This window comes from Phoenix dactylifera, chromosome 11, assembly GCF_009389715.1.
Source record: "Phoenix dactylifera cultivar Barhee BC4 chromosome 11, palm_55x_up_171113_PBpolish2nd_filt_p, whole genome shotgun sequence".
Taxonomy (NCBI): Eukaryota; Viridiplantae; Streptophyta; class Magnoliopsida; order Arecales; family Arecaceae; genus Phoenix; species Phoenix dactylifera.
The window spans coordinates 20,236,721-20,308,809 of record NC_052402.1 but is presented as its reverse complement, the minus strand read 5'-3'; the positions used below and the strand labels follow the sequence as shown (position 1 = coordinate 20,308,809).

General features: G+C 43.3%; 2 protein-coding genes and 1 long non-coding RNA gene across 5 annotated transcripts; 1 reads left to right on the top strand and 2 right to left on the bottom strand.

The window, feature by feature from the left end:
- Nucleotides 1–28,681: 28,681 nt before the first annotated feature.
- LOC103719106 (neuroguidin) lies at nucleotides 28,682–37,188 on the bottom strand. Of its 2 annotated transcripts, none has more exons than XM_039131855.1 (8): nucleotides 36,943–37,185; nucleotides 36,734–36,821; nucleotides 36,040–36,219; nucleotides 35,762–35,950; nucleotides 34,751–34,924; nucleotides 34,509–34,663; nucleotides 32,606–32,732; nucleotides 28,682–29,074 (listed from the first exon to the last, which is right to left on the bottom strand). In XM_039131855.1, the coding sequence occupies exons 1-8, from the start codon at nucleotides 36,990–36,992 to the stop codon at nucleotides 29,063–29,065; spliced, it is 975 nt and encodes a 324-aa protein (XP_038987783.1). In that variant the 5' UTR covers nucleotides 36,993–37,185; the 3' UTR covers nucleotides 28,682–29,062. The 2 variants fall into 2 exon arrangements, with proteins under 2 accessions (XP_038987783.1, XP_038987782.1); XM_039131854.1 differs by lacking the exon at nucleotides 28,682–29,074 and adding an exon at nucleotides 29,273–29,633 and having other exon boundaries at nucleotides 36,943–37,188.
- Nucleotides 37,189–50,397: 13,209 nt separating this feature from the next.
- Nucleotides 50,398–51,306, top strand: LOC120112598. The gene is made up of 2 exons (XR_005514177.1): nucleotides 50,398–50,459; nucleotides 51,131–51,306. It is a non-coding gene; the product is annotated as an uncharacterized LOC120112598 (long non-coding RNA).
- An 8,860-nt stretch (nucleotides 51,307–60,166) lies between these two features.
- LOC103719107 (reactive Intermediate Deaminase A, chloroplastic) lies at nucleotides 60,167–65,016 on the bottom strand. 2 transcript variants are annotated; one of them, XM_008808183.3, is made up of 6 exons: nucleotides 64,743–65,016; nucleotides 63,203–63,318; nucleotides 63,035–63,079; nucleotides 61,156–61,229; nucleotides 61,022–61,071; nucleotides 60,167–60,461 (listed from the first exon to the last, which is right to left on the bottom strand). In XM_008808183.3, exons 1-6 carry the CDS (start codon nucleotides 64,930–64,932, stop codon nucleotides 60,367–60,369), a joined length of 570 nt encoding a protein of 189 aa, XP_008806405.2. In that variant the 5' UTR covers nucleotides 64,933–65,016; the 3' UTR covers nucleotides 60,167–60,366. The 2 variants fall into 2 exon arrangements, with proteins under 2 accessions (XP_008806405.2, XP_026665058.2); XM_026809257.2 differs by having other exon boundaries at nucleotides 60,355–60,461; nucleotides 60,931–61,071.
- Nucleotides 65,017–72,089: the final 7,073 nt, after the last annotated feature.

Below are 72,089 nucleotides of genomic sequence, written 5' to 3'. Positions count from 1 at the left end.
CTTGATGTCCAAAAGGACTGGCCAGAGAGGCAAAATGAGTCATCTAAGCATCAGTGGCATGATTAGCTTGAAGAAACTTACCATAGTAAGTTTAACTCAGATATTACTTAACAAATTCAGCTTGCGTCATTGATTGCATTAACGATGTAATTTAAGTAAAATCGTCTCAACACAGTGATGTTATAACAAAGGGGTTACATAAAGTTTCATGATTTAGTCAAACTAAAACCAGAACTCCATATGCAAGAAAGAGGGAAAAACCCTAGCAAAGCTTCAACATAAAGACAAATCACTATGTTCATCGAAAGAAGAAGAAGAAGAAGAAGAAGGTGCAAGACAGAAGAAGATGCAACCCATCAGTCAATGATGCATTCTTCTGCTTGTATAGAAGTAAAAACTAATGCACTTCACTTCAAGCAGACAAAAACAAGCCTAAGCAATAGAGATTTATAGTTTTTGACCATTTTGGCTTCAAAGTGGTGTAGACATTTTATGCCAAGATCAAAACAGGACAAAAGGAAGTGCAATCCGTTATTGACACTCCTAACTTGGAATAGTTTTTGATAGAAACTAGGCAAAAGAGGAGTGTGTCAGCTAGCTTATTGCTACAATCTTTAGTAGTTTTTATCGAATGTCCTATGATCATATTTTTGCCTTCATCAATGTTGAAGGGCTTGAGAATAGCAGTAGAGGGCACTCCCACCAATCTCTTTCTCGGTCATTATTTATGCGCCTAAGCTTGCACAGATCTTTTGTTTGTTTGTCTTAAATCAAACCAGTAAAGTTGAACACAAAAGAATATTGATTTAAATGATATTTGCAAAATATAGGACCTCACTTTGATTTGGGACCATCAGTTGCTAGATGCCAAGAGAATCTTATCTAACAATTGAACTCTTGTCTTCCCAAGTTTACTTCCATCATGATAACAATTATTAACAACCCGACAATTTACTAACCTAGCCAGCATGACTTAGGTCAGCTAATTGGCATCCTGATGGAAGAATCCTAAGTTCAAACCAGAACCATGGTATTTTCACCATGTTTTCAAAAGAAGAAAGAAATCAAAAAGAAAATTCTAGCTAATCCTCTTATCAGAACCTCAAGGCACTAGTCATAACCATTAATATGCTCACCCTGGGATCAAACAACCATTAACTCTAGACACATGGTGTTTGCACAATTGGTATATTTATCTGCCAAGGCATTGCATCCTGACTTTTTTCTATGATCATTATGCTTATCAGCTACTAAATATAAAGCAATCGAGACATCGTAATGATATGATTCTCTCCCTTTGATGTTAAGCATTATTAAGGCTAGACACCGATAAAACATGTCCACAAATTTTGGGATGGTTTGCTAATGCTTCCTACAATCTTTCTCTAGAGAGATGGTACTAATGGTATCTCAAAGTATCACCACTTCAGCTGAAAGCCAAGAAATAGGACGGATGCTGCCGGCAAGAAAGAAAACGTCACATTAATCAATGGAGTGGTTGAAGTCATCTTAACCTAAATAATGTTGCCATCTACTTGTTTCTTAGTGCAAGATTTCTTTTTCAAGCAATCTTATCACTTTTCTAGGTGTAATTGGGATGGTGTAGAATATCCTTAGTCGCAACATCTGCGGTAATTATCTGCTGAAGTGACGCGTAATCTATTTCTAGCTGATTCAATTATAAAATTGGATATATGTGATTTATCGAATCCCACGAGTTGATAGAAATGTTGCGAGTTCATCTTGTTATGCTAATTCTCTGGATCAACACACAAATCATTCTCCATTCGAAGCAAAAATGGTTAAAGGCTTAGAAACATTATATACAGCGACCCAACCTCAAATGAAAGATCATATACACCAAAATAAAGGCTTAACTAACAAGTGCCCCACAAAAAGTACGATCCACTAGGTTTCGTCTTCAAGAAATATTTCAATTGAAGGCAATCATTGAAAAAGCCTCTCAGTTTCCACTCAGTTGCCAAGAGGTAGCTTGATAGAAAATGACAGTGGCAGACAATATTATCTTCCCCTACCACTGTAGTCCAGCAAAAAACCCTTCATGCTAACATGGTAGATAGTGAAGGACGTGCTTATTTGCTACTTCGTTGCCAACATGGGATTGGTTCCTTGGAGGCTTTACTGCCTTCTTTCCAAAAGATTATGAGATACAACGTGGGGCCAATTGGAATATGACAAATGGATTTGAAGTCCTCAAATGATTTGCCTTCCCTTCCAAATTTTGATTCTCGTCGTCTATTCTAAATCAAAATTTGTACCCACCAAAAAAAAAAAAAAAAAAAAAAAAACTCAATATTTTTCCCCATTCCAACATTGTGATGTCTTATTAACCTTTGTCTTAGAATTGTTTGCCCTCATTTTGTGGTGTACTACAGTATAGGTCGTAACAACTTAAGACTTTATCTAAAAATGCTAGTCGAAAGATATTTTTTGGATTTCTTAATCTGTATAAGTACCCAAAATCTTTTCGACGAATAATTGATGTGGGACTAAACACACATCCGCACGGATCCTCGTACAAGTAAGGCTATGGGGCTCAATCAAAGTATCAAATAATGCGCTGTCACATGTGTTAAGATAGGACTGGTGCAATTTTATGGCTGGCATAATACATGATGGGGTTGCATTATAAAGTGCCAATGCTATGTGTTGATATAAGAGTGTTTTTTTTATAACAACAAAAGATCAAAATATTTCTTTCAAAAATTTAATGGTTGATGGTTCATGTACGTTTTTTTGCTTGGGGTGAATCCAAAGCAGATTTTAGCAGATTTATTGGATAAAATTGATTATGAAAATTGAGATATAAGGCTTGACTCTTTGATAGTTACAGTTAAGATTGTGCCAAATAAATGGATGATGCCCAAGGCTCGAGAATGGCGCAAAGGCACAGTAACGTTACGTCGTCGATATGACGGGTTCTGATCGCTCGAGTTGGTGTGGAATTTAACTCCAAGGGCAGGAGGCTACTGCTTCACACCAATCAACACCAAATGCAATAAGTTACCTAGCTATTACAAAGACGTGCTCATAGCTTAGTCATAGCCTAAACGGGACCCAGTCCTTCACCATTGAAAAACATGTGATCAAGAGAAACCATGATCTTATATAACTTATAATATAACTTGTATGTGGACTATAAATATGCTACGCAACTTGAACATTGTTTTATTGTAATGGCCATTCATCGAACATAGCAAATCAAAAATGGCAAACATAATCTGATTTTTCCTCATAGGCTAAACTATTCTATTCATAACGATATTAATATAAATACGATGTACTAGCCTCGAATATGATTATACATTCATGCCAATTTCTACCCTCTTAATTTTCCATAAAATAATCGAAGGCATTGTAACATGACACCTCTATACGTACTATAATTCTTATCTGGAAAGAAAATGATGGAGACAGCACCAAGTTTTCGGATCATGCACGTTACCGTTTTCTAATGCAATTATCATGTGCACGGCCGCCGGAAGAATTTCCAAAAATTGTATATAAATTGTTCAAACACGGTGCAGTCATCACCATCTCAGGGAATTATTCTTTAATCTTTTAACCTGAACTAACCCCCTAGCCAAAAAAAAATTAAAAAATTGAACTTATTCAAAGTTTTAAACCTAAACTTATCTTTAGCTATGATGATTGAATAGCTTATTCAATTACCACCCCAACACATACTTTTTTTATTAATTTACAAGGTTATGGTTGATTTTTTTATTAAAAATAAAGCTGATGTGACATCAATAGGGATCTAATATGGATTAGTCATCCGTACCCATTTATATTTCACAAATACAGGTACAGACTTGGCAATTAATTGGCCATAAAAATTCTTATATATATTTGTTGTAGATGGTTACAAATGTATATCAGATAAATAAAAAATTCATGAGTACAATATAAGATAACATAGGACTCCAAATACCATATTTAGATATTGGATATGGATCTAATAATTACCTATTCATATTCATATCCATTTTTCATTGAATATCAAATGGTAAAATTTGTAGCTATACTCGATAAATTCAGATAAAAAAATGAATCTTCAACCCTACATATCAAGCAGCATGTCACAATGCAGTGATACTCACCGTATTGTGTGTGCGTGCATGTGTCTATATATATATGTATATGTATGTATATGTATGTATGTATATGTATGTATGTATATGTATGTATATGTATGTATATGTATGTATGTATATGTATGTATATGTATGTATGTATATGTATGTATATGTATGTATGTATATCTATGTATATGTATGTATGTATATGTATGTATATGTATGTATGTATATGTATGTATGTATATGTATGTATGTATATGTATGTATATGTATGTATGTGTATGTATGTATATGTATGTATGTGTATGTATGTATGTGTATGTATATGTATGTATATGTATGTATATGTATGTATATGTATGTATGTATATGTATGTATATGTATGTATGTATATGTATGTATATGTATGTATGTATATGTATGTATGTATATATATGTATGTATATATATATATATGTATCTGTATATATATATGTATCTGTATATATGTATGTACACGTGTGTGCATGTGTATGTATATGCATATCCATGTGCGTGTGTGTATATATATATATATATAGGTATGTCAGTATATGCGTATATATGTGTCTGTGTATATGTGTGTGTATGTGTGTGTGTATATATATGTATATATATATATATGTATTGTTGCTGGAAATTGGACCCGGGGGCTGCCGCGAACCGAGAAGAGAGGAGCTCCGCTGCCTGGGGCGGTGGATGGCGGTGCGTCGACGGGCGGCGTCCTCCCGGAGGATCCTGCAAAAAGCCGGTGGCCGGGACGGTGGGTGGCGGTGCGCCGACTGGCGGCGTCCTCCTGGAGAGTCCTGCAAAAAAGCCGGTGGCCGGGCTTTCCGGCGCCGGCCCTCCGAAGCTTAAGTTAGAGGGGGCTAATATGTGGGTGAAGTAGTGGAAGAGAGCCTCCTCCCGTTTTTCTCCGTGTTTTTGTGTATCTATGTGTGGAGTGATCGATTAAAACCCCGTTTGATTTTGATGAGCTCAAAGCATTTGAGTATATCTTGTGATTACTAATGAATTCAATTGAGTGTTTCAGTGAAAATCCTGTCCAAGTGTCTCTAGACTTGGTTCATAGCATTTTGGATAAGTTAAGAAGTCTGCATGAACCAATGTCTGAGATACGAGTCGACTCCCGAGTTTCACGAGTCGACTCCAAGCGTATCAAGGTCACTGGCACGAGCTCGAGTCGACTCCTGATCAGTACGAGTCGACTCCGACTGAAAACAGACAGAAGGACAGAAGAGCAGTTTTTCAGGTCTGAGATTCGAGTCGACTCCAGTGGAATGCGAGTCGACTCCCAGCGGTACACACAGAAAAAGTCAGAGAGCGTTTTATGGACTCTGAGATTCGAGTCGACTCCCGCAGTACGCGAGTCGACTCCGAGACTGTGCGACCATCGACAGACAGAAGACCATGTTACTGCCTCTGAGATTCGAGTCGACTCCCAGACAGCTCGAGTCGACTCCAAGACAAGCTTCACGTCAAAAGGCAGAAGACCAACTTTCGGAAACTGAGAGCCGAGTCGACTCCAAGGAAGTTCGAGTCGACTCCAAGACTGGATGAGCCAAAAGACAGAGAATCGGGAGTTCGGGCTCTGAGATTCGAGTCGACTCCCAGGACAGTCGAGTCGACTCGAGTGGACAAAATTCAAATTTGGATCCACGGACTACAGAGGATGAGCCGACTCCAAAATTGCCAGGTCAGCGCCAGAAGTTGGCGAGTCGACTCCGGGTCAAGACGAGTCGACTCCCAGTCAAGACAGCAACTTTAATTCAAACTGGGAACAGTTGCCGAGTCGACTCCGGAAAAGCTCGAGTCGACTCCTGCTACAGCCGAGTCGACTCCTGATCGCGCGAGTCGACTCCAACCCACCAACGGTCACATTGTCAGACTGCGCAGAGTGTGCAGAACGGCCAGAAAAAGCAGAGTAACGGCTAGTTTCCGTGGGGGTTGACTTAAATAGCCACAGAAGACTGTAGCAAGGGAGAGAACACATATTCCACTCCTAGCATTCAAGTCTTCAAGCTCTCTAAGTGCTCTTCAACGAGAAAAAGGGAAGATCTGCATTTACTGCTCCACCAACATCTTCCCAGCATTCAAAGCTTCCTCCTCCTGCTTTCAAGTCGATCACTCTTTCAAGAGGAGACCGGAGTTCCAGAAGCCACACCTCTTCACCATCTTAAAAGCGTTTGAGGGCTTCTAACTCCTTTACGATTATATTGTTTTAAATCTGCTTTTTGAGAAGCTATTTTCTGTTTTCTTCTATCTCGCGTATTTACTTGATTCAATCGGGGGATTGAATCAAGGGGATTAAGGTTGGTTGGTGAGCCGGTTTAAAACCAACGAGTGTAAGGGTTTGATTGTGAGCCCGGGAAAACAATCGGGGTTGGTTCTAGTCGGTGAGCCTGGGGAAAACCGACCGAGTTCGTTGTGAGCTCGTAAAACAACAAGTTCGGTTGTGAGCTTGCAAAACAACTGGCTGTAATCCAAGGGGGTTATAGTGAAATTCCCAAGTGAGACTTGGGGAGTGGACGTAGGAGCAAGGGTTTAGCTCCGAACCACTATAAAACTTTGTGTTTGTAGTGCATTGTCTCTCATCTTCTTCCCCACACATTACTCACAGCACTTAGCTTTAATTAAATAACTGGCTATAGTATTTCGTTAATCATCCACAAAGTTTTTAATTAGCTAAGTTAATTTAAAAACCCAATTCACCCCCCCCCCCTCTTGGGTTGTCTATCTGGGCAACAAGTGGTATCAGAGCCAAAAACTCTTCCACTCAAGAGTTAAAAGATCAAAATGACAACCCCATTTGGATCTTCTCACATTGAGGGTCAGTCCACCCAAAGACCTCCTTTCTTCAATGGATCCGACTACTCATACTGGAAGGCTAGGATGAGAATATTCATCCAAGCCCAAGACTATGAGATGTGGACCATTGTAGTGAATGGCCCATACATCCCATCCACATATGTAGAGGGTGTTAAGGTACCCAAACTAGAAACGGATTGGGATGAACATGACATGAGGAAGGCACAACTAAACTCTAAAGCAATGAATGTGTTTTATTGTGCCTTAGACCGTAATGAATTCAATAGAGTTTCAACTTGTAATTCTGCAAAAGAAATTTGGGACAGACTTGAAGTGACCCATGAGGGCACGAATCAAGTCAAGGAATCCAAAATAAACATCTTGGTTCATAAATATGAACTATTTAAAATGGATTCAAATGAAACAATCACAAGCATGTTCACTAGGTTTACTGATATTGTCAATGGCCTAAAAAGCCTTGGCAAGAACTATACTAACAGTGAACTTGTCAGGAAAATCCTTCGGTGTCTACCAAGGTTGTGGGAAGCCAAGGTGACGGCGATCCAAGAAGCTAAAGACTTGAACAAACTTCAACTTGAAGAGCTCCTTGGATCCCTGATGACGCATGAGCTTACCATGAAACAACACAACGAGGAAGAGTCCTCCCATAAGAAAAAGGTAATAGCTTTAAAATCTACTTCTTCTAACAAGGACCTGTCTTGCAGCAGCAGCAGTGAAGAGGAAGAAGATGAGGAAGATGGTGGTGAGCACTTCTTGTGCGCAAGTTCAAGAAGTTTATCAACCACAAGAAGACGTATCATCAAAGGAGAGGTCCCTCAAATTCCTACCGCAGAGACAAAGGTAAGGAAAGGGAAAATGAGGGGATTGGGTGTTACGAGTGCAAGAAGCCGGGACACATAAGAGCAGAGTGCCCCTTATTGAAGAAGGGGAGTAAGTACAAGAAGAAGAAGGCACTTGTCACCACCCTATCGGACTCCGACGCATCATCTTCATCATCGGATGAAGAACAAGAAGAGAAGGCCAATTTCTGTTTCATGGCCAACGAAAATGAGGTAATTTCCGATACACATTTTGATTTTACATTTGATGAACTTTATGATGCGTTCAATGAATTAATGATTGAGTATAAGAATATAAATGTTAAAACAGAGAACTAAAAGTAACTAACCAAAGTTATATTCATAAGCATGATTCATTAATTAAGGATAAAGATAATCTCACCAAAGAAAATCTAGAACTTAAGACAAGCAACCAACTCCTAATTAAGAAGACTAACACCTTAACGAAAGATATTGAGAAACTAACAAAGGAATTTTCAGATCTCAAAAACCATAAACAAGTCTTAAACAAGGATCTAACTAAAGAGCTAAATGATCTAAAAACCGAAAATCAGACATTAACTAAAGAACTAAACAAATACAAACCCTTAGTTGAAAAATTCACATATAGTTCTGAAAAGTTAAACATGATACTTAATAATCAACGAGCCGTATTTTAATAAAGCGGGTTTAGGGTATAAACCAAGGAATAAGCAAAAACTTCTCAGTAACTTCTTTGTTAAAGCTGGGGAAACAAAAATTAAGAAAATAACTTGTTTTTGTTGTGGAATAGTAGGACATAAAGCAAATGGATGTAATTTTAGGAAAAGTAAAACTAAAAGAAAAATAAAAGGGTATGGGTTCCAAAAGGAACCAACTTGACTAACCATGAAGGACCCAAGAAAACTTGGGTACCTAAGATGACATGATTTGCTTGTGTAGGAGTGTCTTGCAGCCAAGGTCAACAAAAACTGCTGGTATTTGGATAGTGGCTGTTCAAGGCACATGACGGGTGATAAGGATCAATTTTTCACCCTTGAAGCTAAGAAGGGAGGTGCTGTGACTTTGGAGGACAACAACCAAGGTCACATCATTGGTATTGGTAAAGTTCAAATCACCCCTTCTACCTTTATAGATAATGTTAGATATGTTGATGGTCTTAAGCATAACTTGTTAAGCATTAGTCAATTATGTGATAAAGGATATGATGTTATGTTTAAACCATCACTATGTATTATAACAAATCCTAATGATAATAGTTTAGTTTTTTAAAGGGATGAGACGTGGAAATGTATATGTGGTAGATCTAGAAGACCTTACAAAACATAACCAATGTTTAGTTGTTAATGAAACTAAAGAAAATGATGCTAGTTGGTTATGGCACCGTAAGTTAGGTCATGCAAGCATGGACACAATAACTAAACTAGTTAAAAGAGACTCCGTGATAGGTTTGCCAAAATTAAAATTTGAAAAGAACAAAATATGTGAAGCATGTCAATTTGGCAAACAATCTAGAAACTCTTTTAAATCCATAAAATGTGTCTCTACTTCTAGGCCTCTAGAATTACTACACATGGACCTATTTGGTCCAACTAGAACAACAAGCCTAGGTGGAAATAAATATGGTCTAGTTATAGTAGATGATTACTCTAGGTACACATGGGTCATGTTTCTAGCGCATAAGGATCAAGCATTTTCTATGTTTAAGAAGTTCCATAAGGAAGTAACAAATGCTAGAGAGTCCTCAGTTATAGCTATTAGAAGTGACCATGGTACCGAATTCGAAAATCAATTATTTGATGAATTTTGTAGTAAAAAGGGGATAACCCATAATTTCTCAGCACCAAGGACACCACAACAAAATGGAGTTGTGGAAAGGAAAAATAGAACCCTAGAGGAAATGGCTAGAACGATGTTATGTGAAAGTAACCTCCCTAAGTACTTTTGGGGAGAAGCCATTAATACTTCTTGCCATGTATTAAATAGAGTTCTATTAAGACCCATCATAAAGAAAACACCATATGAACTGTGGAAAAACAGAAAACCAAAGGTTAACTATTTTCATGTTTTCGATGTAGGTGTTTTGTACATAATAATGGGAAAGATAATCTAGGGAAAATTTGATCCAAAATCTGATGAAGGAATATTCCTAGGTTATTCTACAACTAGTAAAGCCTATAGAATCTTTAATAAAAGAACCCTAGTTATAGAAGAATCTATACATGTTGTTTTTGATGACTCTAGTGACATCTCATCTAGTAAGAAGGTTAATTTTGATGATGATATTGAAATACTTGAAGAAAAGATAGATGAGATGGGATTACAAGATGATAATCAAAAGTTGATTGAAGGAGAATCATCAAACCAAGAGCCTATAGTGGATCATGGGCTAACTAAAGCTTGGAGGTATGCTCATGGGCATCCTAAGGAACTAATTCTAGATGATCCATCCCAACCCGTTAGGACTAGAGCATCCCTTAGAAATTTGAATAACCATCTAGCTTTTGTTTCACACTTTGAGCCCAAACATATAGAAGAAGCCGAAAATGATGTAAATTGGATAAATGCAATGCAAGAAGAACTAAACCAATTTACTAGAAATAAAGTGTGGGATCTAGTAGAGAGACCTTCTGAATATCCAATTATAGGTACAAAATGGATATATAAAAATAAGCTAGATGAAAATGGAATTGTTATAAGGAATAAGGCTAGACTAGTAGCAAAGGGTTATAATCAAGAAGAAGGTATAGACTTTGATGAAACCTTTGCTCCCGTAGCTAGACTTGAGGCTATTAGACTATTATTAGCATATGCATGCTCTAAGGACTTCAAGCTATATCAAATGGATGTAAAAAGTGCTTTTCTAAATGGGTTTATTAATGAGGAGGTATATGTGGAACAACCTCCTGGTTTTGAAAATCATCAATACCCCAATCATGTGTATAAACTGAACAAAGCACTTTATGGTCTAAAACAAGCACCTAGAGCATGGTATGAGAGACTTAGTAAATTTCTATTAGAACATGGATTCTCTAGGGGAAATGTAGATACAACATTATTTCTGAAAAAGAAAAATAAGGATATGTTATTAGTACAGATTTATGTTGATGATATCATTTTCGGTGCTACTAACAATCGCCTCTGCGAGGAATTTGCTGATTTGATGCAGAGTGAGTTTGAGATGAGCATGATGGGAGAGCTGAACTACTTCCTCGGGCTTCAAATCAAACAATCTGAAGGAGGCATCTTCATCAATCAAGCCAAATATATCAAGGAGATGCTCAAGAAGTTCGATATGGAGGGAAACAAGTCAATCAGCACCCCCATGAGCTCATCATGTAAGTTAGACCAAGATGAATCAGGTAAATCTGTAGATCAAAAACTTTATAGAGGTATGATAGGTTCTTTACTGTATCTTACTGCAAGTAGGCCTGATATTATGTTTAGTGTGTGCATGTGTGCTAGATATCAGGCTAATCCTAAAGAATCACACCTAGCTGCAGTTAAGAGAATCTTTAAATACTTAATAGGAACTAAGAACATAGGGCTGTGGTACTCTAAAGAATCTAGCCTAAACTTAATAGGGTACACAGATTTAGACTTCGCTGGATGTAAGCTTGATAGAAAAAGTACCAGCGGGTCTTGTCAATTTCTAGGAGAAAACCTAATCTCATGGTTTAGCAAGAAACAAAACTCGGTTGCATTATCCACTGCAGAAGCTGAATATGTTGCAGCCGGGAGTTGTTGTGCTCAAATCTTGTGGATTAAACAACAATTAGAAGATTATGGCATTAAACAAGATAAAATCCCCATTAATTGTGATAATACAAGTGCCATAAACCTAACTAAAAATCCAATTCAACACTCAAGAACTAAACACATTGAGATAAGACATCACTTCATAAGAGATCATGTATTGAATGGTGATGTGACTCTCCAATTTGTTTTGTACTGATGATCAATTAGCAGAAATTTTCACAAAACCCCTAAGTGAAGAGAGGTTCAGTGTACTTAGGAGGGATTAGGAGTGATTGACCCATCCTAGTGGGAGTTTCCACTAGATTAATTGATTTTGATGGTTTAAAATGAGGTTAAAATAGAGTTTCTATTCAATGATCATCAAATCAGATCCCAACTAGGTGATTTTCCCTCATTTGGCACGGTTATAGCATGATTTTTAAGTGCGTGCCAAGGTTAGAGACGACTCGAGTAAGTTTCAGAGCCGGCTCCTAAGGGGGAGTCGACTCGCGCATTTGGGGGAGTCGACTCGCAAAGTTGGCAGCTGAGGGGGAGTCGACTCGCACATTGTCGGGAGTCGACTCGAAGTCTACAGGCGCATAAGGAGAGTCGACTCGCGCATTTTCTGGAGTCGACTCGAGGTCGAGTCGACTCGCGACTCAGGGGAGTCGACTCGCAGTCGGGATCCGACTTTTTAACCCTAGGTTTGTCGTTTCGCAAACACTTTTTCTCAAGCCGCCACTGTTCACAAAGCCCTAGAGCCGACTCCTAGGTCATCCTCGATCGTCTCCAAGCCCTTTTCCCGTCGATTCTTCGCCGGACATTGAGTTTCCGTCCGTTCCTAGGTCTTTTCAGGTCAGTCCCGAGCTTCCTCTATCGATCCTTCTTCGTTCTCTAGGTTTTCATCTCGTTTAGGTCAAGATGCCTCGCAAGGAAGTTGTTAGAAAGAGGTCCCGTCCCGTGGCCGGTCCCGAGCGGCGCTCCAAGGCGCGGCACGATCCCGCGAGGCAACCTCCTCCGGATCGTTCCCCGCCTAGGGTGGTTCATGTTAGGCCGTTGGCCGGGAAGGCCGTCAGCTCCGGGAGGTATGTCACTTTCGACTATCTCTCCCGGGAAGGATTCACCATAGGCGATAGGCTTAGAGCCCAGGGTCTAGAGTACTTCCTCACCTTGGACCTTTCCACCTATCCTGGCCTAGTTCAAGAGTTCTACAGTACCGTCCATCGGAGAGATGGAGGTATTGAGGGCACGGTATTAGGTGTCACATTGCGTGTCACAGAGGACCTCATTGCCCATATCCTCCACCTTCCATTAGTAGGGGTGGCTCCTGCACATCCTGAGGATAGATTTGAGGCCCTTACGATCGTCTTAGGGCATCCACCTCAGTCTCCCCTAGATGAGGTATCTGCTAGCTCACTTCCTATTGAAGTGAGAATCCTTTTGAGCATTTTGTCCAGGTCCATCTTCCCTAAGATAGGGAGATTTGATTTTGTGAATGAGAGGGACCTAGCTATTATGTCTTACATTCTTCAGGACACCCCGGTCAACTTCCCCAAGCTCATTTATAGGTATATGTGTGAGCCCCTGGATAGATCTAGGCTCTCCCTCCCATACGGAATGATATTCACTCTTCTCTTTAGGCAGTACGAAATTTCCATTCCTGAGAAGGAACCCTCTCGTGCCTTGCGATGGACTGATCGCTTGGGTACGGGGACCATGCACAGGATGGGATTTCGGAAGAGAGAAGGGATCTGGGTTAGGAAGTCCACTCTCACCGCTCAGACCACCAGACCATCACCCAGTCCTGAGCCAGATTCTGACTACCCAGAGTTTCCAGACCATCCAGACCTTCCATCCACTCCTCCTGCTCCTACCACCTCTGCCGGACCTTCCTCCTCAGCTCCACCATCTATGGAGGTCCGTATTGATCCAGAGCAGCTCCGGGAGCTGCGGCAGGAGATCGTCCGAGATTTGAGGGACGAGCTGCTCCGGGAGCTCCGAGGTTCCGTGCCAGCTCCCACTCCTGCACCCACTCCATCCTCAGCATTGGTCCCATCTTTGACAGCCGTGACAGACATGACGGCTGAGGTGCGGCAGGAGATCTACAACATTAGGACCCTGGTGCAGGCCCAGTTCCACAGCATGAGCGAGGTCACGAGCACCACGAGGAAGATGCGGGATGACATCCGCCGTGACATGCACACCACCACCGAGGGGGCCGAGCGCTTGTCGAATGTGCTCATCGACAAGCTGGATGCACTTCAGACCTCGGTGACTGGGCTTCAGACGTCGGTGACTGAGCTCTCCACTACACATAGCAGAGCCACCACGTCTATTATCACGCAGCTGGGCCATGTTACAGAGGCAGTCGCCCTCCTCATGGAGCAGAGCCGATTGAGAGGAGGAGTCACATCCTCGAGAGGAGGAGCTACATCCTCCAGAGGAGGAGATGTATCCTCGAGAGGGGGAGCTACATCCTCCAGAGGAGGAGATGTATCCTCGAGAGGGGGAGGCACATCCTCGAGGAGGTCATAGATGATTTTGAGTTGTGTTTTGTCTTCTTTTGTATTGTTCTTGCTTTACCTATTGTATGCTCAAATGTATTCACCTTCATATCAATACAATGAGTAGACATCTTATCTTCATTACTGTGCCATTTGTGCCATTGATTGTGTGTGATTACCTCCTTTTTGGTATGATGACAAAAAAGGGGGAGAAATGTGTAAGTATAAAATATGTAAAAGGGGGGAGAAATATTAAAAATATGTAAAAGAAATCAATGGAAATAAATAAAACGATAAACTCTTAAAAACACACATAAATTTGTTCTAAGTGGATTCGGTACCTCGAGGCTCATTATCTCTCTTTTGGGGCTCCTAATGGAGTAATCTCCAGAATCTATTCAAGGGATATTCGGAGATTAGCTGAATCCTACTCAAGAACAAATTGACAGATTTTCCCTCTAAAGATAAAATTCAGTTCAAAAAAAAACTTCAAAGCATGAAGAGGAAATTCAGAAAATCAAAATATAGTTGAATGCATATGTTGAGGGGGAGAATCTGAATTTTAATCAAGCTAAAACATTAATGACATATAAGCCAAACAATTGATTGCATAATATGAAGGCTTATATAATTCCAAATGAAAGGGGGAGCTTTAACTCCGAAATTTAATGTTTCACTCCCTTCAAACTTGGATAAATTAAATTATCAGACATTTGAATTCATTTATGGATTTTACTTCATTGTTTTATGAGCAATTCATTTTACATATACTCAAAGTTTTGTCATCATCAAAAAGGGGGAGATTGTGGAGTGATTGATTAAAACCCCATTTGATTTTGATGAGCTCAAAGCAATTGAGTATATCTTGTGATTACTAATGAATTCAATTGAGTGTTTCAGTGAAAATCCTGTCCAAGTGTTTCTAGACTTGGTTCATAGTATTTTGGATAAGTTAAGAAGTCTGCATGAACCAATGTCTGAGACTCGAGTCGACTCCCGAGTATCACGAGTCGACTCCAAGCGTATCAAGGTCACTGGCACGAGCTCGAGTCGACTCCTGATCAGTACGAGTCGACTCCGACTGAAAACAGACAGAAGGACAGAAGAGCAGTTTTTCAGGTCTGAGATTCGAGTCGACTCCAGTGGAATGCGAGTCGACTCCCAGCGGTACACACAGAAAAAGTCAGAGAGCGTTTTATGGACTCTGAGATTCGAGTCGACTCCAGTGGAACGCGAGTCGACTCCCAGCGGTACACAAAGAAAAAGTCAGAGAGCGTTTTATGGACTCTGAGATTCGAGTCGACTCCCGCAGTACGCGAGTCGACTCCGAGACTGTGCGACCATCGACAGACAGAAGACCATGTTACTGCCTCTGAGATTCGAGTCGACTCCCAGACAGCTCGAGTCGACTCCAAGACAAGCTTCACGTCAAAAGGCAGAAGACCAACTTTCGGAAACTGAGAGCCGAGTCGACTCCAAGGAAGTTCGAGTCGACTCCAAGACTGGATGAGCCAAAAGACAGAGAATCGGGAGTTCGGGCTCTGAGATTCGAGTCGACTCCCAGGATAGTCGAGTCGACTCGAGTGGACAAAATTCAAATTTGGATCCACGGGCTACAGAGGATGAGCCGACTCCAAAATTGCCAGGTCAGCGCCAGAAGTTGGCGAGTCGACTCCGGGTCAAGACGAGTCGACTCCCAGTCAAGACGGCAACTTTAATTCAAACTGGGAACAGTTGCCGAGTCGACTCCGGAAAAGCTCGAGTCGACTCCTGCTACAGCCGAGTCGACTCCTGATCGCGCGAGTCGACTCCAACCCACCAACGGTCACATTGTCAGGCTGCGCAGAGTGTGCAGAACGGCCAGAAAAAGCAGAGTAACGGCTAGTTTCCGTGGGGGTTGGCTTAAATAGCCACAGAAGACTGTAGCAAGGGAGAGAACACACATTCCACTCCTAGCATTCAAGTCTTCAAGCTCTCTAAGTGCTCTTCAACGAGAAAAAGGGAAGATCTGCATTTACTGCTCCACCAACATCTTTCCCAGCATTCAAAGCTTCCTCCTCCTGCTTTCAAGTCGATCACTCTTCCAAGAGGAGACCGGAGTTCCAGAAGCCACACCTCTTCACCATCTTAAAAGCGTTTGAGGGCTTCTAACTCCTTTACGATTATATTGTTTTAAATCTGCTTTTTGAGAAGCTATCTTCTGTTTTCTTCTATCTCGTGTATTTACTTGATTCAATCGGGGGATTGAATCAAGGGGATTAAGGTTGGTTGGTGAGCCGGTTTAAAACCAACGAGTGTAAGGGTTTGATTGTGAGCCCGGGAAAACAATTGGGGTTGGTTCTAGTCGGTGAGCCTGGGAAAGACCGACCGAGTTCGTTGTGAGCTCGTAAAACAACAAGTTCGGTTGTGAGCTTGCAAAACAACCGGCTGTAATCCAAGGGGGTTATAGTGAAATTCCCAAGTGAGACTTGGGGAGTGGACGTAGGAGCAAGGGTTAGCTCCGAACCACTATAAAACTTTGTGTTTGTAGTGCATTGTCTCTCATCTTCTTCCCCACACATTACTCACAGCACTTAGCTTTAATTAAATAACTGGATATAGTATTTAGTTAATCATCCACAAAGTTTTAATTAGCTAAGTTAATTTAAAACCCCAATTCACCCCCCCCCCTCTTGGGTTGTCTATCTGGGCAACAAGTGGTATCAGAGCCAAAAACTCTTCCACTCAAGAGTTAAAAGATCAAAATGACAACCCCATTTGGATCTTCTCACATTGAGGGTCAGTCCACCCAAAGACCCCCTTTCTTCAATGGATCTGACTACTCATACTGGAAGGCTAGGATGAGAATATTCATCCAAGCCCAAGACTATGAGATGTGGTCCATTGTAGTGAATGGGCCCATACATCCCATCCATATACGTAGAGGGTGTTAAGGTACCTAAACTTGAAATGGACTGGGATGAACATGACATGAGGAAGGCACAATTAAACTCTAAAGCAATGAATGTCTTCTATTGTGCCTTAGACCGTAATGAATTCAATAGAGTCTCAACTTGTAATTCTGCAAAAGAAATTTGGGACAGACTTGAAGTGACCCATGAGGGCACGAATCAAGTCAAAGGAATCCAAAATAAACATTTGGTTCATAAATATGAACTATTTAAAATGGATTCAAATGAAACAATCACAAGCATGTTCACTAGGTTTACTGATATTGTCAATGGCCTAAAAAGCCTTGGCAAGAACTATACTAACAGTGAACTTGTCAGGAAAATCCTTCGGTGTCTACCAAGGTTGTGGGAAGCCTAAAGTGACGGCGATCCAAGAAGCTAAAGACTTGAACAAGCTTCCAACTTGAAGAGCTCCTTGGATCCCTGATGACGCATGAGCTTACCATGAAACAACACAACGAGGAAGAGTCCTCCCATAAGAAAAAGGTAATAGCTTTAAAATCTACTTCTTCTAACAAGGACCTGTCTTGCAGCAGCAGCAGTGAAGAGGAAGAAGATGAGGAAGATGGTGGTGAGGCACTTCTTGTGCGCAAGTTCAAGAAGTTTATCAACCACAAGAAGACGTATCATCAAAGGAGAGGTCCCTCAAATTCCTACCGCAGAGACAAAGGTAAGGAAAGGGAAAATGAGGGGATTGGGTGTTACGAGTGCAAGAAGCCGGGACACATAAGAGCAGAGTGCCCCTTATTGAAGAAGGGGAGTAAGTACAAGAAGAAGAAGGCACTTGTCACCACCCTATCGGACTCCGACGCATCATCTTCATCATCGGATGAAGAACAAGAAGAGAAGGCCAATTTCTGTTTCATGGCCAACGAAATGAGGTAATTTCCGATACACATTTTGATTTTACATTTGATGAACTTTATGATGCGTTCAATGAATTAATGATTGAGTATAAGAATATAAATGTTAAAACAGAGAACTAAAAGTAACTAACCAAAGTTATATTCATAAGCATGATTCATTAATTAAGGATAAAGATAATCTCACCAAAGAAAATCTAGAACTTAAGACAAGCAACCAACTCCTAATTAAGAAGACTAACACCTTAACGAAAGATATTGAGAAACTAACAAAGGAATTTTCAGATCTCAAAAACCATAAACAAGTCTTAAACAAGGATCTAACTAAAGAGCTAAATGATCTAAAAACCGAAAATCAGACATTAACTAAAGAACTAAACAAATACAAACCCTTAGTTGAAAAATTCACATATAGTTCTGAAAAGTTAAACATGATACTTAATAATCAACGAGCCGTATTTAATAAAGCGGGTTTAGGGTATAAACCAAGGAATAAGCAAAAACTTCTCAGTAACTTCTTTGTTAAAGCTGGGGAAACAAAAATTAAGAAAATAACTTGTTTTTGTTGTGGAATAGTAGGACATAAAGCAAATGCATGTAATTTTAGGAAAAGTAAAACTAAAAGAAAAAATAAAAGGGTATGGGTTCCAAAAGGAACCAACTTGACTAACCATGAAGGACCCAAGAAAACTTGGGTACCTAAGATGACATGATTTGCTTGTGTAGGAGTGTCTTGCAGCCAAGGTCAACAAAAACTGCTGGTATTTGGATAGTGGCTGCTCAAGGCACATGACGGGTGATAAGGATCAATTTTTCACCCTTGAAGCTAAGAAGGGAGGTGCTGTGACGTTTGGAGACAACAACCAAGGTCACATCATTGGTATTGGTAAAGTTCAAATCACCCCTTCTACCTTTATAGATAATGTTAGATATGTTGATGGTCTTAAGCATAACTTGTTAAGCATTAGTCAATTATGTGACAAAGGATATGATGTTATGTTTAAACCATCACTATGTATTATAACAAATCCTAATGATAATAGTTTAGTTTTTAAAGGGATGAGACGTGGAAATGTATATGTGGTAGATCTAGAAGACCTTACAAAACATAACCAATGTTTAGTTGTTAATGAAACTAAAGAAAATGATGCTAGTTGGTTATGGCACCGTAAGTTAGGTCATGCAAGCATGGACACAATAACTAAACTAGTTAAAAGAGACTCCGTGATAGGTTTGCCAAAATTAAAATTTGAAAAGAACAAAATATGTGAAGCATGTCAATTTGGCAAACAATCTAGAAACTCTTTTAAATCCATAAAATGTGTCTCTACTTCTAGGCCTCTAGAATTACTACACATGGACCTATTTGGTCCAACTAGAACAACAAGCCTAGGTGGAAATAAATATGGTCTAGTTATAGTAGATGATTACTCTAGGTACACATGGGTCATGTTTCTAGCACATAAGGATCAAGCATTTTCTATGTTTAAGAAGTTCCATAAGGAAGTAACAAATGCTAGAGAGTCCTCAGTTATAGCTATTAGAAGTGACCATGGTACCGAATTCGAAAATCAATTATTTGATGAATTTTGTAGTAAAAAGGGGATAACCCATAATTTCTCAGCACCAAGGACACCACAACAAAATGGAGTTGTGGAAAGGAAAAATAGAACCCTAGAGGAAATGGCTAGAACGATGTTATGTGAAAGTAACCTCCCTAAGTACTTTTGGGGAGAAGCCATTAATACTTCTTGCCATGTATTAAATAGAGTTCTATTAAGACCCATCATAAAGAAAAACACCATATGAACTGTGGAAAAACAGAAAACCAAAGGTTAACTATTTTCATGTTTTCGGATGTAGGTGTTTTGTACATAATAATGGGAAAGATAATCTAGGGAAATTTGATCCAAAATCTGATGAAGGAATATTCCTAGGTTATTCTACAACTAGTAAAGCCTATAGAATCTTTAATAAAAGAACCCTAGTTATAGAAGAATCTATACATGTTGTTTTTGATGACTCTAGTGACATCTCATCTAGTAAGAAGGTTAATTTTGATGATGATATTGAAATACTTGAAGAAAAGATAGATGAGATGGGATTACAAGATGATAATCAAAAGTTGATTGAAGGAGAATCATCAAACCAAGAGCCTATAGTGGATCATGGGCTAACTAAAGCTTGGAGGTATGCTCATGGGCATCCTAAGGAACTAATTCTAGATGATCCATCCCAACCCGTTAGGACTAGAGTATCCCTTAGAAATTTGAATAACCATCTAGCTTTTGTTTCACACTTTGAGCCCAAACATATAGAAGAAGCCGAAAATGATGTAAATTGGATAAATGCAATGCAAGAAGAACTAAACCAATTTACTAGAAACAAAGTGTGGGATCTAGTAGAGAGACCTTCTGAATATCCAATTATAGGTACAAAATGGATATATAAAAATAAGCTAGATGAAAATGGAATTGTTATAAGGAATAAGGCTAGACTAGTAGCAAAGGGTTATAATCAAGAAGAAGGTATAGACTTTGATGAAATCTTTGCTCCCGTAGCTAGACTTGAGGCTATTAGACTATTATTAGCATATGCATGCTCTAAGGACTTCAAGCTATATCAAATGGATGTAAAAAGTGCTTTTCTAAATGGGTTTATTAATGAGGAGGTATATGTGGAACAACCTCCTGGTTTTGAAAATCATCAATACCCCAATCATGTGTATAAACTGAACAAAGCACTTTATGGTCTAAAACAAGCACCTAGAGCATGGTATGAGAGACTTAGTAAATTCCTATTAGAACATGAATTCTCTAGGGAAAATGTAGATACAACATTATTTCTGAAAAAGAAAAATAAGGATATGTTATTAGTACAGATTTATGTTGATGATATCATTTTCGGTGCTACTAACAATCGCCTCTGCGAGGAATTTGCTGATTTGATGCAGAGTGAGTTTGAGATGAGCATGATGGGAGAGCTGAACTACTTCCTCGGGCTTCAAATCAAACAATCTGAAGGAGGCATCTTCATCAATCAAGCCAAATATATCAAGGAGATGCTCAAGAAGTTCGATATGGAGGGAAACAAGTCAATCAGCACCCCCATGAGCTCATCATGTAAGTTAGACCAAGATGAATCAGGTAAATCTGTAGATCAAAAACTTTATAGAGGTATGATAGGTTCTTTACTGTATCTTACTGCAAGTAGGCCTGATATTATGTTTAGTGTGTGCATGTGTGCTAGATATCAGGCTAATCCTAAAAAATCACACCTAGCTGCAGTTAAGAGAATCTTTAAATACTTAATAGGAACTAAGAACATAGGGCTGTGGTACTCTAAAGAATCTAGCCTAAACTTAATAGGGTACACAGATTCAGACTTCGCTGGATGTAAGCTTGATAGAAAAAGTACCAGCGGGTCTTGTCAATTTCTAGGAGAAAACCTAATCTCATGGTTTAGCAAGAAACAAAACTCGGTTGCATTATCCACTGCAGAAGCTGAATATGTTGCAGCCGGGAGTTGTTGTGCTCAAATCTTGTGGATTAAACAACAATTAGAAGATTATGGCATTAAACAAGATAAAATCCCCATTAATTGTGATAATACAAGTGCCATAAACCTAACTAAAAATCCAATTCAACACTCAAGAACTAAACACATTGAGATAAGACATCACTTCATAAGAGATCATGTATTGAATGGTGATGTGACTCTCCAATTTGTTTGTACTGATAATCAATTAGCAGATATTTTCACAAAACCCCTAAGTGAAGAGAGGTTCAGTGTACTTAGGAGGGGATTAGGAGTGATTGACCCATCCTAGTGGGAGTTTCCACTAGATTAATTAATTTTGATGGTTAAAATGAGGTTAAAATAGAGTTTCTATTCAATGATCATCAAATCAGATCCCAACTAGGTGATTTTCCCTCATTTGGCACGGTTATAGCATGATTTTTAAGTGCGTGCCAAGGTTAGAGACGACTCGAGTAAGTTTCAGAGCCGGCTCCTAAGGGGGAGTCGACTCGCGCATTTGGGGGAGTCGACTCGCAAAGTTGGCAGCTGAGGGGGAGTCGACTCGCACATTGTCGGGAGTCGACTCGAAGTCTACAGGCGCATAAGGAGAGTCGACTCGCGCATTTTCTGGAGTCGACTCGAGGTCGAGTCGACTCGCGACTCAAGGGAGTCGACTCGCAGTCGGGATCCGACTTTTTAACCCTAGGTTTGTCGTTTCGCAAACACTTTTTCTCAAGCCGCCACTGTTCACAAAGCCCTAGAGCCGACTCCTAGGTCATCCTCGATCGTCTCCAAGCCCTTTTTCCCGTCGATTCTTCGCCGGACATTGAGTTTCCGTCCGTTCCTAGGTCTTTTCAGGTCAGTCCCGAGCTTCCTCTATCGATCCTTCTTCGTTCTCTAGGTTTTTCATCTCGTTTAGGTCAAGATGCCTCGCAAGGGAGTTGTTAGAAAGAGGTCCCGTCCCGTGGCCGGTCCCGAGCGGTGCTCCAAGGCGCGGCACGATCCCGCGAGGCAACCTCCTCCGGATCGTTCCCCGCCTAGGGTGGTTCTTGTTAGGCCGTTGGCCGGGAAGGCCGTCACCTCCGGGAGGTATGTCACTTTCGACTATCTCTCCCGGGAAGGATTCACCATAGGGGATAGGCTTAGAGCCCAGGGTCTAGAGTACTTCCTCACCTTGGACCTTCCCACCTATCCTGGCCTAGTTCAAGAGTTCTACAGTACCGTCCATCGGGGAGATGGAGGTATTGAGGGCACGGTATTAGGTGTCCCATTGCGTGTCACAGAGGACCTCATTGCCCATATCCTCCACCTTCCATTAGTAGGGGTGGCTCCTGCACATCCTGAGGATAGATTTGAGGCCCTTACGATCGTCTTAGGGCATCCACCTCAGTCTCCCCTAGATGAGGTATCTGCTAGCTCACTTCCTATTGAAGTGAGAATCCTTTTGAGCATTTTGTCCAGGTCCATCTTCCCTAAGACAGGGAGATTTGATTTTGTGAATGAGAGGGACCTAGCTATTATGTCTTACATTCTTCAGGACACCCCGGTCAACTTCCCCAAGCTCATTTATAGGTATATGTGTGAGCCCCTGGATAGACCTAGGCTCTCCCTCCCATACGGAATGTTATTCACTCTTCTCTTTAGGCAGTACGAAATTTCCATTCCTGAGAAGGAACCCTCTCGTGCCTTGCGATGGACTGATCGCTTGGGTACGGGGACCATGCACAGGATGGGATTTCGGAAGAGAGAAGGGATCTGGGTTAGGAAGTCCACTCTCACCGCTCAGACCACCAGACCATCACCCAGTCCTGAGCCAGATTCTGACTACCCAGAGTCCCCAGACCATCCAGACCTTCTATCCACTCCTCCTGCTCCTACCACCTCTGCCGGACCTTCCTCCTCAGCTCCACCATCTATGGAGGTCCGTATTGATCCAGAGCAGCTCCGGGAGCTGCGGCAGGAGATCGTCCGAGATTTGAGGGACGAGCTGCTCCGGGAGCTCCGAGGTTCCGTGCCAGCTCCCACTCCTGCACCCACTCCATCCTCAGCACTGGTCCCATCCTTGACAGCCGTGACAGACATGACGGCTGAGGTGCGGCAGGAGATCTACAACATTAGGACCCTGGTGCAGGCCCAGTTCCACAGCATGAGCGAGGTCACGAGCACCACGAGGAGGATGCGGGATGACATCCGCCGTGACATGCACACCACCACCGAGGGGGCCGAGCGCTTGTCGAATGTGCTCATCGACAAGCTGGACGCACTTCAGACCTCGGTGACTGGGCTTCAGACGTCGGTGACTGAGCTCTCCACTACACATAGCAGAGCCACCACGTCTATTATCACGCAGCTGGGCCATGTTACAGAGGCAGTCGCCCTCCTCATGGAGCAGAGCCGATTGAGAGGAGGAGTCACATCCTCGAGAGGAGGAGCTACATCCTCCAGAGGAGGAGATGTATCCTCGAGAGGGGGAGCTACATCCTCCAGAGGAGGAGATGTATCCTCGAGAGGGGGAGGCACATCCTCGAGGAGGTCATAGATGATTTTGAGTTGTGTTTTGTCTTCTTTTGTATTGTTCTTGCTTTACCTATTGTATGCTCAAATGTATTCACCTTCATATCAATACAATGAGTAGACATCTTATCTTCATTTCTGTGCCATTTGATGATTGACTGTGCCATTTGTGCCATTGATTGTGTGTGATTACCTCCTTTTTGGTATGATGACAAAAAGGGGGAGAAATGTGTAAAATATGTAAAAGGGGAGAAATATTAAAAAGAAATAAATAAAACGATAAACTCTTAAAAACACACATAAATTTGTTCTAAGTGGATTCGGTACCTCGAGGCTCATTATCTCTCTTTTGGGGCTCCTAATGGAGTAATCTCCAGAATCTATTCAAGGGATATTCGGAGATTAGCTGAATCCTACTCAAGAACAAATTGACAGATTTTCCCTCTAAAAACAAAATTTTTAGTTCAAAAATTTCAAAGCATTAAAAGGAAATTCAGAAAATCAAAACATAGTTGAATGCATATGTTGAGGGGGAGAATCTAAATTTTAATCAAGCTAAATCATTAATGTCATATAAGCCAAACAATTGATTGCAGAATATGAAGGCTTATATAATTCCAAATGAAAGGGGGAACTTTAACTCCGAAATTTAATGTTTCACTCCTTTCAAACTTGGATAAATTAAATTATCAAGACATTTGAATTCATTTATGGAGTTTAATTCATTATTTACTGAGCAACTCATTTTACATATACTCAAAGTTTTGTCATCATCAAAAAGGGGGAGATTGTGGAGTGATCGATTAAAACCCCGTTTGATTTTGATGAGCTCAAAGCATTTGAGTATATCTTGTGATTACTAATGAATTCAATTGAGTGTTTCAGTGAAAATCCTGTCCAAGTGTCTCTAGACTTGGTTCATAGCATTTTGGATAAGTTAAGAAGTCTGCATGAACCAATGTCTGAGATACGAGTCGACTCCCGAGTTTCACGAGTCGACTCCAAGCGTATCAAGGTCACTGGCACGAGCTCGAGTCGACTCCTGATCAGTACGAGTCGACTCCGACTGAAAACAGACAGAAGGACAGAAGAGCAGTTTTTCAGGTCTGAGATTCGAGTCGACTCCAGTGGAATGCGAGTCGACTCCCAGCGGTACACACAGAAAAAGTCAGAGAGCATTTTATGGACTCTGAGATTCGAGTCGACTCCCGCAGTACGCGAGTCGACTCCGAGACTGTGCGACCATCGACAGACAGAAGACCATGTTACTGCCTCTGAGATTCGAGTCGACTCCCAGACAGCTCGAGTCGACTCCAAGACAAGCTTCACGTCAAAAGGCAGAAGACCAACTTTCGGAAACTGAGAGCCGAGTCGACTCCAAGGAAGTTCGAGTCGACTCCAAGACTGGATGAGCCAAAAGACAGAGAATCGGGAGTTCGGGCTCTGAGATTCGAGTCGACTCCCAGGACAGTCGAGTCGACTCGAGTGGACAAAATTCAAATTTGGATCCACGGACTACAGAGGATGAGCCGACTCCAAAATTGCCAGGTCAGCGCCAGAAGTTGGCGAGTCGACTCCGGGTCAAGACGAGTCGACTCCCAGTCAAGACAGCAACTTTAATTCAAACTGGGAACAGTTGCCGAGTCGACTCCGGAAAAGCTCGAGTCGACTCCTGCTACAGCCGAGTCGACTCCTGATCGCGCGAGTCGACTCCAACCCACCAACGGTCACATTGTCAGGCTGCACAGAGTGTACAGAACGGCCAGAAAAAGCAGAGTAACGGCTAGTTTCCGTGGGGGTTGACTTAAATAGCCACAGAAGACTGTAGCAAGGGAGAGAACACATATTCCACTCCTAGCATTCAAGTCTTCAAGCTCTCTAAGTGCTCTTCAACGAGAAAAAGGGAAGATCTGCATTTACTGCTCCACCAACATCTTCCCAGCATTCAAAGCTTCCTCCTCCTGCTTTCAAGTCGATCACTCTTTCAAGAGGAGACCGGAGTTCCAGAAGCCACACCTCTTCACCATCTTAAAAGCGTTTGAGGGCTTCTAACTCCTTTACGATTATATTGTTTTAAATCTGCTTTTTGAGAAGCTATTTTCTGTTTTCTTCTATCTCGTGTATTTACTTGATTCAATCGGGGGATTGAATCAAGGGGATTAAGGTTGGTTGGTGAGCCGGTTTAAAACCAACGAGTGTAAGGGTTTGATTGTGAGCCCGGGAAAACAATCGGGGTTGGTTCTAGTCGGTGAGCCTGGGAAAACCGACCGAGTTCGTTGTGAGCTCGTAAAACAACAAGTTCGGTTGTGAGCTTGCAAAACAACTGGCTGTAATCCAAGGGGGTTATAGTGAAATTCCCAAGTGAGACTTGGGGAGTGGACGTAGGAGCAAGGGTTAGCTCCGAACCACTATAAAACTTTGTGTTTGTAGTGCATTGTCTCTCATCTTCTTCCCCACACATTACTCACAGCACTTAGTTTTAATTAAATAACTGGCTATAGTATTTCGTTAATCATCCACAAAGTTTTAATTAGCTAAGTTAATTTAAAAACCCAATTCACCCCCCCCCCCTCTTGGGTTGTCTATCTGGGCAACACTATGGATCCCCCTTTCTGTGTTTGAATGTCCTCCTTTTATAGAGGGATATAGTATTACCTGGGAGGTGACAGGAGAGTTTGTCTCCTTTTGCAATAATTGGGCACGATCGCGCTCATTAATGGCATTGGGGAGAATAAGGCCGGATCAGGCCGGAGTCAGGGAGCTGTCACGGTCGGCCAGGCCCGTTGAGGTGGTTGAACCGCCGGTCGTGGTAGGCCTGGGGTCCGTAGATGGTAAGTGCATTAATTGTTGAATGAACCGGTGGTCAGGATGAGCCATATGCTTTGATGGTTCAGTGATCCGGAGATCGTCTTGGGCCGTGTTCATTTAATGACTGAGTGCATCGGAGGCCCGAGGGGGTCTTATGCATTTATGGCAGGTCATTCCGAGTTCCTGTGGAGATCCCGTGCTTTGATGGCGGCAGATTGTAGTGGAATCGTGTGCTTGGTTGTCAGACCTGTTGAAGGATTAGGCGGAGATTGAGTATTCGGCTAAGGCATGGGCTCAGCAGAGGTGCTGAGCCGAGCAGGTCACTTAGCGGAATGTCCCGTGGCGGGGTTGCTCCTGGTCGGCGCTTTCTAATCGAGCGTCTCTCTGGTCGGCGCTCTTCGGTCGAGCGCTTCTCTGGTCGGCGCTCTTTGGTCGAGCGCCTCTCTGGTCGGCGCTCTTCGGTCGAGCGCCTCTCTGGCCGGCGCTCTTCGGTCGAGCGCCTCTCTGGCCGGCGCTCTTCGGTCGAGCGCCTTCGAGGTGTCGTGACTTGGGTAATCTCCCAACACTACCCCCCGACTTCCTAGTTCTAGCTGGCTACCAGCTTGAGCGCGGGAAGTAGTTTTGGTTGGGTCATTATGGATTTGGAAAATTTTAAAGTTATTGCGCGTTTTCGAATTATCGGACGCTTCGAGATGCCTTTAATAGGCGGCGTTTCTCCTTTTCCGAAAAGGCCTCATTATTGGGGCGCCTTCTCCGAAGCGTCCTCGCGTCGTGGGCTCATGATGGGGCCGTATGATTCGATAAGGCGCTTCTGTGTTCGAAGCGTCGGCCCGAAATAAATGCGGCGTTTTATCTTTTGGGTTGACACGCGTCGTAATCCGAATGAGGAGCAGCATTTTTTCTCGCTGATCTGGGCCGTTGGAGGGATTTATATAAACCCTCACCTGGCTTTCTCCTCCTCTCTTATCGTCTTCTTCCTTCAGCTTTTCTCAGTCCGAGGTTTTTTGTTCCCGGCGTCTCACAAGTCCCTTTCCCCCTTCTTCCTAATGAGTTCCGGTCCAAATGAAGTCGAGTCCACCATGAGTGTACTGGAGGTGGAAATGACCGAGGAGTGGTTTTTTCCTCTCCAAGGGTTCCGGTTGGAACCCGCCAGGCAGGGGGATCGGGTGACCGACCCTCCGGTAGGCCGGATTGGAGTGTATCTGGAATCACTCTGGGCCGGCCTACGGTTTCCTCTTCACGGCTTCGTGAATGAGTTGCTGACGGAATACCAGTTGGTTCCGGCGCAACTTGCTCCGAACGTCTGGAGAACAGTGATCGGTTTTCTGTCGCTGTGCTTACTGCAGGGGATTCCGACCTCTGTTAACGTCTTCCGGCGACTTTTTGTGCTAAAGTCGAATCTGGAAGACGGAGAGTGGCTCTATATCGCCCTTCAGGCGGGTCGGCCACTCTTCCATGGTGCCCCCTCGTCCATCCACGACTGGAAGAAGAAGTTCTTCTTCCTGGGGTCTAAGCGGACGTGGGGGTTTGACCCTAGGTGGGGGCCAACCCATCACAAATCTGTTAACAAAGTCCCCAGGCTTTCTTCGCGTGAGCAGGGGGTCCTCGACGCCATCCGCAGCCTCGGGGGCGGCATCTTACTGAACGGCCTCATCAGTGAGGACGCTCTAGTAAATGTTGGGCTGAGCTCGGCGCGTCCCCATGGTAAGAGTAGCCTTAAGGTGTTTTTTTCTCTTCGGTCGAGCGCCTCTCTAGCCGGCGCTCTTCGGTCGAGCGCCTCCGAGGTGTCGTGACTTGAATAATCTCCCAACATGTATGTATATGTATGCATACAAGTATGTATGTGTGTGTTTATACACACACATACATACTTGGATAAACTTCACTGTCATAGAACATTTGGATGTACCATGATCTACTTCGTAATGGTGATTCGAGGAAAGCTAAATGCCACAATTTAGGAACTCCGCCATAACCAAAATGACAAGGCAAAACACTTCAATAGAATCAGTCTCTGAAATCAATAATCCTCAAAAGAAGCTTCTTCAGGAGATGCATTAATAAGACCCTAAAGTCCTTAGTTTCAGAGGACTAACACACTAAAATCCCGACAATATAAAGCTAAAAGGCAAACAAACCATCTAATTTGATTATACATACCCAGGTTTGCAAAATTAAATTAAACAGATTAGCCTTGAGGAAACAGCAGGGGTAAAAACTAGCATAGAGCTACATCATCTTGAATTTCTCTTGTTTCTCCTGTGCGACAAGCAAACTCATGGATGCTAATACTTATGGGCTTTCTAATCAACTCTCATCAGCAAAATCTTGAGCTCCATTGATGGCCTTGCATGCCAAACACCACGCAGTAAGAAATGACCGCTGGGGATTGCTTCTCAGTGTTTCCTCTGCGATAGGGAGAGAAGATGTCAACAATGAGTATGAGTGAACAGTCAGTGTAGGAATAGAAACTCTGTGCGCACCATTCACAAGAAACACTAGCAGCAGAGAAGCTGGTAATATGCAGTTCATCATTTTGCTTAACAAAAGGATTAATGACCAAGTAGATAAGCATACAAGCATTCCTTGCATGAGTATTGCTTATGCAATTGGTACAGTATTTCAATAAAAATAAACAAGCCTCAAGATGCCCAAGTGACCCTTGCTTATCAGCGTTTGTCACGTGCTATGCACATGACTTTTTCAAAATCAAAACGGTAGTAGCCACATACGGAAGAAGAAAGTTGCTTTTGCTCATCAAAGAAATAAAGAAAGAAACTAACCAGAAAAAAGAGGTGAAAGAGACGGGGAAGAAAAAAAAAACAAGGGGGAAAATAAACAAGAGTTAGTACATCTCTCTCTCTCTCTCTCTCTCTCTCTCTCTCTCTCTTCCCAGAGATAGATGGCCAGACACACCAACTTTTTTTCTCTATCAAGACCCAGGGATCAATAGTGATGTACATGTACCTGCACATGAATATCAACATGTACCAAGTATTTGCAAATGTATATATGCAAGATATATAAATTGCATATATTTATGTGCATAGACATATGTATATACGGAAGTATATATAAATTACATATATTCATGTATATATACATAAAGACACACACATATATATATACTTGCTTAAATAGGCGTAACATATACTTTCAAATATATGAATTTTGATTTCTGGGTGTTTTTTGCAGTATAGATTATGTCCAATGGTTTGAATCTTCAATTTGGATGGTGATGAGAGGACCATCACAGCTATCCTCCCAAGAGCACCTACTCGAGTGATGCTAATATCCTCTTAAGAGGATAGCTAATATGGTCATCTTGCCTTGAAAATCAATGATATAGTATCCAAATTCAAGATCCAAACCATTGAACATGATCTGCATTTAAAAAAAAAAAAAAAGCTTAAAAACCAAAATTCACCTATTTTTGCAGTAACCTAATCATCAATACCACAATAATATGTTTTACCATGATCTAATCATCATAACATAGTGAATTTAAATTTACCTATAATTTAATACGTTTAGATCATGAGATCATGATTTATAAAGTGGATTTTCAATTTATGTGCCCTATCATATATTTACAACACTCCTGCAATTGCTACTGTTCATTTTTGTATCGATTGGTGCATAGGTTACTACAAACCAATACTGTTCATTTTTGCATTGATGGATGCACAGGTTAGAGACCACCAAAATATGTAAATTATAACCCAGTGAATTTAAATCTACCAATATTTTACGATCATGAGATCAAGAACTATAAAGCGGATTTTTAATTTATGTGCCTTGTCATATAGTTTACAACACTACTGCAATTGATATTGGTCATTCTTAACTGATGCTGTTATTTTGGGATTGATTCATGATATGATGCATAAATCCTAAAAAGGAGTGAGATACAAACAAGGATATTTGTATGGAGAAATAATCTCAAATCCCATGGTAAGAATGTAAGCAATGAGTGAGTTAGCACACATCTGACAAAATGCCTTATTCAGCCTGTGTTAAGGCTAAAAACAAGAGGATGGATACCACTGTGCTGCACATCAGGTGGAGACCTTGGCTGGCTACGTGAGCCTAACATCTAGATTAAGAAAGAGGTGCGGAAACCAGAGTGGAGCAAAGCTTTAAGTTAAAAGGAAGGATAAATAGAAGGTAATGAGACAGCTTCATTTCCTTGTAAGAACTACTCTTATTGCAGCTGGTTTATTCTTCATAAAAAAAAAAATCTTTCTGTCTCCCCGTTAAATAATAACAGCAGTTCAACATGGCACAAGAGTAGCAGGGCTGCTTTACTTCCCTGTAAGAACAACTTATTCCAGTTGGCTTATTCTTTTTCAGAAAAAAACTCTTTGTTTCATCGTCAAGTTATATTATCACTACAACATGGCACAAGCAAACGTGACATCGATGTTTGCAGTGCCTACTTTTGATTGTGAAGTCTTGAGCAAGGTTTCCATAATGGATCTATTTCATTATTTACAGACTCTGACCAAGACTGTTATCATCCGATATAATGGTTATAACGGTCGTTTTTTGCTTCAAAAAGTGCTTTCTCAATTTTTTAGTATTAAAATAATCATCTCTAGAACAGCCTTTGATAACAGCATACTGATTGGAACAAAAGGCAAAATCAAAAAAATAAAAGTATTAGTTTTCCAACCATGTCTCACTTGATGAAGAAACTCTATTTTTCAGACACTACAATCTCTTTTAGAGGGAAAATTAATAAAAAAAGAGTTTGAATTTTGACAAAGGGTATTTTATTGCGAGAAACAGGACAAATGAAAAATAATAATAATTATTTGTATTATAATGGACCGTTATAATGAAAATTAACATGTTATAGCAGCCATCATCTTTTCCCCGTAATTAAATATAATAATGTAAATGAGGGGGCCTAAACTATTATAATGGTTGTTATTTCGAATATTGGTCTAGTTCTATATTAAAATAATTAAAAGAGAGAGAGAGAGAGAGAGAGAGAGAGAAGCTAGTTCATCTTTTAGCCAAGACCCTTCATTCCTTGTTCCTCACAAGTCAGTCACACGACCCAAGGAAAATTAGATTTGTATTAAAATAACAATTAGATTACATTTAAGCATCAAACAAGCAAGACAAACTATCTCATTAAAATCTAAAGCCCAAGTTTTAGCACCCAATGAGAAAGATGTTTAAGGAAGCTCAACAATGAGCTAACTATGGTATTTGCTACAACATATACAATATTTCGTAGGATAATATAAATTTTACAAGTTAAATCAAATCCTGGAAGTGCTCTTAATCCTTCGCGTTCACCTTAAATGCCTCAAGGAATATTAAAATGTAACTTTTTGAAATATTATAAAGATTAAAAATATAAAGCAAGTAGTTAGACTGAAGACTTTCACTTGTACCAAGTCCATTGCAGAGGCAACAGCTAGCAGTCAATTCAGCTATTCAATTATTAGATCTTCTCTTATTTTGGGAAAAAGCAGGAACATTATGAATATAAAACGCCCTAACTTATTTTCCAGGTTAAAATTTTGAAATTATCTTTTATCCAAGTTTATATGTCATTGAAAATTACCATATTGTTTGTTTCGATCCTCCTTCACTTGTATAAAATTGTTGACATGTTCAAGAATCACTTGATGAAGAAATCATTATTAATTAGCAGGCATTCATCAATGCACAATCCATAAAATGATGATAACTGTTTCTTGCATAAATGTAGTAACACAGAATTGAGAAAAACAAAAGAGCATATACACCATTACAAGTAAAATAGAATCACTGATCAGCTTGTTTGGAATTGTTGAAGTGAATTATAGTGCAGTATGTTGCAGTAACCTAGAGCAACACAAAAGAATAAAACGTAATAACATGCAAGCTTAGGAAAAGAACAGGGATTTAACATATAATTTTTTATCTCGAACTCAATATACCTTGCGCTTATTATTCTTTTTCCTTCCCCTACTAGCATTTATGTAGCTAGTACTATTGTCGTCTTCCTTCTCTTCTAGATGTAATGTTCTGATTTCATCGTAGAATCCATCGGCCAAGCCCAGCAATCTGTTACAGAACCATAAATACAACACTACATAAATCTCAAGTTATGCATACAGAAATCGAAATGGTCAAATTGTGGAACCATAGTCTATTCATGATGATGACCAAAGGAGAAAAAAATAAGACATTATATTGAGCAGATGTCTAGCCCATGTTATGGTTGTGCTCTCTGAGTAGTTAAACAAAACTTTACTATGAGGAACATAACAAGAAGTTTACAAAGAAATATGGATTGACCTGGATCATCTGAAATTCATTGCAACCCTTTGTAATTGATTGGACAGTTCAGTGCAAGGTTATGAATTACTTTCCAAGCTCCTAGTATTTATCTTCCTCAGCTTGCAGAGGAAGTTTAACAGAAAATGAGAAAAACAATGACAAGCACGCTGAAGGTATATTCCTACAAAGGAGCAGTATGAACTTTACTTTTGAAAGCACTTCCATTTTGTGTAAGTAGTGGAATGAGCAATTCAGTCTAGCTTCTCTTCCAATTTTCTATTATTTCTTGAACCAACAATTAAGAACATAAAAAGAACAAGACGGTCAAAATATTATAACGTTTTGATTCTTTCCCTTCCTCTTTTCATCATTAATTCACTATTACTCTCCACATACAATGCACATGCTTTGTTCAAGAGAGAAGTATTATAATTGTGGGCCCTATTGGTCCATAAATAGTCTAAAAAGTTTCTCCTTGCAATCAAAATTTTTAGCATTGGCACAAAGGCCCAGCAAGTCAGCTGGATTTGGGGCTTTCGCATTTTACATAGAGGAGTCATCTACCCAATAGGAAATAGACAAACAGAAAAGGGTAAAGAAATGAAAAACCACATCATCTTCCAATGTTGAAACTGAAAAGAGTAATGTAAATTTTTTTTTCCTGTTGCTGTGACTACCCATCCATCTCCCATTTCTGGGTTAAGCATATATTGATAATTATTATATTATTCCTTTTCTTTATCCTGTTATCATATTTATTGCCACTAGTTAAAGTGCATGTGCAGCTGCACGTGCATGCTAAGGATTTTAGATTTGAGATAATCTAACTAAAGTCTAGATTCTAAAAAGATCTGAAAATAATTCTTTCTTCCCTTGAAAGTTCTTAAAGACCAAATGTACCAAGATATCTTTTATAAAAGATTTTGAATCCTTTCTTTCTCGCTAAATCAAATTTCCTCTCGCCTATTTCTACGTGCTGTCTTTGCACCTTTCCTTATTCCCGAATTCCAAAAAGGCCAGAATCTCTTCTATGAAAGTCTAGCATATTTTATGCCTTTTAAGACAAAAAACCTGACTAGGGTTACTATAAGAATATTTTAAACATTTAATCAAGAAATCTAATTAGAGTTACTTTTGGAATTGAAAAATTGGGACACCGAGCCACATAGTTTAATGATTTCTTGTGCTAGGTTGAAGGGGAATTGACTTTTAAAAATTTGAAACAGTTCATCAAGTCATTGTCCTTTGGTAGGTTCTCACTTCCTTTAACATTTTCTTTTTTATGTTTTGCAAGACATTTCTGTTTCCTAAACAACATGTATGATAACGTGCCTTCTGCTACTATTTCCCACTGCCCACAATTAAGTTATAGCTGCTGCATTACTTTCTCTCCAGATTTGTACTAAATATATTCCGTTGCAAAAGTCGACAATAGGGACTCCTCTTTAAGAGTAGACAGAATTTCTAATATAACATCTAACAACAATATTACCAGGTTACTTCATAAAATATACAAACTCCCATATTTTCTTTCAAGGAGATCACAACAATAGTACATACCCATTTCTTGACTTCTTCATGTGCTTCTCTATTCTTTTGTCCACTTTTGCAACTGGCGCACGAATAAAAAGCTCTTCTTCCTGCCTGGCACGCTCCTCTCGCTTCGCTATGTACCTTGTAAGCTCTCTGCTTTCAGCTCCTACAATTTCTTTCACCTGCAGACAATTTGCAGCACAGATCAGAAAGTTGATAAGACCAGCACTTAGTCAGATTATCAATATGAATGGTAACCAAAAATTTACCTCTTCTGGTCTATCTTCAAAGTTATCCATCAGCTCTTTAACATAAGAACTTTGTTTTGCCTGTCGCAACAATTCTTTTTCCCGTCTCAAAGCCTGCTTCTCCTGTTTTGTTATCTTATCCTCATCCATGCTTGTAGGAGCAAACCTTGGGGGACGGTAAACGCCTCCATTATCCTAAAGGGCAGCATTACACAATCTCAGGAATCTATCCTCTCTATAGAACAAACATATATAGGTTCAGCTTCCTCAATGATACAACAAAGATTCAACCCCAAACCTGAAGGGCTAAGATCTCTTACGACTTAGAAAATGTTTTGCCATCATGTCTGGTGGATCATATTTCAATTAAGTTGTTCAATAATTAAGAAATAAAGGAAAAGAATATATTTGATTGTAAACAGCTGAAGGCACCATATCGAAACATACTCTTGCAAGCATCTATAAAAATCTAAAATATTAATAAAGTTGACTTGAATAACATAAAACAGCAAAGCTAGCAGCATTCAGGCAAAGTAGAGGAAACTTTAACCAGAAAAAAATATAAAAAAAGGAAAATTAAAACCAATTAAAACAAAGAGTTTAACCAAAGCATCCGATCATAGCCAGGCAATTTAAAGCATCTGGACCTATTAGCAATTATAAGATTTCCAACCTTATCAATCTCTCTAATTTCTCCCCTTTCCAGACTCTCTTCCAACAGACAACATCAACTATGCTGATTACTTTTACAATCAAAAATCTGATTGCCTGGTGTGCCAGCATGGTAATACATCTAGAAATGTCTCAAGATTTTAAGTCTAACCATCGTGAGGAGATGATAAAAAAGATGGTGCAAACATGGCAATGAACTGCTATGACATCCAAAAAAAATCGACTCCAGCAGGCACAGAACGAAATAAGATTGACCATATCTGAGAACTGGAGCCCAAACAACAAACCAGGCCACCACAAAATAAACCAAAACAAAATTTGGAGATAAAAAAAAAAAAAATTGAATACAGTTGTGCTCACCTGGGCATCCTGTGTTGACTTGCTAACAAGCATGTCAGGATTTGGGCGGTACTTTAATGGGTCCTCCTCCTTTTGTCTCTCATCTTTCTCATTCACATCGACGCTCACTGTCTTCTCAGATGCAACATTCCCAGCAGCCCGGGTGAGCTTTTGAACTTGGTACTCCAGCTTCTTATCTATTGGACGAATCTATAATATAATTATTTTGAAGGATATGAGATGATCAGGAATAATTTCAAAAGCAAGCATAAATCAAGAAAATGGGAAAAAAGACAGACCTTTTCGAGAAACAATCTGATCTCCACAAGGCTCCGAACAACAGGATGGCCCTCAATTGACAACCCTTTTGCCTTGCGAAGCAAATAGTAGACAATGGACTGGCAGTAGCTCAGAAGCAAAAGATGCTTTGCCTCTAGGTAGCTCATCCCATCTGCTGTTGGGAATTGCTTTTGCCTCACCTGATGAGCAACCGTTGTAGACAAAACTATTTGTTTATTGGAAAATCACCCAGAACTTAGCAAAGTTCAAAAAAAAAAAATCAACCAAAACCCAAGAAAAATTTGGTGCAGGAAAATACGAAATATTATTAAAAAAATTATGTCGTCTTTGGTTTTGATATAGCAATACTATCTGATGCTTTTCTAAGTATGCTACAATAACATTACAGTTTTCTCTATCAGTAACCTTACAATTTTCTTTCAAAAACTCGGGAAAGAACCTGAGAAAATGAATAAAGATGAAAACACAAAATTCACCAGCAGTTTCTTTTGCTAGCAAAAAACACAAGAAGGAGAGAATAACACTAACACTAGATTTCTGTATCACTAATCCTTGCAAATTGTTTAAGAAATATTCGAATAAACCAGATTAAAATAATAATAAAAAAACACCAAAGTATAAAACTTACCAAGAATTTCCTTTCGCTGAAAAAAACCGAAGAAGAAAGATGGAGAGAATGACTTTAGGGAATACCTTCTGGGTTAGGGTTTCTAATTTGCTCCTAACGGCATCCAATCCATCCTTCATCTCTTTCAGCACCTTAACAAGCTGAGGAGCTTCCCTGGATCCATTAGTTCAATTAAAATCCGAAAATTATTAGGCTTCGACCGGATTTAAGACAGACATCCCGATTAGACGATCAAGAAATTGAAAGAAAGATTCCGAACTTGACGGAACTTCACCTGATTAGGATTTCATCGCCACCAGCGTTCGGAACGTCATGGCCATCCATAGCTAATACTCTCGCTGCCCCCGCCGGCCGCTGCCCTAATCGGCGCCCTTTAGGGTAAAGGCGGTATTACCCGGCGAATACTTGAAAAGGACCCGGAGAGGCGTGATGTGAACCGGTTGAGTTCCGATTCGGATGCTTGGGTTGGGAAAAATTATTCCCTGGACCCGGCCTACCAGCTCGTCTGTAGACCGGTCCTATAGCAGCCCGCCTTAGTCGACAGGGCGTTCCACCTCAGCTTAGCGGGAGGAAAAAAAAGGAAACTAATAAAGCGGAGACGCGGCCAGCGCGGGTACGGAAGGGTCGGCGGCCTTATGGAGGCAGCCGAAGGTGTAGCCGGGGACGACGTCGGCGGCGAGGGAGAGGGAATCCTGGACAAGTCCGGCGACGAAGGAGGAGGAGCGGTAGGTGAGGTTGAAGCCGCAGGCGGCCGTGCCGGCGGGGTAGGTGCGGTTGGGGACGTGCGAGCACGGTAACCGCCGAGGACGGAGAGGTATCAAAGGGCGGGGGGGCGGGCCGAAGCAGGGGAACCAGGCGACGTCGCTTCTGGTGTCGACGGCGAGGAGGAGAGGCTGGGGATGGGAGCCGAGGCGGGCGCGGACGACGTAGGTGGAAGGAGGAGCTGACGACCGGAGGCGATGGGGACGAAGGAGCGGCGAGCAGTGGCGAGGGAGGCCAGGTAGAGGAGGTGGGAGTCCTCGCGGGAGAGGATGACGAGGAGCGGAAGGGGGAGAAGGGGCCGAAGGCGTGAAGGACGCGGGAGAGGTCCGTATGGATGTTTACGGCGGAAGCCTTGACGTGGAAGATGACGGCCTCGGCGAGCAGCGGCGGAGGTCGGGGGTTGGCAGCGGCGCGGGTAGAGAGGCGGCGACGGCCTCGGCCAGCAGGGAGAAGGAGAGGAGCCGACGGCGGAAGTGGAGTGCGTAGGACACCACGCTACGCGGAATAGATCGGTTGCGCCAACCCAAAATTTAAAACAACCACAAAAAAAATAAGAAATAAAAAAATAAAAAATATATATTTAATTAAAAAATTAAGTCACCCAAAAACTGTCCCACTTCTCATTAAGGCTCACTCTCTTTTGTCACGTCATACTAAAAGACCAACAGTTTCTTTAAATAGAAAATCAATTATCGTCCTAAAACACAAACCATTTTTTAAATAAAGTACCAATAAATGCGATATTTCCTAATCAAATTATTAATAAATAAAATATTTAATTTCTGATTAAATTTAAAAATCAAGTTTTTTTTTCATGCCATACTAAAAGACCAATAGTCGCTTTAAACATAGCATTAATGAATAAAATATTTGATTCGTATTTAAATTCAAAAACCAGCGCTTATTAAAATAGATAATTATTGTAAAAAATATAACTATATAGAATAAAACCAAGAATAGAATCTTAAAATTTTTAAAATTAATAATCAACTAAACAAACAAGATTCCTAATAGGATCAAAATTGAACAATAAATTTCAACATTTCTCCTCATTGCGAAGTTTATGCCAATAACATAAAACTTTACGATATCATAAAACGCCACAGTAGTTGTTACGGGGGAACTTAGCCACCATGCCCCACGTGACCGGCACGCGCGCCCAGGAAGACTACGGCAGTCCCTTGATCCAGCAATCCGACCCCGAGTCGGACATCTTCGGCTCCGCAGCCCGACCCCGAGTCGGCTGCCCCTTGATCCAGCAATCCGACCCCGAGTCGGACATCTTCGCCTCCGCAGCCCGACCCCGAGTCGGCAGCCCCTTGATCCAGCAATCCGACCCCGAGTCGGACATCTTCGGCTCCGCAGCCCGACCCCGAGTCGGCTGCCCCTTGATCCAGCAATCCGACCCCGAGTCGGACATCTTCGTCTCCGCAGCCCGACCCCGAGTCGGACATCTCTCGACAACGACAGGCTATTCCCCAGAGGCACGCCGCAGCCTCCTGCTCCACTACTCCCTGCAACGGTTGTATCTGGCGCTGCTCCACGATCCCCTGTAACAGCCGTACAAGGCGGAGCTCCACTACGCCCTGTCACGGCCGTACCCAGCGCTGCCCCACGACGCCCTGTAACGGCCGTGTCAGTGGCAGCTCCATCGTGCCCCACGATGACGAACCCCCCTGAAAGACCCCCCAGCCTGGTATATATGCGGCTGGGGGGAGAAGGGGGGGATAAGCAAGAACTTCCAGAGCATTCTCCTACTTGCTACTATTATCTCTCCTTCTCCTCCAATCTCCTCTGACTTGATCGTCGGAGGGCCCCCACTACCCCAGTGGTGGTGCGAGGCTTGCTTGCAGGTTTCCCAGTGGAAAGTGGAGCGCAATCAACACCAACCAAGGCAACCCAAACGGAACCCCGTTCACACCGCTGTGCCAATCGTTCTCGGTTTGGACCACCAGCAACAGTTGGCGCTAGAGGAAGGGCCCGAATCTCAGAGCGATCGTAATGGCACGGCGAGGTGGTCGTGGAGCTTCCAATGCCTCCGGTCGCGGGGCCTCTCGCGCCTCCGGCCGGGAGGCCGCTGCGTCTCCAACACATTCTCAGCAACACTCCACCGTTCCACCCCCCATTCAGATGGTCGAAGCCGCTCAGTTCGACCAGTTAGCCCAGCAGGTTCGCACCCTCGCGGAGGCAGTGCAGAACCTGCAGGGTGTGATGTCTCGGGCGCCGCAGCGGGCCCAGGAGCCGCTGCTCCCTGAGCGCTCACCTGTCCTCCTCAACCCGCGCTCCTTCCTCTCCCATGGGGAGGAGCGCCGGCGCGAGGAAGATTCTCGAGCACGGTCCATTCTGCCGGGACCTTCCCATCGGAGCTGCGCGGGGTACGAGAGGCGGGCCCGGGCGCGTTCCCAGACCCCCCAGTCCTCAAGGAACCCGCGCTCCAGTCGGTCCCCCTCTCGGTGCACCTTGTCTCCCACCCATCGGTCGCGCTCCCTGGACCGGCGGGTGGACGATCTCCACCGACAACTCCAGGTCCTGAAGGGCCACTCCAAAGATCCCTTCGCCGACTTGGAGATCTCCTCCCAGCCGGCGCTTGCCTCGAGGATCCTGCGGACCCCGAATCCGCCGGGGTTTAAAATGCCGGCGATCGAGCCCTATGACGGGGCGGCGGACCCGCGGGATTACGTCGAGAGTTTCAGGACCCTTATGCTCCTCCACGGAGCATCAGATCCTCTCCTCTGCAAGGCCTTCCCGGCGACCCTCCGTGGCCCGGCAAGGGCGTGGTTCGCCGGCTTGGAGGCTAACTCAATCCAGTCCTTCGACCAGTTTACTCGCCTCTTCATCACCCATTTCGCCGTCAGTAGCCGGCGGCGACTGGTCTCCGACTCCCTCTTTGATGTCCGGCAAAACGAGGGAGAAAGCTTGCGGGATTATCTTACCCGCTTCAACAAGGCTACGCTGGAAGTCCGGAACCTGAGCCAGGAAGTGGCTCTTTCAGCCCTGAAGCGTGGCTTCCGGAAGGGCAGACTCACCTTCTCCCTGGACAAACGCCTGCCGCGGAGCTTCCCGGAGCTGTTGTCCCGGGCGAACCAGTATGCGGACGCCGAGGAGGCGGCCGCCCACCGGAGCAAGGAGGCCGCCGAGATCCCTCCAAAGCTCGGGAAGAAAAGGCGAAAAGAGGCATGCCAGAGGAGGAGCCCGACGCCTCAACGTCGGCGCAGAAGCCTGTCGCCGGCGAGGAACCACGGCGCCCTACGCCCTCGTTCTCCGCCCCGACGTTTCAACCGGTACACTCCTCTCCTGACTCCCCGGGCCCAGATCCTCATGGAAATCAAGGGGCGGGAGGACCTCCCGGTCCCGAGACAGATGAAGAAGATTCCTGGGAGGAGGCCCTCTCGGGCGTACTGTGAGTACCACCGGGACCACGGCCACGACACCGAAGACTGCTTCCAGCTTCGGGACGAGATCGAGGCTCTCATCCGCCGAGGGCGTCTCGGTCGATATGTGAACGACCGACGTCCCCCCGCAGACCCGCGTCCGGCCGATCCAGCCCCTCAGGAGCCTCGGGAGCAGAATCGACCTGTCGCGGGCGTGATCCACACTATCACTGGGGGCTGCCCCCGGCCCGAGAGGAATGCAGGGGGCTCGACTGAAGTGTCAGGGGCAGCCGTTGCAAAGAGGCAGAGGGTCGGTAATGTAATCACTTTTTGTGATGAAGATGTAAAGGGGGTTCAGACCCCCCACGATGACGCCATGGTGATCTCCCTCACTATGGCAAACTATAATGTAAGGCGTGTTCTTGTGGATAGTGGAAGCTCAGTTGATGGCACGGAAGCCGTTGTCCCCGTGGAGCTCGGACTCCCCTCGCCTCGGGTGGCCGCGCACCGACCCGAGGCCAATTCGGAGCAACTCCGAGGGAACCTGGATCTCTTGGAAGAAGCGAGGGAAATGGCGCAGGTTCGGATGGCGATGTATCAGCGGAGGGTGGCCCGATATTACAACTCCAAGGTCCGACCGAAGCTTTTCAGAATCGGAGATCTGGTGCTAAGGCGAGCTAAAGCATCTCAACCTGCGGAAGGTGGGAAGCTAGCGCCAAATTGGGAAGGCCCGTATAGGGTTCGCTGGGTAAACCGACCTGGCTCCTACCAGTTGGAGGCCCTAGATGGTCGAAAAATTCCAAGGAGCTGGAATTCCGCTAACCTGCGGGTGTATTACCAGTAAAACGACAATGCCAGAAAGACAGTTCGAAAATGTATAACACTTTTCATTTCAATAATTTTTGGTTACAACGGCGTGCTCGTGTGATTACAAGGAATTCCCAGAGGGAAATTAGGGTGTAAAGAAAGTAAAGAAGAGGTGGAGACTCCGAGGAGCTGGAGATCTGGGATCCCGAAACCTCCATCCGAAGCGGCTGCAATCCCACCGGAAGTGGGTGCTTCCAACCGGAGGCGCCATCGACGTCTCACGAAAAAGACGAAGAGCCAGCGCGGATGAAGAAGAAGCGGACGAAGGAGAAGTCCACACTGCTCCTACCCAGAGGCGCCATCCACGCCTCACGAAAAAGACGAGGAGCCGCCGCAGACGAAGCTCCCGCTGCCTCCAGGGGAACGCCACCTCCAAGGGATATTCCGGTCCTCCCCAGTGTTAGGGGAGAGAAGGAATACAAGGGAGAAGAGCATATGGAGGCGCGGTCCCGGATCAAGCGCCTGGTGCGGAGCTCAATCGGGAGGCCGAACTTCAAGGAGGGGAGACGTGATCCCGGATGAAACGCCTAGAGCGGAGTTCCGCCGGGGAGAACCTCCTTGTTGATCCCAGATGAAACGGCTAGTTGGCGGAAGTCGCGAAGGGCGCGCCTCCCGTTCCTTCGGTAGGGGTCTCTCAACCATGCGCCGGAGAGGAGGCCCACGATCCATGGCAACCTGAACAGCTCCGGCTTGGCAGGCTCCATCGCACCTGCACCTATATTTATAGCCAAACTGCGGCCCCCCGGTCGTTCCGATGCGGGTGGCTCCAATAAATGCGGGCGCATTGAATCCGGAGCCGATCCGGCTCTCGAGGCGTATCTTCCCGCGATTTTCTAAGCGTTATTCTCTTTAATCGCATTCTTTGTGCAGGACACTCCGGGTGGCCTGTACCCCTAGGTCCACATATCTCCGCTCGCGCCCAGGCCGCATCCGCCTCGAAGAACGCGCGTATCGCGGCCGCTTAACTGACACTCCTCGCAAGCAGCAACTGGCGATCCGATTTCCCAGGTAACCCCTCAATTAGCATTTAATGCCCATCTGGTGTTCCCCAGGCGACGCTTGAGAGGAGGAGAAACACGATCGCAGCTGGCCACGGAGAAATCCCGTCGGGCGGCAAGCGACAGGCGCACGACCAGCGAGCGGAATTTTCCGAGGCTCGGCCCTCGGATGCCAGGCTACCCGATGATCATCCCGGGAGCAGACTAGCCTGAAGCCCCGACCGGTCGCCTCGGCTTGCGCCAGCCTTGGCCGACCAACGAGCGGAATTTTCCGAGGCTCGGCCCTCGGATGCCAGGCTAACCCGACGATCATCCCGGGAGCAGACTAGCCTGAAGCCCCGATCGGTCGCCTCGGCTTGCGCCAGCCTTGGCCGACCAACGAGCGGAATTTTCTGAGGCCTGACAACCCTCAGATGCCAGGCTGACCCGATGATCATCCCGGGAGCAGACTAGCCTGAAGCCCCGACCGGTCGCCTCGGCTTGCGCCAGCCTTGGCCGACCAACGAGCGGAATTTCCCGAGGCTCGGCCCTCGGATGCCAGGCTAACCCGATGATCATCCCGGGAGCAGACTAGCCTGAAGCCCCGACCGGTCGCCTTGGCTTGCGCCAGCCTTGGCCGACCAACGAGCGGAATCTCCCGAGGCTCGGCCCTCGGATGCCAGGCTAACCCGATGGTCATCCCGGGAGCAGACTAGCCTGAAGCCCCGACCGGTCGCCTCGGCTTGCGCCAGCCTTGGCCGACCAACGAGCGGAATTTTCTGAGGCCTAACCCTCGGATGCCTGGCTTAGCGCCGGAAGAAGTTCCTGAGGCCTAACCCTCGGATGCCTGGCTTAGCGCCGGAAGAAGTTCCTGAGGCCTAACCCTCGGATGCCTGGCTTAGCGCCGGAAAAAGTTCCTGAGGCCTAACCCTCGGATGCCTGGCTTAGCGCCGGAAGAATTTCCTGAGGCCTAACCCTCGGATGCCTGGCCTAGCGCCGGAAGAGTTTCCTGAGGCCTAACCCTCGGATGCCTGGCTTAGCGCCGGAAGAAGTTCCTGAGGCCTAACCCTCGGATGCCTAGCGTAGCGCCGGAAGAAGTTCCTGAGGCCTAACCCTCGGATGCCTGGCCTAGCACCGGAAGAAGTTCCTGAGGCCTAACCCTCGGATGCCTGGCCTAGCGCCGGAAGAAGTTCCTGAGGCCTAACCCTCGGATGCCTGGCCTAGCGCCAGAAAAATTTCCTGAGGCCTAACCCTCGGATGCCTGGCTTAGCGCCGGAAGAAGTTCCTGAGGCCTAACCCTCGGATGCCTGGCCTAGCGCCAGAAAAATTTCCTGAGGCCTAACCCTCGGATGCCTGGCTTAGCGCCGGAAGAAGTTCCTGAGGCCTAACCCTCGGATGCCTGGCCTAGCGCCAGAAAAATTTCCTGAGGCCTAACCCTCGGATGCCTGGCTTAGCGCCGGAAGAAGTTCCTGAGGCCTAACCCTCGGACGCCTGGCTTAGCGCCGGAAGAATTTCCTGAGGCCTAACCCTCAGATACCTGGCCTAGCGCCAGAAGAATTTCAAGAGTCGGGAGTCAGCGAGACGCTACCAAGAGTTAAAAAGAAGAAGGACGAAAGTGAAATGAAGAAACTCTATTTGCATTAACTTTCATTGTTTCAAGGCCGAGACCCATACAACTTGGCAAAACGCCAACACACAAAGAAAAGAACAAAAATACAGAAGGTCAGCTTGGAGGAACCCCCGGGTCGGGAACGCCGGGCACGTCCGCAGGGGGTAGGGAGACGGTTGGAGAAGCAGCAGGCAATGGCGCCGGAGGGGAGTCGAGAAGGGAGATCCCACTCAGGTCAATTTCGGGGTACTTAGCCGACACCCTTGCCAGGCCTTCCTCGAAGCCTAAGACAAAGGAGTCGGACCCCGCGTCCGACATGTCACGGACGAACTCGTCAGACTGACGATAGGCCTGTACCGCCTCCGACATATCACGGGTGAACTCGGCGGACTGACGATAAGCCTGTACCGCCTGACGCCCGATCTCCGCACTCTTCTCGGCCAGCGCCGCCTCTGCCCGCTCCATAATCTGAGCCTTCGCCTCCAAGACCTTCGCCACAATCCGGTCATCCGCCTCGGAGGAGACCCTCAGCAGATCAGCCTGAGCCTCCTTGTGCTTCGCCTCGGCAGCAATGCGAGCAGCCTCAGCCTCCTCCAGGCGCGAATGAAGCTCCTGGTCGCTCGCGCGGAACTTCTCCAAGGCCGACTCCAATTCGCCCAGCTTGGCTTCAAGAGACCGGGTTCGGTTGCGGGCGTTGTCGGCTGACCGCTGGGCCTTCTCCCACCTCTCCCGGTAGTCGGCAGCCTTCCGGGACTGCTTCTCGGCCCGCTCCTCGTCACCTTCGAGAAGCAACTGTTGGAGGCTCAGGAGCAACTCAAGGTTGCCTCGGGTCTCGAGGGCGAGATCAAGAAGGCGGAGGAGCTCGAAGCGCGCGCGCCTCTCCGAGGGATGGCGGCAATCACGAAGCATCACTCCCTTCACCCGTTCCCCTTCTGGTTCCAGGCTCGGAAGTGGGGGGCTACTGTTATGGGAAAACTTAGCCACCATGCCCCACGTGACCGGCACGCGCGCCCAGGAAGACTACGGCAGTCCCTTGATCCAGCAATCCGACCCCGAGTCGGACATCTTCGGCTCCGCAGCCCGACCCCGAGTCGGCTGCCCCTTGATCCAGCAATCCGACCCCGAGTCGGACATCTTCGCCTCCGCAGCCCGACCCCGAGTCGGCAGCCCCTTGATCCAGCAATCCGACCCCGAGTCGGACATCTTCGGCTCCGCAGCCCGACCCCGAGTCGGCTGCCCCTTGATCCAGCAATCCGACCCCGAGTCGGACATCTTCGTCTCCGCAGCCCGACCCCGAGTCGGACATCTCTCGACAACGACAGGCTATTCCCCAGAGGCACGCCGCAGCCTCCTGCTCCACTACTCCCTGCAATGGTTGTATCTGGCGCTGCTCCACGATCCCCTGTAACAGCCGTACAAGGCGGAGCTCCACTACGCCCTGTCACGGCCGTACCCAGCGCTGCCCCACGACGCCCTGTAACGGCCGTGTCAGTGGCAGCTCCATCGTGCCCCACGATGACGAACCCCCCTGAAAGACCCCCCAGCCTGGTATATATGCGGCTGGGGGGAGAAGGGGGGGGGTAAGCAAGAACTTCCAGAGCATTCTCCTACTTGCTACTATTATCTCTCCTTCTCCTCCAATCTCCTCTGACTTGATCGTCGGAGGGCCCCCACTACCCCAGTGGTGGTGCGAGGCTTGCTTGCAGGTTTTCCAGTGGAAAGTGGAGCGCAATCAACACCAACCAAGGCAACCCAAACGGAACCCCGTTCACACCGCTGTGCCAATCGTTCTCGGTTTGGACCACCAGCAACAGTAGTCATTGTCAATATTGTCGCAATAACAGCAATATGTAAAAACTTGTCGAACCAATAATTAAATAGTAGAACTTTTTTATTAGCTCGAACAGTAACTTCTTTGCTGGTTATTTCTTTTTGATGTGTATATCAAAATCGATGATGTTTTGCAAGATTTTTTCTTAGCATTGACTCTACGATCACAGTGTCGAGATTTCAAATGTCCAGCTTATCTGAACGAATATCTGGTTGCCAGTTATAATCGCGGCTTACCAAAACATCAGCCGTTACCTACACACCTATAAAATTAGCAGTAAAGCTTTGGTTATATTTACATATATCCACTTGAGCAGTTTCAAGTATTTTCATATAATTGGCTTTTATACATGAAATCAAATCTTCATGTATAGAGTCGTTTAATAGTTTAAACTTTGGAGTATCTTCAAAATCAATTGATACACTAAAAACTTGTCAAGTACCAAAGCATAACATGAATCATCTCCACTAAGCATCTCTTTTTCCTGTTTGATCATTAAAACTACTTCAAAATTAATTAGCTTTTCAACCTCATTGCTAACTAAATCTCTATAAGAAATAACCACATCTTAGATAGCTTTGATATAAAACGCTTTTGCATTATTTGATTCCTTAGTATGGGTAGCATCCTTTGACTCTTCTTAAGCAATTTTAGAATCAATTGGTTCTTTAATCAGGATCTCCTTTAAACTTGATACAATATCCACCTAATCAAGCTCCTTTTGCTCCAAATTTTCTTCCAGACCTAATTGATCCTCAAGTTAATCAATTTTACTATGCTTTAAGTCCTCCAAACTTGAACCAGTCTCTACTTTAAATCTTATTTTTGGAACCAATTCTACTTTTTTTGGATTTTTAAGCCTGAACCAAAATCCACTCTTTAGGCAACTTTTGTTTCAGATGTCTCACCTTACTAGAACTTGAGTGGACGACTGCAAGAATATTCCACACTTTCTTTGGCTCTTATATTCCTAAATATGGAGATAATTTTCTCTATCAACTAAAACTTGAATAATCCACATCACCTTTTTTGATTTTTTATATTCTACTTTCTTCTCGCATCATCATCGTTAAGAGTATCTGTTGGCATCATCTTTGACTCATCCAAGATATCACATAAATCTTGTCCAATCAAATAAGATTTGATAAATAGCCTTTTATATTGGATAATAGGTATTGTTCAACTTGCAGAAAGAAGCGATAGTAGCAAAAGCAACAATATTAATGTTGATGAGGTCAGGCATATTGAATCCATTGATAAAGAAAATAGTAGCATTAGCCATAATGATTCACCTCTTGAATCATTAAACAAGAGTCCACATGTTTGTACCACTGAACAATGAATTATTGAAAGTGCTTCAACCATGCCGAGCTACGAATACACAAACCACCAATAATCAAGTCACTACTCCAAAAACTATGCTTCGAATAAATCTGATAGAAGTTGCAAACCGCTCGACCAACCTTGCTCTGATACCATATAGAATGGCATACTAACGAAGTAGATCAATTATGCCGACCCAAGATCTAAAACAAACACAAAAAACTACAAAAGAGACACTAGAAGAAAATTATTAGGAGAGAGAAAAATATTTAATTAAAAAAATTGAGCCACATAAAAAGATTCTCTCATACTCCTCACTAAGAAGGACAACTCTCACTTTCTCCTTCTCTCTCTTTTCTCATGTCACACTAAAGGAAACAGCAATGATCTCTTTAAATAGAGCATCAATGGGTGAGATGTTTGAATCCTACGCAAATTTAAAAACCGACATCTACTAAAAGATAAGACTAGATAACTACTCTAGAAGAAATAATTAAGTAGAATAAAATTAAGAATAGAATTCTAAAGTCATTAAAATTAATGACCAACTAAACAAGAATCTTAATAGGATTAGGACTTGGCAATGGATCTCAATAGGGTACAGGATGGCAGCATAGGTAGAGAGGTGTCGGTCCCCGGCGTAGGCGGGGGTGGGCGGTGGAGAGAAAGGGAGACCGCGCTAGGGATGCCTAGAAGGGGACATGGTCTATGTCTCATTGTTTTTTTTTTAATTTTTTATTTAGTAGGTATTGCGGCTCCACATGCAAGATTTTTATATGATCTACAGTTGAGTTGGTAGGCTAGATCTAACTAACAAATTTTCATGGACAGAAAAAATTAAATCCTACACTACATACATCATGTCAACTATACACCACGTCAACGGTGCACCACACCAATCAGATTTCTCATTTTTGTGGCACCATTCATCATGAGCTCCACGGATATTATGGATTCCTGTGATGCACTCTTGACATGGTGTATGTGGTGTACGGTATAATTTCTTTTTGGATGGATCATGCCCTCTAGTTCGGCTTTGGATTTCTATATATTTTTGCAAGGTCTAAAATCTATATCTTTGTAAAGAGATTTCATGTGTCATCTCTGGTGAGTGCTACATGCATCCTACAGTGAGCACACGTGTCTAGTTGAGAAATGGGTCCGGATGCAAATCCGTTAGGTGGATCGGACCCGCTCTCTGCTTGCGAGGTTAGCCCGTGATCACCTAAGAACCAAGTCCAGACCTAGATCCATCAAGCGGGTCAGACCCACTTTCCCTATGAGGAGTGAATGTGATGAGAGATGAGGGACCATGACCCTATACGCTCGAATGGGGGTCAATACGCCTCAACATGCCTCCCCACACTCTGTCATGTGCCCCCTCTCTCTATGTTAGGCCGAACGTGGCCGTGGTCCCATCAGCATGGTGAGGAATACGGGAAGCATGCTTGTTGCCTAACTCCCCCATTTCTTAGAGATGGCAATAAGTTGGGTATGGGTTGGGTCGACTAATATCCATACCTGTCCTGCAATTAAAAACCCTATATTCATTCCCGCTTCATACTTGTCTCGGGTCGAGTTGGGTCAGGTCAAATAGACAAGATAAGACAAGTAGGTTGGGTAAAGAACTCATCTCCTCCTTGTCACCTACTGTCATGCCAAGAAAACTAAATTTCTAACCTAAAACCCAAAACCTTAAACCTTAGGTCCAACACCGTCCTAAACTGTAAGGACCTGAAATTGGGCCCATTCTTGGGCCCAATGAACTGAAGTCGGCAATGAATGCCGACTTCAGTCTGTTCATCGTGGTCTTCCCACGATGAACACGCCGGCCGAACGGCCAGCGTGATCTCCGCAAGCCCCCCCCCCTCTTCCCTCTTCCCCTCTTCCCTCTCCCTCTCTCTCTCTCTCTCTCCCTCTCTTTCTCTTCTCTGAGAACCCATCCCTTCCTCTTCTTTTTCTCCTCTTTTGAGAAGATCGCCGGAGCCCCGTCATCGCCGGAGCCGCCATCGCCGCCGGAGAAACACTCGTCGACGACCGGAGGTGAGCAAGACAACGTAGGCCTATTTTTTTTGGATTTAAGGGGAGAGAAACGATGGGAATCAATGGGTTTTATTTCCCCTGTTTCGGGGAAGTTCCTTTTTGGGAGATTCGGCCGGCCGACGGCGGCCGGCCGGGGTCAATCCGGCCGAAATGGGTTCGGCCGGAGGTGGGTGAACGGGGGCCGGGCTTCCAGCCCTGGTCTCCCTCTCTTTCCTCCCTTTTCTTTCTCTCTCTCTCTCCTTCTTCTCTTCTTCTTCCCGTTCGGTGCCGCCTGTGAAGGTGGGGTAGCCGACGACGGCTGGCCGAGCGCCGCCGCCGAGGGCCACGGTCGGCCGCCGAGGGCCGACCGGAGCCACCAGCCACCACCCCCCCCCCCCTTCTTCCTTTCTTCCTCTTCTTCTCCTTCTTCTTCCTCTTCTCCTTCTTTTTCTTCTTCTTCTTCTTCTTCTTCTTCCGGCTGGGTGCTTGTCCTTGCTTTGATTTCCGTGCCTCAAGTGGGGATCAGACCATGAACCAGTTTAGATTATGAACCGGTTCCACCTAATCCTTATATTGGGTTTGATCTGAATTTGAGTGAATAGGTTTGGGTTATGGTTTGGATCTGAGTCAGAAATTGGGGTTAGCCTGATTTGAGTGTAATCTGGTTCGTCAAGATTTAATCTAATCTGGTCTGGTCAGACCTGGTTTGGGTTGGGCTAGGGACCTATTTTTGGGCTGAGTTGGGTCTGATTGGATTTGTGGGCTGGTTTGGTTTGGGCCCGAGACCTGATTTGGACCTGTAATCTGGTTTGGTTCATTTGGGCCTAATCTGTGTTGGGCCACAATTGGTTTGGGTCTAAAGAATTCTGATTTTTGGGACCTAGTTTACTTATTCTTGAATCTATGAACTTAGGAGTTTAAGGAATTGGAATTAGTTTAAATTATGTTTCTTAATTAATTAAATAATTAATATTTATGTTTAATCAGGGGTTCGTGATATCTGTGGCAGGGATTTTTAAGCGAGCCCAGGTAGGTAACCTTGCTCAAAGTATGATTTACATGTATTATGCATATGTGTATGATTATTTCCAGCATATTGATATGTTTTATATTCTTGGCATCATTATTATTTAGAAGCATGTTTTTGACTGGAAATCGATCATCTGAAAATCTATTATGTAGATATTGGTTTTGAAAACTTATGTTTATATTAAGTTTGATTGTTGGAAATTGTGGATGTGATTTTGGAGACCGCGTGACTATTGTCTAGGATTCCCGCCAATGGGGTGGAAACGTTGGCCCTGTCGACTTGTATGAGGAACTAGTTCCGGCACTATGGGGTGTTTTGGCTCTGCGGAGCATGCTCTGAGGAGCAGAGATTGGGCACCCTGGGGTGCAGCACTGCGGTGCAGGGCTCCATTAGGAGTAGAGTGTTGACACTTCGGTGTGACCATGCCACTGGGTGATGTGGCCGTAGTCATGCGGTTTGATCTGTGGATTATGTTATGCGTGATGTGATAGACTGAGATGGTATATATATATTACTTGAGTATCGGATTGGTTTGCGGATCATCATATTTATTTTGTGCACATGACCTATAGTTACATTGCATATGCTTTAATACATGTTATCGTGACTTTATGCATGTTGTTACCTACTGAGCTGTTGTAGCTCATACCTATTTTTGACATAATTGCAGGAGATGATTGATGGGGGATTCGGGAGGAGAGGACTTATGACACTGGACATAGATAGATTTAGATTCATTTTGTCATAAGTAATTGATCTTGTAAATAAATGTTATCAACTTTATTTGAGACATTTGAAATTGAATTATTGATTTGATTATCATAAATGATAGATTTTTAGTATTGATATTGTGATCTGATGTTGTGACTTGAGTGTCTGATTATTCAGCCTTGCACGCCCGTGCGGTCCGCCGTGCGGGTGTGCGGCGTCTGGCGCGTCCCGGGCCTAGGTTCGGGTTCGGGGCGTGACAGATTTAGTGGTATCAGAGCCAGATTAACGATCACTAGGGACATCAGAACAAAAGAACAATAACTAATGAAAACCCTAGGAGCATAGGGACACATGTGAGGAAATGAGAGTGGGGTAGTAAACTCATAGGATGATTTTTGACTTAACCCTAACTTGTGGTATTATGTCTGTATCAGGATGCCGCCCCGCCGTGCTCGTGTACCACCTCGTCGTCTGATTGAGACGATGGGAGATGATCCGGCGACTCCTCGCCCAGCTGAGCGAGTTCAGGAAGAGGAGATTGCTCCGACAGTTTTAGACCGACCAGAGCAGGATCAGGCGGGAGGATCGACCCCAGTATTAGAACTGGTCAGGGAGGTGATTGGGCTGGTTAGACAGCAGAGGGACCCACAGCCACAGCATCCCTCTGCTAGCTCGTCGGATCAGGGGAGGAGAATTGCAGAATTCCGGAAGTTGGCTCCTCCGGCCTTCAAGGGAACCACAGATCCCCAGGAGGCCGAACACTGGCTTGACGAGATGGAGAAGGCCTTCAGGGCCATGGGATGCACCGAGGAGGAGAGAGTCAGATATGCTACTTATATGCTCCAGGACCGGGCACACCACTGGTGGGAGTCAGTGGAGCAGACCATGATACAGGATATCGGGACTGTGACTTGGGCTGGATTTCGGACGGCTTTTTATTCCAAATATTTTCCGTCCAGCCGTGTCAGAGAGTTGGAGAGAGAGTTCCTGAGTCTCTCTCAGGGGAGTATGTCAGTTGAGGATTACGAGGCAGAGTTCGATAGACTGTCTCGTTTTGCACCCTCCCTCGTCCAGGACCCTGTAGCCAGGATGAGTAGATTTGAGGAGGGATTGAGACCCCACCTGCGTCGAGGCTTGGCTGCTGTCCATTGGACCGACTATGATGATCTTGTAGACAGAGCGAAGAATATGGAGATTATCTGGAAAGAGACGCAGGAAGCACATAAAGGGAGGCTGAAGAGGGCCAGAGATTCTGATTCGGATAGTGAGCGGCATGTACGCCGACCCGTGCAGATCCGTCACGGAGCAGGACAGCGAGCTCCACCTGAGAGGACTGCACCAGAGCACCGGGTGATATCAGGAGCCTGTTATTTTTGCAGTCAGATTGGACACAAGGCCATTGATTGTCCCCGGAGACGGCCCAGGGTTGGAGCATGTTACAGATGTGGCCAACAGGGCCACAAGATGGCTCAGTGTCCTCAAACCCAGTCTAGGACTATTGTCTGTTATGGGTGTGGTCAGCCGGGCCACAGGATTTCTAGTTGTCCCCGGGCCGGATCTGTGCAGAGGCCACCGAGCGCTAGGGCTCCTCAGCGACAGATTCCCCCTGATCCAGCACAGATTTCTCAGCCAGCCGCTCCCAGACAGCAGACAGGAGGAAGGTCTCGCACCCAGGGACGGGTATATGCACTGACGCAGCAGGATGCTCAGGCATCCAACACGGCAGTGACAGGTACCTTATTAGTACATTCTACTTATGCATATGCACTATTCGACTCAGGGGCCACACACTCTTTTATTTCATCTACATATGTGCATAAGCATGATATATTTTGCTCACCCTTGGAGAGGGAATTATGTGTTAGTACCCCAGCTGGGGGTAAGATGATCACCTCACTGATATGCAAGTCTTGCCCAGTAATTGTAGAGGGTAGAGACTTGAAAGCTGACCTTATTGTCATGGACTTATATGAATTTGATTTAATTCTGGGTATGGATTGGTTAGCTATATATCACGCTACCATTGACTGCTTCTCGAAGCGGGTGACTTTCCGAATCCCTGACATTGAAGAGTTTTATTTTGTGGGTGATGGAGGGTGTGTCTCCCCTCAGATAGTGGCAGCCTTACAGGGTATTCGGTCTCTCAGGAAGGGGTGCTCTGTGTATATGGCAGCCGTCATGGATTCTGAGCAGTCGGAACAGAAAATTGAAGACATACCCGTGGTCAGGGAATACCCTGATGTTTTCCCTGATGAGCTTCCTGGTTTACCACCAGTTAGAGAGGTGGAATTTGCCATTGATTTAAACCCTGGTACGGCACCCATATCTAAACCTCCTTACAGAATGGCCCCTGCTGAACTAAAAGAACTGAAGGAACAGTTGCAGGAGCTATTGGATCTGGGTTTCATTCGACCCAGTGTCTCTCCTTGGGGTGCACCAGTGTTATTTGTGAGGAAGAAGGACGACAGTATGAGGCTATGCATTGATTTCCGGAAAATTAACAAAGTGACTATCAAGAACAGGTACCTCCTGCCCCGGATTGATGACTTGTTTGATCAGCTTCAGGGTGCCCAGGTGTTTTCAAAGATTGATCTGCGATCTGGATATCATCAGTTGAGGATAAAGGAGTCTGATATAGCCAAGACTGCCTTCCGCACCAGATATGGCCATTATGAGTATCTGGTGATGCCTTTCGGGTTGACAAATGCTCCAGCTGCATTTATAGATCTGATGAACAGGGTATTTAAACCTTTCTTGGACAAATTTGTAATTGTGTTTATTGATGACATCTTAATCTATTCCAAGAGTCATACTGAGTATGAGCAACACTTGAAAATTGTTTTGGAAATTTTGAGACAGAATCAATTGTATGGGAAACTGAAGAAATGTCAGTTCTGGCTGGATCAGGTGATGTTCTTGGGGCATGTGGTATCTAAAGAAGGAATTATGGCTGATCCGAAGAAGATCGAAGCTGTAGTTGACTGGAGCAGACCGACAAATGTATCAGAGATCCGCAGTTTCCTTGGATTAGCCGGCTATTACAGAAGATTTGTAGAAGGCTTCTCTAGTATTGCTGGGCCCTTGACTCGACTCACTCGCAAAGGAGTGAAATTCGAGTGGTCGGATCAGTGTGAGAAGAGCTTCGAGGAATTGAAGCGCCGGCTAGTGTCAGCACCTATTTTGACTCTGCCAGTCACGGGTGTTGATTATACTATTTACAGTGATGCCTCCAAGAAGGGTTTGGGCTGTGTGCTGATGCAGAATGGAAAAGTTATTGCCTACGCCTCTAGACAGCTCAAGCCTTATGAAGAAAACTATCCCACACATGATCTCGAGCTTGCAGCAGTTGTATTTGCTCTGAAAATATGGAGGCACTATTTGTATGGAGAGACATGTCAGATATATACTGATCATAAAAGCCTGAAATATCTCTTTACTCAAAAAGAGCTGAACATGAGACAGAGGAGGTGGCTGGAGTTGTTAAAAGATTATGATCTGACTATCCACTATCACCCTGGAAAGGCAAATGTAGTAGCAGATGCACTGAGCCGGAAATCTTCAGGGAATATTGCAGCCTTGATTACTACTCAGAAGGATATTCTGAAAGATCTGAGGAGAGCAGAGATAGAGGTGTATCTACATGAGGCTACTATGAAATTGGCAAACTTGCGAGTCCAGCCTACACTTATTGATAGAATTAAGGCAGCGCAAGTTGATGACCCTCGACTCTAGAAGATCAGGAGGGATATCGAGTCTGGTACACAGTCAGATTTCCGTATGCATGAAGATGGCTCTTTGAGGTTTATTAACAGAGTCTGTGTTCCAGATAATCCTGGTCTGAAGAAGGAAATCATGGATGAAGCTCACAGTACGGGATATACAGTGCACCCAGGCAGTACCAAGATGTACAAGGATCTGAAAGCGGTGTTTTGGTGGAATAATATGAAGAGGGAGATTGCCCAGCATGTATCTCAATGCTTAACTTGTCAGCAAGTTAAGATTGAGCATCAGAGACCAGCAGGTATGCTACAGCCTCTGCCGATTCCAGAGTAGAAATGGGAGCATATCACTATGGATTTCGTATCAGGGCTACCTCGTACCCTTAGAGGTCATGATTCAGTCTGGGTGTTCGTAGACAGACTGACCAAAACAGCTCATTTTCTGGCAATCAAGACTGGGATGACACTGGAGAAGCTGGCAGAATTATATATCGAGCAGATAGTACGGCTGCACGAAGTTCCAGTATCCATTGTATCAGACAGAGATTCTCGGTTTGTGGCACATTTCTGGGGCAGCTTGCACAGAGCTTTGGGGACCACCCTTAGCTTCAGTACAGCCTTTCATCCACAGACAGATGGACAGTCTGAGAGGACCATCAGATTCTAGAGGATATGCTGAGAGCCTGCTCTATTGATATGAGGGGCTCTTGGGATCATCACTTGTCACTGGTAGAGTTTGCTTATAATAATAGCTACCAGGCAAGCATACAGATGGCTCCTTATGAGGCTCTATATGGTAGGAAGTGCAGATCGCCTATCTGTTGGGATGATGTGGGGGAGAGGAAGATCTTGGGTCCAGAGATGGTGCAGCAGACAGTGGAAAAGATTCAGTTGATCAGAGAACGACTCCGAGCAGCTCAGAGCAGACAGAAAAGCTATGCAGATATCAGGAGGCGGGAATTGGAATTTCAGGTCGGAGATCATGTGTTCCTCAGAGTATCCCCTTCTAAAGGGATCATGCGGTTTGGAGTTCGAGGCAAGCTCAGTCCGATATATGTGGGACCCTTCGAGATTCTCGAGAGAGTTGGATCTGTTGCTTATAGACTGGCACTTCCACCTGCTCTATCGGGAGTTCATTCTGTATTTCATGTCTCCATGCTAAGGAAGTATATTGCTGATCCAAATCATGTGATTGATGTGGCACCTTTGCAGCTTCGCGCCGATCTTACATATGTGGAGCAGCCTGTCCGTATAGTGGATAGGAAGGACCAAGTCTTGAGAAGACGCACTATCCCATATGTCAAGGTCCAGTGGAGCAATCATAGTGAGAGAGAAGCCACCTGGGAGCTGGAGGAGGAGATGAGAGAGAAGTATCCAGCCTTGTTCTCGGATTGAGGTATGTTTTTAATTTCGAGGACGAAATTTTTTTTTTAGTTGGTTAGAGTGTAAGGACCTGAAATTGGGCCCATTCTTGGGCCCAATGAACTGAAGTCGGCAATGAATGCCGACTTCAGTCTGTTCATCGTGGTCTTCCCATTGATGAACACGCCGGCCGAACGGCCAGCGTGATCTCCGCAAGCCCCCCCCCTCTTCCCTCTTCCCCTCTTCCCTCTCCCTCTCTCTCTCTCTCTCTCCCCCTCTCTTTCTCTTCTCTGAGAACCCATCCCTTCCTCTTCTTTTTCCCCTCTTTTGAGAAGATCGCCGGAGCCCCGTCGTCGCCGGAGCCGCCATCGCCGCCGGAGAAACACTCGTCGACGACCGGAGGTGAGCAAGACAACGTAGGCCTATTTTTTTTGGATTTAAGGGAAGAGAAACGATGGGAATCAATGGGTTTTATTTCTCCTGTTTCGGGGAAGTTCCTTTTTGGGAGATTCGGCTGGCCGACGGCGGCCGGCCGGGGTCAATCCGGCCGAAATGGGTTCAGCCGGAGGTGGGTGAACGGGGGCCGGGCTTCCAGCCCCGGTCTCCCTCTCTTTCCTCCCTTTTCTTTCTCTCTCTCTCTCTCCTTCTTCTCTTCTTCTTCCCGTTCGGTGCCGCCTGTGAAGGTGGGGTAGCCGACGACGGCTGGCCGAGCGCCGCCGCCGAGGGCCACGGTCGGCCGCCGAGGGCCGACTGGAGCCACCAGCCACCCCCCCCCCTTCTTCCTTTCTTCTTCTTCTTCTCCTTCTTCTTCCTCTCCTTCTTTTTCTTCTTCTTCTTCTTCTTCTTCTTCCGGCTGGGTGCTTGTCCTTGCTTTGATTTTCGTGCCTCAAGTGGGGATCAGACCATGAACCGGTTCCACCTAATCCTTGTATTGGGTTTGATCTGAATTTGAGTGAATAGGTTTGGGTTATGGTTTGGATCTGAGTCAGAAATTGGGGTTAGCCTGATTTGAGTGTAATCTGGTTCGTCAAGATTTAATCTAATCTGGTCTGGTCAGACCTGGTTTGGGTTGGGCTAGGGACCTGTTTTTGGGCTGAGTTGGGTCTGATTGGATTTGTGGGCTGGTTTGGTTTGGGCCCGAGACCTGATTTGGACCTGTAATCTGGTTTGGTTCATTTGGGCCTAATCTGTGTTGGGCCACAATTGGTTTGGGTCTAAAGAATTCTGATTTTTGGGACCTAGTTTACTTATTCTTGGATCTATGAACTTAGGAGTTTAGGGGATTGGAATTAGTTTAAATTATGTTTCTTAATTAATTAAATAATTAATATTTATGTTTAATCAGGGGTTCGTGATATCTGTGGCAGGGATTTTTAAGCGAGCCCAGGTAGGTAACCTTGCTCAAAGTATGATTTACATGTATTATGCATATGTGTATGATTATTTCCAGCATATTGATATGTTTTATATTCTTGGCATCATTATTATTTGGAAGCATGTTTTTGACTGGAAATCGATCATCTGAAAATCTATTATGTAGATATTGGTTTTGAAAACTTATGTTTATATTAAGTTTGATTGTTGGAAATTGTGGATGTGATTTTGGAGACCGCGTGACTATTGTCTAGGATTCCCGCCAATGGGGTGGAAACGTTGGCCCTGTCGACTTGTATGAGGAACTAGTTCCGGCACTATGGGGTGTTTTGGCTCTGCGGAGCATGCTCTGAGGAGCAGAGATTGGGCACCCTGGGGTGCAGCACTGCGGTGCAGGGCTCCATTAGGAGCAGAGTGTTGACACTTCGGTGTGACCATGCCACTGGGTGATGTGGCCGTAGTCATGTGGTTTGATCTGTGGATTATGTTATGCGTGATGTGATAGACTGAGATGGTATATATATATTACTTGAGTATCGGATTGGTTTGCGGATCATCATATTTATTTTGTGCACATGACCTGTAGTTACATTGCATATGCTTTAATACATGTTATCGTGACTTTATGCATGTTGTTACCTACTGAGCTGTTGTAGCTCATACCTGTTTTTGACATAATTGCAGGAGATGATTGATGGGGGATTTGGGAGGAGAGGACTTATGACACTGGACATAGATAGATTTAGATTCATTTTGTCATAAGTAATTGATCTTGTAAATAAATGTTATCAACTTTATTTGAGACATTTGAAATTGAATTATTGATTTGATTATCATAAATGATAGATTTTTAGTATTGATATTGTGATCTGATGTTGTGACTTGAGTGTCTGATTATTCAGCCTTGCACGCCTGTGCGGTCCGCCGTGCGGGTGTGCGGCGTCTGGCGCGTCCCGGGCCTAGGTTCGGGTTCGGGGCGTGACATAAACCATACTCACTATCCCATAATTCTTCATAATCCATATGATTTTTAGCCCCTCCATGGCCGTTCACCTCATGCCTCGCTGGATCCACTCAACATCTTACCTTAGCACCAATCCCCAATTTCTAGGATAACTTTACCTTGATTTCTACCTTCTACTACTCCTCCACATATTAGCCTTCAGGTTTATTCTTGTGCTTGCATGTTTAAGCAGCACTCAGGGCCGACATGCTTGATCTGCAATTAATCAAGCATGTACTAGTGCTTGTGGTGCCATGGTGCTTGATCCGTCCAAGATCCAGTACCTAGATGTGCCTATGTCGCCCCCATGCCTGATCCCAAGATGTTCTTGGTGCTAATTGGTGCCATGGTGCCTGTATGCTTGATCCCAGAGTGGTTCTTGGTATGCACAGGTGCTTACAGTGCCCACACGCCGGATCCTCGCAAGATTTGATTGCCTATTGATATTACTGTGTGGCGTGGTTTCTAATTCCATGGTTGTTTTAAGCTCTATGGTGATAGTTCGAATGGCCTAGGATGGGGTTCTATTTTTTTTGCAAATGGGACTTGTGTATGTTAATTTTTTCTTTCATTGAGAGCATAATACCTTGATTATTAAGTATTTCGTGGAACCATCCGTTTATCGTTCAATTGTTAGTTGTTTACTTGCTATTTAGCAATTCATTATTCTGCAACAGCCAAAGTTTGGCTGTTGCATTATAGCTGGTTATCATACAAATGTATAATTGTTTAGCAGTTTACTATTGGAAGCTGAATACCATCATTGCATAATTGTATGAACATGCACAGTTTATAGGTTCATTATTATTGCATAACCCATGCGTGTATATAGTTGTTCATCTAGAAGTATGCCTCCTCCACACACATCATGGTCGATGCATATCCCATGTAAATATTGTTACTTGCCATTAAATTTTGTATCAACATAATTTCATTCTACTTCATGTATTGGTATATATTTCGACATATAACTCTGAATTCATTTCTCATGTAATGGTATTGCCACTAAAGGATGCAGATCGATGACAAATTCACAGTCAAATAAGTATATACATCAGTGCATCGCCTTAGACCGTTTGTATGACCTTTATCTGTCTTCAATTTGACTTTCCACTTCACCTGTGATTTTTTTTCCAGAGCCTGAAAATGCTTGTTCCTGAGCACATTCTCATAAAAATCAGCTATATTGAGATGATGGACAAAATTTGTTCCTAGCCATAATTCCATCGAAAACAACTTCACATACAGTTCTGACCACCGACTAAAAGAGGGTATTTCACCTGGACTTCACCAACCTCCCTCCTCTTTTTTTTTTTTTTTTTGCTATAGCAGATGGTTCATCCACCTCTAGTGTGAATGCATCCATAAAAGTTAAAAGACAATACATTATGGAGTGCGCTAGGCAACTTCTTTTTTCCAACCTAGAGAAAATTCTTAGAATGATCCGCCACATACGAAGCCACCCAATCCACAACCCTGCTAGCTTCTCTATAAATGTGCCTAGCCCGCCCTCCCTTGTCTTTCAACAATAAGTCAGAGCAGAAATGTACAATCCTCCATAAGACATGCCTTAGCAATTTCTTGGTCCAATTATCGCTGAAGAGAAAATAACAAACTAAAGGTTTACTAAAGGTTTACGGGAATTTGGATTCCAATACAAGGACAAAATATCCCACCGCTACATTATTCACTGAAGCTTCAATATAGTGCTAAGCAAGTTTGACACAGAAAGGAGCACTACAGAGCAGCAATGCACTCAATCTCAATCCTGGCATTCATGGGTAATGCTGCTACTTGGTAAGTGGAGCGCGCTGGGGCAGGAGATGAGAAATCTGCATGAAGAAAACACAAGTTAATCATAAAATATAATGCCTGAATATATGAATATAACATAGGTGATGTAGCATTGCATTTAATCCTGCTAGTTGCTTTCATGTAATTTCAAACATGAGTTGGATGCGTTTTTCAAGTTTGGAGCATGATCGGACAAATGGATCTTGCTTCAGTGAAACACATCTTGATAACGAAAACATATTATGTGCGAATCCAAAGCCGAAAATGCCTTGGGAACCAGATAGTGGATCACCGATCCAAAAAAGAAATGCGGAAATACTTTTAAGAAATACAGTATTCCTATCTGCAAGAATAAAAATTAAATAAGTGCAAATGACACAGCTATTTTGTCATTGCTATAGAGAAAATATGATGAATATATAGGATAGGTTAGCACACAAAATGGATTTGGAATTACTTAATTAAAAAGCAAAGAAAATTGAATTTAGGGGGGGGGGGGGTGCGAACCAAATCTCCATGCATAATATCTCTGATCCAGTCAATAAATTTGAAAGACAAGACAGGCCCAGAACAAGAGGAACTTTTGTCCATGACTTACATTTAGAGTATATCTCATTGACAGTTTTGAAATCCTTTAGGTCTGCTAACCTGTGAAAAGAAAAATTTGAGGTCAGCAAAATTCTAGTCAAGTCTTATATTTTGAGGTAATGAAAAAAAAAAAACCACTGTTACATGATTGTTGTCTTAACAACTGAAGAGTAGCTAGCACCACTCGCTTTTAATATTTCCCCCATATTCTTTAAAACCTGCAAGTTTATAGACATCAAAAATTATCAACCACAATGACAATGTCACCGAACAAAACCTCAAGACATCAAAAGTGTCAAGCACAAACAATGCTGCCAAACAAAATGACGATAAGTACAGCAAAATATTAAAGCTATGGCCCTTCCTTGCTTTTGGGCATCAAACTATATGAATCTACCACTTTGTGCAACAATTCCACGGAAAACACCAGAAAAATTCCACAGAAAACTATATAAAATGAGGGGAAAACGAAAAATAAGGCTCCACAGAAGAGTAATAAGCTTCACCAAGAATCCCTTCATTCGACCAGAACTCCCAAATCCCTCAATCATAACCAACACATGCATTCCAAAAGTCGATGTTTAAGTCACTGTCCAGAACTTCTCCCATATTCTTTAGAATACTCGTATATAATAGCTATTAGCTAAATAACATAAGGGACCTCAAACATCAGATACAATCTTCCTTATGTCCTAATATGACCCTGAATACCAAAAAAAAAAGAACTCAAATTTGTTGCTATTCCTGTTTCATAACTTCAAGAGTTCTGCTTCTGCATTAGTTATAATTTTCTTGATAGCATTCCAAGATTGCATCAAACAAAGATAACTCAAAATTAAAAGCAAAAAGAAACTGGAATCTGATTTAAAATAAAAGTTTAAGGCCTAAACAGCAGGAAAGCTGTTTTTTGCAATACTAACTGCCAATTTCGACATAGATTACCCCCACATTAATTTGCTGGAAATATCTTTCTGGAAGAGCAAAATGCTCTTCTTAAAGGCAAACTTATGAAATCTGATATTTGATCATCCAGTTAAGAACATATTCGAGATAATGGTGCATCAGTTATATACCAACTTTCCAACACATTGAACGACAATATCATACTGACACGTATAAATGATAGCTCCACAATGACTAGATGTGTCCACCATAGACATCAGTCATCAATGCATTATGGCCAATTATCCCCTCACCCACACGCTATACTGAAAACAAATAACTTTTTCAAAGCTTCATCTGACTTGTCTTACTGATCACAAATTCATATGCTATTTTAACATCTGTCCTAAAATGATCATTTTTTTTTTTCTAAATGTCACATTTTACACAGCTTGGATCATGAGCAGTACTGCATCTACATTTGGTATGGATACCAGGCACCTAGGCAAGCCCAAGTGTTCAGCAGTTTCTTCTCCAAAAGCACTGATATGGGGACAATCCCATATACAATTTATACAGAAAAGTTAATTTGTGCAATAATAACATTAAAGAAAAAGAAAACATAGGTTTGACACCTCACTATAAGAAGCTGGACACTTTTTAGCAGAAATTCATAAAGAATCAAGTATGATGAATTGTAGTAGATTGTTTTTGACATGTCACTCCAGAAAAGAAACATCAAGTGTTGACACTTAGCTGATGCAGCAGAACACTCCATTTTTGGGGTGGCAAGGTGTGTCCTAACTAAATAAGTGCTCACAAATTTATCAAAAATCAACATGTTTCATGTTGAGAGAACACACTTCAATATAATTTAGTTACATGTATACGTGAAACAGTGACTCACATCACGCTTAATTTAACATAAAATTCTTTGATGCAAGAATGAAACATGACTAACAAATTCAAAAACATAGTTTCACAATGGATCTAGCTCCACTTGACCATGAAGCAGAGGACATTTTTGTCCAGTATTTCATAAAAATATCTTTGAATTGTCATAATAAGGATAATCTTCTACACTATTTAAAAAGTGGGATTAGTGGCTTTCCTAGATAGGATTTATGAGCAACTTCATTACCTGCTCTGTCTGTTCCTCAATGGTATCAGAGACAAATTTTCCAGTCTGCATTCATATAGTCAAAAAATTAGTCAGGTGCATAAAAGTACTGTAAAAAATGTTGCAGGCACACATACATGTTGTCTGTTATGATCTAGAAGTAAGATGGAAGACGATGAGATAACAAACCTCAGGAACAAGACCTAAAACACCAGAGACAAAAACAAGGTTATTGGCTTTGATAGCCTGAGAATATGGCCCCAATGCTGCAGGCGCCTTTTCTGTTCGCACAGCTTCCTTTTTATCTAAAACCAGGGCAGTAAATCACCTTTAGTACATGTTGACAATTAAGCTTGCCAAATTTATTAAAAGGTACGAACATGTCAAAATTATGAAATATTAGATTCCTTTCTAACTCACGGTCCAAGAAACTTTTGATTCCAAATTACATCTGAACTAAAATATCTTGGTTTTCTGGCTGACCAAAATGAGTGTCAAAACAGTTATGTGCTTATTCCATCCCTGTTTTGGCCTTTTTTAGGCAAAACCAGTCCATACTTATCGATTATAAGTTGATAAGTTTGTTATTATAAACCATAGTTAATAGGTCCTAACAGCCTTTTGGATTCCTTTCTTTCCTCATCAAACTTCAAGTCCAACTTGCCCTAAATTTTTCTTGGACAGCAAGTCTACACAACCTTTAAAAACCAAACCTATATATTAATCCCTTTTGCCTTCATGTCACTTGCATGTGATCCCTGCAACTGGGGGATGGCAACACAAATTAGCATTGGAGAAAAAGAATTAAGAGGGGTTGCTGTTGAGAAAGGATCTCATGATAAATCCTTGAGGGCAGGGTCGTTTTCATCGCAAAGGGTTGGTGGGTTGTTAGGATAATTCAAATTAAAATCAAATATAAATTTGACAATAATTAAAAATTTGAGATAGTTCATTTTATGGTTTACTTTGGGGATAAAAAGTACTAGGTAAAGATGGGTCCGCAATGAGCACTTTGGCGAAAGGAGAAAACTAGCAAGAAAATGTTATTTATACGCAGGCTTTCTCCTCTAGGTGGCATGTAACTCGTATCTATTTTCCATCTTCCCTTCTTTCTCATTCCTACATTTCCCCTGATGGTATCTTGTCACACCCTTATCTAATTCCACATTGTTGGCTAATGCCAACACAAATATTTAGCAAATACTTATTTAAACTATGCTTTCCATTTAACAGTCAAAGGTTTATGCCAAATGAGATTATCAAACTGTCCAACAGAACAGTACAGGATAATCTCTGATGCTTCTGTTCCATTTCTGTGCAGATATTGACATGTCTATTTAAACAACATCTTAAGCAAAAATCCAAAAATACTAAATTACAACTACATCATGAACCCCATAAATATATCATTTCTCATTTCCTTTCTACAAACAATCCCTTAATCTTCCAACCCCTTTTCCAAAGAAGATCAAAACATCAGAAGGCCCATTTCGTCAATAATATATCAGAAACTAAATCACTTGAAAACAACAAAAATCAGAAGTCCAGAACAGACTCTTATAAATCTAAAATATATGAAAAGAAAAGCACTGCCAAAAATAGAAGCCAGACGGAATCAAAGCCTAAATTGCAAAATACCAGTGAATCCCAGATAAAACGAACGTAAAAGTATAATTTTTATTATTAAAAAAAAAGATCAAGGGGATAGGGAACGAAGAAGGGCTAATACCGGCGGCGGCGGACGTAGGGTTGGTGGAGAGGGCCGCGTTGACGCAGGCGAAGGGCTTGAAGCGGGACGTCCAGAGGCGGGAGCTGGCGAGGGAGACGCAGCAGAGACCCACGGCGACCGGGGCCCGAGCGCGCAGCGATCGCAGGTCGATAGCCGGCGCTCCCACGGACCTCGCAGCGCTCCACGACATTGCTACTCCAAACCCTACACCCACTCGATCACTGGACTGGCGCGAGTTCGGACCACGGCCTTAACGGAGCGTTTCCATCTAAACTTCTTCCTCCTTTTTATAGACTTCGGGTGGGCGTTTTTAATGGGCTAGGTAGGATGTAGTCGCGGGCTCTGCCGAGCGGTTCAGCCCAATTCCGTGCCCTTACTCAATGCTGGCTACAATGTTGTAGCGAAGATGGACTGAAGGCTGGATATAATGGAAGGGTTCAAGTGGAGGTGGGCCAGATCAAGTTAAATTAATGCCCATTTCATCAACTCTGATCACTATGGATATGAAAGTCCTGCGTAAGTTATGTTAAATCAAATTATGTAAACAGAAAAAGATAACTTAAGAGAGCAACATTGTTATGTGTGATAGGGGAAGAAGATTAATTAGGAGGAAAAAAGAGAAGAGTTCATCTTGATGAGAGTTTTAAATTGATAGAATGAGGGAGGGAGGTTTTGTAAAAGGCAAAAAGATTCATCTTATTAGTGTGTTTAGATATTAGTGGAAACTAATGGAGATTGAATTAGTATCAACGGTATTAAAGAGTACTCATATTCATCAAAAAAACTAGTAACGATCGATTATATTATGTATGTGCATCATTCATTTTGAATAATTAACCTTGTCCATTCTAATATAAAATCTAGGGTCAAATATGTCAACTTTAATCCATTATGACTTCAATATGTCTCACAATTTGCAATTCTAATTTATATATCTTAAACTAAAAATCATCTTGGCCCAAGTTTAACTCAGAATGATATAGCCATAAATTTAACTTGGCATAGTAAATCCTTTTCAAGTATCCATGATCTTTAGGAAACATGCTAGCCAATCAGGTCTAGTTTTTATGAAACGATGCACCTTTTTCCATTTTCTTTCAAACTAGACGCTTCTCTTTCATGCATTAGAATATCACTTCTTCTTTCATGCAGTAGAATGCATCCACATGGAACAAGAAGCTGGTGGAACCAATCTCTTTGATGTGGCTCAATAACTCAGTCTGGAACCTTAAAATGCCTCCAAATTTCATCATAGATGCTGACTTATATGAAAATTCACCAGCCATACTCCCATGTAAGTAAATTCCTCTCTGGTACTAAGTTTAATCGGAGAGTTATGTCTTTATATATACCATAAATAAAGTTCTTTGAAGGAACTTCTTCCACATTAGGAAAGCTTTTCTACCATGAAGTTAATTATATATACCATAAATTCATTAATAGTCCTTTCAAACCCTCTACAGAAGTATGTCTTGAAAACATTTTCTTTTCAAAAAATGAGAATATATTATATTATCTGCATGAATTTTTTATCCTTTTAGAAGTTTATTTGGGAGAATCCTCTCAATCAGCTCCTTAAAGTCACAAGAAACAAAAAGACAAACCCTCCAAAATCAAAATAACAACGTTGATCCAATTTTCTTGAGATCAAAGTAGGAATATATGAAACAACTTAAGTGAAAATGATGATATGTGCTACTTTAATATCAAATGGAACCCTTGTTAACAAAAATAGTTGCTTTTATTTTCCATTGATGAAAAAAACTACAAAAGTAATATTGCATATATACCGCTTTGAACCTATATACATTAAATCCAATCATAACAATTTGAACTGTTGTCCGCTAAAATTCAAATCAAAACCCTCATAAGTACATTTTGGTATCATAAGGAAAGAAAAGAAAATCATATTTCATTCCATTAAAACTCTTCCATATACAAAACATTAGAAGTTTTTGAAAAATGAAAGGAATTAGAAAGCCAATATTTTTTTGGCACATGCACCTTCTAGGTTTGATGATGATGGAAATGATCATGTGTCTCACGGAAACATGATTATGCTATTATATTGTTGATGTGAGATATGGATAGTTTGCAATGGTATATCCAGGATGTTAGTCTCCGCATCTTGGAGGACTCAGCTCATATAATACACAAGTTTCTGGACTCTATCCTCTTCTCGGATGAGCACCAAGCTAATGGCCGCTCAGGAAATGACCAGGTAAAGATATAGTATCTCACTAGGGATCGGTTTGGAGAGGAGCAATGAGTTGCTGAGATAACTCCGTAGCTCCTCGAATGCAGCTTGACACTCACTCGTCCAACAAAATCTCCTTGGTTACTTCAAAATTTTGAAAAAAAGGTAGGCTCTTCTCAGCTGACCTCGTGACAAATCTACTTGATGCTGCCATTCGTCCGACGAGGCATTGTACCACCTTCTCATTCTTTGGGGGCACCATCTCCTGTATGGCATATCTTCTCAGGATTTACTTCAATTATTCGTTGAGTCACCATAAACCCAAAAACTTTTTCAAAGGAGACTCCAAATGCACACTTGCTCGAGTTAAGCTTCATGCAGTATTTTCTTAGAGTCTAAAAGGTCTCGTCTAGGTTAGTAATATGATGTTCGTTCTGTCTAGTTTTCACCAGCATGTCATCGACATAGACCTCTATATTGCAACCCATCTGGTGCTTGAATATATTGTTGACCAGGCATTGATAGGTGGCACAGACATTCTTCAATCCAAAAGGCATAACTCTATAGCAGTAAAGCCCTTTGTCAGTGATGAATGAGATTTTCTCTACATCCTCAAGCACCACCTAAATCTGATTGTAACTCGGGAAGGCGTTGATGAAGTTGAGAAGCTGTTGGCTTGGGGTGGCGTTGACCAATTGGTCTATTCTTGATAGAAAAAAAGTTGTCTTTCGGGTAGACCTTATTGAGCTCAGTGAAGTCGACACACATTCACCATGTCCTGTTCGGCTTCTTGACCAGCACAATATTGGCCAGCCAGTCAGGGTAGTCTATTTCTCAGATAAAACCGCCTCTTCAATCACCTTCTTCCTTTCAGGGGCGAAGCTCCTTTTCTTCTATCAGATTGGTCTGCAAGTAGAGTCCATACTTAACTTTTGGGTAATAACCTTCGGATCTATTTTTGGCATATCAGAGGCCGGCCAAGAAAAGATGTTAGCATTGGCACAGAGGAATTCTAGTAGTTATACTCAGACGGCATTATTAAGATAGGCTCCAATTTGCATTGCTCGGCTCGGCACAGTCTCATCAAGAGGCACAGAGCAAAGGTCTTTGGTTAGCTCCCCACATTGTTGCCCTTGGCGATCTTGAGAATCAAAGCATTCGATGGGAAGTGCCTCCCTCGGCTTCTTTTCCCAAAGTATAGCCATGTAACATCTTTGGGCGAGCGCTTGGTCACCTCAGGCTTCTCTTATACCATTTTTGGTCGAAAACTTCATCAAGAGGTGGTAGGTGGAGACCACGATATGCAGAGCATTAAACCTAGTCGCCCTAAAATGGCGTTGTAAGCCGAGAAGACTTTGATGACTAGAAAATCCATCATGATTGTGGTTTGTTGTGGGGTCCATTCCACTGTGACTGGGAGTGTGATGACCTATTCCATAGGATTTGGGTCTCCATAGAAGCCAACCAGGGGGAAATGATCCTCCGAAGCCTGTCAGTTGGTAGATTTATTTTAGAAAAGGCCTCGTAAAACAAGATATCTACCAAGTTTTCATTATCTACTAATTTTTTTTACATCATAATTAGCAATAGTAAGGGAAAATGCAACAATGTCATCATGGAGGATTTGTACCCCTTCTCCTTCAGCATCCGAGAAGGAAATGACTTTCTCTGTCCTAGGTCTCTTCCTCGATGAGCTCTCCATGTAGACGGCTTGTGTGTAGGCTCTTCAGACAGGCAAGCTAGTCAACTAGCAATTGTTCCACCGACTACAGTGTTGATGACTCTGACTGTCGGTTGGTTATCGAGCTTCTTCTCCCGAGAGAGTCGCTTTTATGCAAGGTCGGCTCGACCCCGAGGGTTTCAAACATATGTGCCAAGGTAGCCCCATTGGATTAAAGCTTCAATTACATTTTTTAGCTGGGAGAAGTCCTCATTGTCATACTCATGGTCGTGGTGGAACTAACAATAATGATTCTTGTCCTTAGGGACCATGGACTTCATCTTCCGTAGCCATCTCATGTAGTTGTGGTCGCGGATCTCCATAAGAATATGTCAACGCAAAGTGTTTAGGGGCATATATTTTCGAATCTTTTGAGCAGGGTTTCTCGATCGTTGGGGAGCTTCTTCATCCCCTCTAGACTTCTTGGCAGGGGCCTACAAGTTGTGTCGAGCCTACTTGTTGTTTTTCTTTTGGCTAGGTGCACTCCTAGCTAACTCTCGCCAAGTTGCCATAGCCTTCTTGGCGTTGATGTACTTATTTACCCGAGCTAGTAGCTCGACGTAGTCTCTCGAAAACTTTTTCTCTAAAGAAAAGAGGAACCGAGAGGTCTTTAGTCTACTCCTCAAGATGGACATAGCGACTGAATGATTAAGATCGCGTACTTCTAGAGTGGCCGCATTAAAGTGGCTAACATATATAGTCTCACAAGTTCTTGTCACTTCGCTGCTTGATGGCAAAAAGGATGTTTGAACTCCTTTTAGGCCTCTTGCTGCTCACAAAGTGGGCAGTGAACATATGACCAAGTTGATCAAATCAATGGACCGAGAACGAGCTCGAACCCGGTGTACCACAATCGAACTATCTTACGAAGGGTAGCTGGGAAAGCTTTGCACAACATTGCATTAGAAAACCCTAGAGCATCATAAGTACTTTGAAGCTCTTCATGTGATCTAGAGGGTACAAGGTGCTGTCATACGTCTCTAACTGCGATATCTTAAAACAGAGGAGAACAAGCTCCTCCATTATCTTCATCGAGAATGGGGGTCCGATTGTGTACTCCACGTCTCAGTCTTGACTAGCCTGGTGCTGCCGCAGGTCTTTGAGGCGTTGGTGCATCTCCTCAAGTTTGTGATCGAGGTTGGCCTCCTCTCGGAGACCCCGTTAGGCTAGTGGGAGAAGGATTAGCTAGAGTCCGACTCCTTCCAAGAGGGAGTGTCAGTGAATAGAAATCGATCCTTCTGTACCTGACTCCATGGCTGGCTGTAGGGGCTACGTGTAGCCTTGCTGGAGCTGTGGCATTGGAAAGGCTAGTCGGAATGGACCTGCCCCCACTCCGAGGTGGGGAACATTGACCTAAGCCACTTAGTTCCTCTTGATGGTCCTGCTTGGGGGCCTCTTGCTGCTGTGGTTACTGAGGGGTGGCTGGCTACTGCATGTGTTGGACTGTAGCAGTTAACGCCTGAACTTGTTGAAGGAGTATTTGGAACTATTCAGAGGTCACCACTGGAGCCATCTATTGTACTAGCAGAGGTGGAGCCCTTCACGGACTCTATAAAGAGCCATCGAACTCCTCCAGCATGTCCGGCTGGAAAGTAGTGGTGCTTGCTGAGCCCTTTAAGATTTTATAGTGATGGAGAGACGAAACCTCCTAGGGTGATATGTGATCCTTCCTCTAGCACCAATCTGTTACCATTGAAAACTAATTAATCTTAGGCACCGTGGCGAGAGATGTGACGATGCTGGAGAGCTCGGTGGTTGGCTGCTTTGGTCGAAATAGAAAAAGAATAGTGATGCTCGGTCATTGCGACTAAGATCCTCGTCAGATAGCAGCATCCCAACCTGAGACAGCATAAAGCAGGAAAATCCTCTGGCCGGAATGTATTCGGCAGGAGACACTGCGATGCCAAGTCAGTATAGTTCTCAGGAAACAAAAGGAAGTAGTCTCTCAGGTTGTAAGAGTGTTCTCTATTTTACTTATCCCTCCTTTTTTCTGTATATTGGGGGGAGGAGTTTACCTACCACTAGAAGAAGTGGCCACGTGGGTCGACCAGAAGTGATTGGTTTGAGTACGACCCGAATATCAGGCATGAATGCTTTGCATCCGGACGACATTCTGCCAGTCACATCAGTGGTATCACGATGATCACCAGGTCCCCCAGTAAGGATGCGACCAATTGTAGATAGCTCCCAATAGGTAAGCTCAGTGGTATGACGCTGGGTCTGTCCGGCGACTGCTTCTAATTTGCCACATATTGGAGCCATAGTATGTTTTGATTAGTTAGTCCTTCTGATGAGCAATAGTCGGTTTGGAGGTGTATCATTACTTATTGTTATGATTAAATAAATTGAAACATATATTTAATAGAGTCTTCTTAATTGTCAAAATCTTTGATGATCTATCTATTGAATGGCATCAACTGAGATTAGTTACTTAGTAGTAATAGAGTGATTAAATGCAGACTATCTATATTACCTTTTATAATATTATAATTGCTGCTGCTGTTGTTTTGGCTTTGTGTATAACATTACTGGTTATTTTTCCTAAAAAATTATATTTTAAATTCTTTTACTTTTTATTTTACAAAATAATGTTTACAATCTTTATATGCAGAATATATGATGGTATCCTCATGATCCCCTTCTTTTTTTTGCTAAACATTCTTTTTGCACCTCAGCAATGGAGTTACACCGCTCATGTTTCTGCCTCCACCTCAATAGTTCACCTTCTCTCCAACGATATGGTGCTGGGATGCTTTTGGAATCTCGCTGGGTCAGGGAGGGATGAATCTATTGGAGTTTTATCAAGTTATCAGAGGTCTCAAGAGAACGGACGGAAAGAAAAATCAAGGCTTCTACAAATTTTTCCTCACAAAGGCACATGAACTCTTTTTTTAATGACGATTTCCATACGTGAATTTACATTTGCACTACCGGCAAACACAATAGGGATAAAGCCAACGAAATGAAAAAGGGAAGAAAGTAAAAAAGAAAATTAGGAAAAGAGGACACATTACTGGATAACAATATTGGAGTAGGAAAGAGGACAGAGTTGGTGCAGCCCCTAATGCTCAACCCTGCAAGTAAATCATGAATTTCCTAAAATTAATAGGATCTAAAACAAAATCCAAAAGAAAAAAAAGATACATAGAATAGAAATAATACAGCTCATGAGCTAGATTGAATTTTTAATTTTTGAAGACTTTTTTTGTGACTTCTATAAGGATATAAAGTCCCGTCTCAACAAAAAAAGTGCTTGCAAGTGAGGGCATGAGTTTGTAGCCTTTCCATCACCTGCAAACCCTAACGAAATGGACTAGAAAGGGGATAAAGGATCATGTATAGGATTTAATAGGTCTTGGAACCGACTACAGCCGATGTGATAGACTGACCAATTAAAGTTTTCCACCAATCAACTAATCAAAGCCTATCA

Coding starts and splice junctions, on each gene's coding strand:
- LOC103719107 (XM_008808183.3), bottom strand. CDS start 64,932: ATGTCGTGGAGCGCTGCGAGGTCCGTGGGAGCGCCGGCTATCGACCTG. Junction 63,080..63,202: donor TTTTAGGTCTTGTTCCTGAG/GTTTGTTATCTC, acceptor ATATGAATGCAG/ACTGGAAAATTTGTCTCTGA. Junction 61,072..61,155: donor GTTGTTAAGACAACAATCAT/GTAACAGTGGTT, acceptor TTCTTTTCACAG/GTTAGCAGACCTAAAGGATT.
- LOC103719106 (XM_039131854.1), bottom strand. CDS start 36,992: ATGGATGGCCATGACGTTCCGAACGCTGGTGGCGATGAAATCCTAATC. Junction 36,822..36,942: donor GGCGATGAAATCCTAATCAG/GTGAAGTTCCGT, acceptor TAATGGATCCAG/GGAAGCTCCTCAGCTTGTTA. Junction 29,634..32,605: donor AAAAGAATAATAAGCGCAAG/GTATATTGAGTT, acceptor ATTCATGTGCAG/GTACATGTACATCACTATTG.